This window comes from Miscanthus floridulus, chromosome 13 (genome assembly GCF_019320115.1).
Source record: "Miscanthus floridulus cultivar M001 chromosome 13, ASM1932011v1, whole genome shotgun sequence".
NCBI lineage: Eukaryota > Viridiplantae > Streptophyta > Magnoliopsida > Poales > Poaceae > Miscanthus > Miscanthus floridulus.
The window spans coordinates 20,928,965-21,001,053 of NC_089592.1; the positions used below are offsets into that span (position 1 = coordinate 20,928,965).

A 72,089-nucleotide genomic window follows, 5' to 3' on the forward strand; every position below is an offset into this window, starting at 1 on the left:
ACTAAAACAAACTCTTAGAGCCCATCGCTTGCATCGGCTGTTGGCTTTCATTGCTGATCTTAATGAAGCCTCCTTCCCATGACTTGCCAGAAAAACATTCAAAGTCTCCTAGTTCCCAAAAGACTAGATCGGTTGTCGCGATGCTCACAGACTCATCAGCGTGAACCAGTTCGACATCATCTCCATGCCATTGAATCAAACAATGATGCATGGTTGATGGTATACAAGCAATTTGCATGAATCCAATCACGACCGAGGAGCAAACTATACGACCATTTTCCATCGATGACGAAGAATGTGGTGAGCAGAGTCTTGCTTTCAATTGTTAGTTCAACATTTATTGCCCCCCGGGTCTTAGACGTATTACTTACAAAGTCCTTAAGCATCATGTCAGTCTCCATCAGATCTCCTGGCCCTTTGCCAAGCTTACGAAAAGTGGTGTAGGGCATAAGATTGACAGAAGCACCTCCGTCTACCAACATCTTGTTCATCGGCCTTCCATCAACAAGACCTTTCATATATAAAGCTTTTAAGTGCCGATGCTTGACTGGTTTGTCAAATATTGCTTGATGTACAACTATTAACTTGGCAACTATCTCCTCGTACTCTGATTCATCGAAATCCGAATAAACTTCTTGATCTGCCGGAGCTCTGAATTTCGATGGCAACAAAAAAGTCATTTGGATATTAGCCAATGGTTGCTTTCTATCTGTTGTTGGCTTGGTACGCCATACTTGAGGTTTATCGGATGCCTGAGCCTGTTCCATCTCTTTATTCCTTAGGCGTTGCACCATTCTCTTCTGGCTTCTTGTTAAACCTCTTGGGCACCACTGGCCTTCCTACCAAACATGTTTTCTTTCGTTGCCTTCCTCTTCGTAATCAGCCCAGTCCTAGTCAACAACTCTTTTTCCTAGCCAATTATGAACACTTCCATTTTTTAAGCGCCGATCCATGTTATTATGATGATATGCATCTTGAGCATGGATAGACCGGCGGTTGGTTTGAGATTGCCTAAACTCTCAATATTGATTGCTGCATTCTGGATAGTCATGTTTGGTAGACAACTTTAAACCTTCATTCCAGCAATGTATGAAGAAAGGATAATTCCAATGCAATTTGGCTTGTTTCCTTTCATACCTCTCTTCTTTCAGTTGATGCTGTTGTGCTTGATCCTTTAACCAACGCTGATAATCCTTTTCCTTCTGCTACTGCCATTTATTCAACAGAATCCAAGATGTAACCCGCGGCTTTATCATCCCTGCTTTCGACGTCTCCCCCTGCTCATATTGGCTCTTTTGCTTGGCGTGACATCTTCTAACCTCTTTGTACTCGTCAGCCAATATTTGCATCTTAGGATCGACTGTTCCAGCTTCTTTTGATTTGGTTGATGTGAGGACCTTAGTCTTCCCTTTGATCAGCCTAGCATCAACCATGTTTTGATCTCCTGGGAAAGGATTATCATCAACTTTAATCTTTCGAGGCGTATCAAATTTGAGCCTCCCTTGCTGAATAGCCCTCTGTATATGCTGCCTGAAGATTCTGCATTCATTAGTGGAATGAGAAGAGGCATTATGGAACTTGCAGAACTTCTTATTCTTCAACTAATTAGGGGGCAACATGACATGACCATCGGGCAACTTGATCTGCCCTTTCTCAAGCAAGAAATTGAAGAGCTTATCTAATTTGGTGACATCAAAGTCATAGCTCTCCTCGACTCCTCTTCCCCAAGGATTTGGCACCATCACTGTCTTCTCGCCCCAATTCCATTCAGCCGCAGCAACCTCTTCTTCTTCATCTTTATAGCTGTCATCAATTGAGTATGGATCATAAGCTTCGGCTACTGTGGTACTCTTCTAGAACCGGGTATCTCTGCGCATACTCTGGAATTGGCTATTGAACGCCGCCACTCGTTGAGCCAATTGACCCAAGTTGTCAAATTCTTGTCCCAGCAGCTTTTCTTTCCACATTGGCAGCATTCCTTGAACAGCTAGTTGATCATTAGCCAAGTTTTAGGAGAAGCACAAGTTCCTGGTTCCTCGGAACCTCTGAAGAAATTCAGTGCCCGATTCATTAGTCTTCTGTCTTATAGTTGTCAGATCAGTAATCTTCTTTTCTCCAGTCTCAGTATAAAAATATGTATGAAACTTCTTCTCTAGGTTAGCCCAATTGGCAATGAAATTGACTGACAATGATGAAAACCAAGTGAAGGCTGGCCCTGATAAGGACAAGGAAAAGAAACGAACTCGATGGGCATCCTCAACTGATGTTTCACCTGTAAGATACCGACTATATGTTCTATCGTGCTTGTACTGTCTTGGCCAGTGAACTTAGCGAATTCTGGGAGCCTATAATTTATGAGAAGAGCGACCAAATCATACCATCCTGGATATGGGCGTTTGTACGAAAAGGTCAGCCCTTTTGGCTTCAGACCAAACTGATTCTGCATCATCTCGGTCACCCTCAGTAGTAATTCATCAGCTTGTGGATTTGGATTTCTTTGCACCTGCTGACCCATCTGTGGATTGAAATCCCGTGTGCCGTGATATTCTAGATTTGGCATCATGTGAAGGGTGTTATAATCCGTGTCATAGTGATACCCTTGTGGAATCTCGATCTGCTAGGTTCTTTGCTGGCTTGCTGCTTGAAGTCTCTGATTGTAGATATAAGGATTTATATCTCTATGGATTCTTTGAATTGATGATGCTATTTTTTGAGCCGACGACGGTATGTGGCCTGATGTGCCAAAATTTATCATCTAGTTTTGACTTTGCCCCACCGGCTGTTGCACGTGCTATATTGACGGTCCAGGATCATACTGTATCTAATTCGTAGTAGTTCCTTGAGCCTATTTGAATGAACCCTGAGCTGTCTAGACATCACCACTACTAGCTGGTGTTGCTTCTTGATGGCTGGTACCAACTTGATTAGTCCTTTAGGTCGACGGATCTGAAATGTTGTAATAAGTCGGCCCACCTTGACCAACTAGAAACCCATGAATTGCCTCTCTCATGGCGTTGTGGAATATGTCCACGAAAGCTTCGTTATGGCTTGATATGGCATCACGAACAGATTTGTCTACAACTTCCTTAAAGAAACGCCTATCTTCATCTTCGGTTGTATCTGTCTGCCCATGTAGTAGAACTCTTGGTAGTGGAAATTTCTGAACAATTATATTGTCACGTGTTTTGATGTAGGACAACAAACATTTGTTCTAAAACTCTTCTGTAAGCTTTGCTGATGATACCCTTATCCCCATCAGGTAGATCTTCATAATGCAACATAAGGATGTCATTGTTGTTGTGAACCGCCATCAGTCGATTGTGGGTTCGAGTCCCACCGGGCGTGCCAGAAACGTGTGTCGACACAGAATTTTCGTCCCGTGCCGAGGACACACCTAGCAAGCTGGAAGGGTCTGCTCGATGGAGTTGTAGATCCGTCTAGCTTCAGCGCAGGGATGGTCGATCTTGCGCACTCCTCCCGAGATGTGCCAGTCAATTTGACCCTGTAATTGACAAAGAGAGAAAGTTTATCAGTAATTAAGGGCGGAACATGCCGGTGTTGCCAGACAGTCCTGAATGTGTGGCTCTGAGAGCCGATATGAAAGGAGATCGACTAAACAGTCGATTCCAGCATATTCGTGAGAATAAATCGGTTAAAGCTCATTGGGTTGTATAAGAAGAATCGGTTATCATTTAGGATAAATGTCGTTATTTGAACAAATGTTAATCAATGGCAATAAGATGTCAACAATGATTGGTTTATGCTAAGCCAATGATTACAAGTAACCGAATCCCTTTCTATATAAAGAAATAATTCAATACTATTTAACTATTTAATAAAAATAAATCTAATGAACATATTAGATCTCATCTATCGCTATGACCAGTGGGGCATGAGGCAGAATCATGCAGGCCGTAGAAATAACAATAGACTCGATGACCCTAACTTATTACTAATATCAGTGGGGCATGAGGCAGAATCATGCAGGCCGTAATACAATAATAAGATCATGGGGCTAACACATCTTTCAACCTATCTTTACTTCAACGGTCTCGTGATGCGAACTGTTCATGAAAGCACTCGATATCGGCTAAAACGGCCGATTCAGGCATAGCGCACAGTTAAAGTCATGCCTTATCAGGAATAGATCTACCAAATAACGATCCCTACTCCACGGTGCTAACAGTGGGGTGTGAGGCAGAATCACACAGGCCATGATAACGGGCCATGGAACGGGTTTCACTAGTCAATAAATCTACTCAAGACGCAACATGCTTTAACCGCACGCTATGCACGATCAAGATTGATGTAAAACAGCCGATAAAACTTAACTCATCGTTTAACATGTAGATTAGATCAGTTTCGGATTAACAAACAATGGGCTAAACAAGATATAAGGCCGATCTAGATCAATCCCAATCGGACAGAGTGATATTACTGTAATTAGATAATAATGAAAGTAATAAGCAACATCGGTAACTTAATGAATCTATCAAAGACTGTCATTCTAAGGTAGAGCCGATAACTTGACCTTGATCTAGTTCATGCAGTGGGGGTCGACCGGATCGATGCAGCCATACTTGAACTAGGTAAGAATCGATAACTAGTTTATACCAGAGTCGCAGTGGAGGTTGATCGGATCGATGCAGCCGTACGAACAGAGGTATGAGCCATGACGGTACTTACAATAAGCAGTGGAGGTCGACCGGATCGATGCAGCCGTACTTGCTGAAGAACTCGCCGAGATCTACTCTACCCCTACTCCTAAGGGGTGGCCGGAGCCGAAAAAGTAAATGACTTGTATATTGGATTGATTGTGTGTCTTACTATAGCTGGGCTTTGATATTTATACCCGGGACCTGCGCATGACTCCTGTCTAAGCACGACTCATCACAAGTTTTGACCCTAGAGAAGACATTCCTAATTTAAGATAACTTGGACTCTAATTTTTTCTCTTTTTGTAGAGTCCAACATGTCTCGCCCTAGCGCCGATCATAGCCTTTGTCGTTATCTGCTGACACTATCTGAAGAAAGCTGATTCCAGTTTTTGCATTCGAATCAGCTGTCTCCGATCTGCACGCAATTGATTCCTTGATGATATGATATTGGGAGCTTTCAAGTCCCTGTGACCCTTCTTCCAGATTTTGGTGTAAACACAAACATTGCTGAAGTTGCATCAGGGAAATTTCTAGAAGTCCATATTCATAAGTTAAATTATTTAACTACCAAAGCTGACAACATTAATATAACTTAAACCTACTAATAAGTGGATTTTCAACAAATAACCAAAAGAATTCCCTCTTCAAGTGGAAATATTATAACACCTTTTTGCTAGTTTATTATATTAAATGTCTAAGTTACAGGAACCTTAATTAATAATAAGGACATATATTTCATAAACTAAGTACCCCTGCCTCATTATTGACATGTATTTCATAAAAATTGCAAATTTCAAGCACATAAGCATATCTCTATGATAGACTAAACAATATTATGGTTCAGCTCAAGTATTTTTCAGCTAAAGAGAAATTTGCAACTGGAGCATGGAACAGTAAAGGACTGAATCAAGCCACCTCCATCAAGTATTTACAGTTCGTTAGGACTGAATCATAATTCATTGAAGCTACTTAGAATTTACAGTATTTACAATTGGCATTATTAATAGTGAAAATACAGTTGGGTACACTCCACCACTTGATAGCTGATTACATATGTTATCATTTAGCCGATTACCTATCTTAGAATGAACAAAACAAAGCAATACGACTCATGCAAAACAAGGCCAGGAAATATGTCTTACTTTTCTTTCCCCTCTTTGATTTATGAAGCACTACATTGTCCACAATTTTACTCTGCTGCAAGTTGTTTGACATCAGCTGCATAAAAGGGATGCATATTAGCTATTAGTTAAATATAAACATTAGGTTAACATGTGAAGAAAATGTTCAACCAGATAAACAAATTGGTCGTCCGGAGATATCGCTAAGGAGAAACATTAGGTGAAGTGGTTAACATATAAATAAAATGTTGAACCACATCCACATCACAAGACCATGTTTTTTTAAGGCAGATGAATTCAGTGGCAGTATGTGAACATGAAAAAAAAAATCAACGAAGACGCCTATTGCACTCAGATCAGTTGCTGAGTGCCTTTGCCAGGCATGGCAACAGTACAAATTCAAGCTGTGGCACACACGAACCAACCCATCAGCAAAATCCTTACAATTCAACCCATCAGAGAAATCCAGAACAAACGAGGGAACCATTCGTTACCTTTTCGAGCGAGCACTGTTGGACATGTTCTTCTGAGTTGGTTTGAAAATTGACTGGAACGTTGCCGCAGGCTTCAACCAGTGAACCGTAACGCTGCCGCCGCCACCGTCATATATGTCTGCTTGCCAGCATCGCCGGAGTACTCAACGCCGGCACCCACGATGGCCCACCACGTGCACGCGGCGTTGAGCACGAGGTCGCCTTACTGGTTGATGACACGCATGCGTTCTTCGACTTGGAAGCCGCCAGATCGGGACGCAGGGCTGCCAGCCACCCTAGATGCGCCCCACCCCCACTAGATCTGGCCGCCCCTCCTCAGGCGGCTTGCGACGGGCGAGGGTGGCCGCGGTGCCGATGGCGAGGACAACGGTGATGGCCTGTTCTGCTGGGCGAGAGAGACGACGGCGGGGTGCGACGGGGAGGGAGATGAGGCGGCAGTGGCGTGGCGGCACGGACTTGCACGGAGAGAGGCGCGCGAGCGCGGTGGCGAAGACGAGAGCCCACCGTTCTATTGTTTTAATTTTGTTCTTTTTAGTTGTAATGTAAGAAAAAGATGACGTGGAAGATTTTATTGGACCTACCTAGTCACCCAATGCAGAGCAAAGCAAGATACTACATGCATGCATGGACGTCCATAGTTTTACGAGAGAAAGTGCAATGAAAGATGCATACTTTGACATATGTGATCTTGATAAAAACTATATGCCATTCTTGCAGCTGCCTACCTGCTGTAGAAATGGTGCAAATACCAAGATGAGGATCAAAATACGAATGCCAATATATTTCCAACAGTTTGCTAGCTAGAAGAGTGATTGGGAGAGAATAGTAGTAAAGACAAATAATTAAATTGGTACGCACCTTAAGGCCTTCTTTGGAACACGCGTTTTTTTCGTTCCAAAGGGGCCTGAAGTATTTTCAGTTTATTCGTGCACTTATGTGAGATTGATCGTTGGACTATAAATTTGTATGCAGCATTAATACTTTCAATTTTATGCGTATAAGCACCTATATTTGTATTCAACCAATAACACCGTTCTGGCACAAGCGGCAATAGGAGAGGATGCACAGGTCAACATCACAGCACAGGACCAATAGCAGTATAGTACAGTCGAGGCAACATTACAGCAGCATCACATGATACCAAAATAGTAGCTCTTGCATCCAAACAGCACATGACTAAGGTGGTATTTGGTTGTCCCTTCTAAATTTTAGTTACTGTCCCATCGAATGTTTAGACACATGCATGGAGTATTAAATATAAACTAATTACATAGTTTACGACTAATTTACAAGACGAATCTTTTAAGCCTAATTAGTTCATGATTTGACAATGTGATGCTACAACAAACATGTGCTAATGATAAATTAATTAGGCTTAAAAAATTCGTCTCGTGGAGTACTAATGGATTATATAATTTTTTTTTTATTAGTATCCGAACACCCCATGCAACATATTCCCGACAAACCTCCTAAATTTTAGTCACTGAATCCAAACACCACCTAATTTAAGCTAGCTAACTATTAACCAACTAACAGTTACCTCTAGCTATTAGGTGGCTAACACCTAGCCATAGCCGATAAGAATGACTAGTTATCCCCCGATAATGCATAGGGATGCTAAATAACTTGCTCTACAAAAGGACAATAAATAGCTGATGCTAAAAAGCTAAACTGTGTTATCCCTCGACCAACATAAACACAGCATCACCGACCGCAGCGACGATAATTGGCCTCACTGGAACAGAACAAATCAGTAAACCAACCTAACGCACCAGCACTGCTACTTCACTCGAGATCAAGCCATCTCGAATCCTGATATGGTCTACTGAGAAACCTACCCTCGAAGAAATCTAGGTGCTAATACACTACTGGTGTACATCCATGGGCGGATCCAACGGTGGGGCGGGGGGGGGGGGGGGGGGGGGGCTCGAGCCCCCCCCTACCCATACCGGAGCTATGGAAAACTCTGTAGAGCTCCATAAATTTTTAGGCAAAGTTCTATAGCGTAGGGAAGGCTGAGACTTAAAATCGAACAGTATGTGTTGTTCAGTCCCCCCTAAAATATTTCCTGGATCCACCGCTGTGTACATCCACAACAACTCCAGGTGCTGGCAGCAGTCTTCGCTCTTCTGATGTTCTGCTGCAGCCAAGAAATGGGCGTGTGATCCTGTCAGGACTGGGTTACCAGCTTCAAACTCATGATCCTGGACCTGCAGTCTCCATGACGACCGAGTCCACCATTTTTTATCTGAACAGTGGTGTCTTGATTGCACCGGTGTCATCAGCCTTATGGCAGGCAAACATGTGCATATATATAGACATTCCTCGGATGACAGCATCTGCTCAGACTATTTGGCAGCATACCAGCTCTTTGCACACTTGGCGTCAACAGCCAGGTCGACTTTCAAAATGTTGGTTCCGTAGAAATGATCAATTCCTGCATGCTTTGATCAGATTGCTGACCCAAAAATCCTAGTTTGAAATGCAGATCTAGGTTGGTACTTTGGTAGCAATAAGCTTCATACCTTCCAATCCCGGGATAGCCCAACAGCTGTCTTTCCATAAGCAATGGAAAAATTAAGCATTTTAGCTTTCCTCCTCTCAGCGCCAAAAGCATCCTAAAATGGAAAACCCAAATGTAATTCAACTCCAAATATTTAGTGATACAAATGTTGTTCAACACGGATGCAATACAATCATGGCATTCTTAGCTCAAACCTTCGAGGAATGCCTAGTGTTAGGGTGTGTGGATCCATAGTGGCAGACTGAAATTCAAAAAAAAATGTGCAATGGAATGGTCCATCCAATAAATATTCTGGAACGACACCACTCCACAAATGAAATAGCATTCAAAAGTTCACAAGTCCCAAAATCACAAGAATGATATACATGTATCTATATATCATTTTAAATAATTTAGTAGGAATTTGATTGAATGAACTACAAACTACTAGCACTAGGGGATTATGCCCGTGTTCAGTTCCAAAAATAGTTCCAAAAAAGTGCTACAGTACCCGTCACATCGAATCTTGCGATACGTGCATGGAGCATTAAATGTAGACGAAAAAAAAGCTAATTGCACAGTTTGGTTGGAAATCGCGAGACGAACGTTTTGAGCCTGATTAGTCCATGATTGAATACTATTTGCCAAATAAAAACGAAAGTGCTACAGTACCCAAATTTCAACTTTCCCTCCAACTAAACACAGCCTATAATTCCAACGTAAGTACAATATATGTATATGAGCAGTTAAAACAAATAAAAAAATAACTAAGAAACGCCAAAGCTGTAAATAAAACTAGTAGCACTAGAAGTACCTTCAATAGAGGCACTGGAGGTTTCTCTTGACCAGGTTGAGGGTGCCACTCAAGAAGAACTTTCTTCTCATGGACAGCATCACGGATATGCTGGTACATATTCATGGCTGTCCTAGAATGGAAATCACCACCGGCGTTGAAAGCATCCAGCATGCTTTTACAATTAGTAAGGTGGGCTAAGATCCTAAGCTCCAGCTACATTAAAACATGCCTTTAATAAGAAATTAACTAATTAAGATGAAAGGTCATTCAAGGACAAAAATGTTGACTATTGAGCACTAGTTCGCACACCTGACCATAATCTGCAACAATAAGAGAATTCCCTGGAGCTGCAACAAAAGCTTGGCGAATCTTATACCTATCCTTCTCAAGGGCAGGTTGGTTCTGGAAGGGACACGTATTGAGTTTGAATAAATGATATTGACCAAAAGAATAGGGTGGTACTTTAGCTGCAAGCACTATTTAACAGATCTAAACTGTATTGCAACTAGAGTTACTTTTGGAGCTAAATATATTATCCAGTGCCACTGGTGAATGCAGAAGCCTCAGGCTATAATCAGCAGACATTAATCATAACCACATCCATCTTGTATGATGATTTTGTGAAGCAGCAGCATTTACATACTAGTGAACAAAAGATGTGATATCATTGATTATTTTATTGAAAAATAAATTTGTAACTACACATGTTTGTCTTTCCCTCCTCTTCTTGTACAGTGATATATCATGCACTTAATAACAAGCCAGAGATGATGATTTAAGAAGCTCCATAGAAATCCCACATAAACACAAAACAATGTGCATACCTGTAGATTTGGTGTTCTCGCTGACAAGCGCCCTGTCTCAGTATTGATATTTAATGAACAGTGAATGCGCCCCTCCGCACATGATATATGATCTCCCTACCATGGGGTAAGGGATTTATCAGATACACGACACATGGAAATACTTCTTAGACAAATGCAGTTAGCTAAGCATAATTAGTATGTTGACAAAAGCCAGCATAAACACCTAGTAGCAATGTCGGGTTCATAAACCCGAGGTCCCTCATAAACCGGCTTCCCTGCAAAGATTCGGCCCAGCAGACAAACGCTACGAACAAAAACGCAGCTCTTGGGCCGGCCCAAGAGCCTAAACGACAGGCCAAAAGGGCCATCCAATCACCAACCAGAAGGCTTGGCCAAGGAGGAACAGCGCCCGCTTCCGACTCCGGCCCACCTCTCTGACCGGAGCGCTTGCTTCAGTCTCCAGCCCGCCTCCGGACGGCCTCTCCGACCGGAAGGCCTGGCCCAAACACCGCTTCTGACTCCGACCCGCGTCTCCAACCAGGGATGCGCCAAACCCCTGCTCACTACTCTCCTCCGGCTGGCGCGATCAGAGCCGACTGGAACCAACCGACCGGGAACGCCCGCTCGGTAAAGACCAGGAAAACAGACGGAGAAAGTAAGGCAGGGCGCACAAGTCAAACCGCAATACCAAGGACCATACCCAGTACACCTGCAGGAACAGTACTCTGCGACCTCCCTGGCACGACAGAACCCAAGCAGTGTTGTAGGCGCCGATATTTTCCCCTACAGTATTGTGGGCTCCATTAACTCCCGTACGGTAAGGCTCCCCCCACATGCCTCTGGGCATCGACAGTGTTGTGGGCGCCGGCATTTACCGTACCAAGCGAACATGGTAAAACCCCTTGCATACCTCCAAGTATCAACAGTGTTGCAAGCACCGACGTCTGCCATATCCGAAGAAGACAACACAACATCGCACGTGCATCTGATATTCAATAGTATTGTGGGCGTCTACCATCATCTTGTACCCGCCGACGTAGGAGACAAAGCTTAGTAGCATACGTACTCTCTCCCTCTCACTTATAAGGCCATCACCTTCACCTATAAAAGAGGATGCGCTCTTTCCCAACAGGTAGATTCATTCAGATTCACTACATCGATCAACTTCACTACTACACAACAGCAGAACTACCAGGTTCAAACCACGAGCACACGCTCGAACACTTAGCACATAGCGGGGCTCCCGTCGCTCTCGGCCCTTCCGACCGGAGTCCGACCGGACCTCTTGTACCCCCCATCTTTCTCCTTCTCGTTTTTAACCCCACTGCAAACTTCGAACACTTGGGCTCAGGAATAAAGCCACCGACCGACTCAAACTGGATATAGGGCACGTTGCCTGAACCAGTATAAACCCTGTGTCATTGAGTGCTAGGTCACCTCCGTTCACAACGTACGGCAAAACGACAAATATTTACGTGTTGGTCATTTTCTGCACCGACAGTTGGCGCTGTCCGTGGGGAAGACGCTATACGTTCAACACTTTTTGGTCATCGGATGGCCCACTTTTACACCACCTTCTCCATGGCGGGCTCAGACGATACGACTCGCTTCGGCTCACTGGAGTTTTCCGCACTCCCACCTGTTGGGATGCGGGTTCCACCAGTCTCCGAGCCGTCCCAGGCCTTCCTCTCTGGAAGCCTGGACTTCATCGTCGACCGGCTCGGCGTACTACACCTCCGCGAGGAGGCACTCGTTCCGGCGCCCGTCGAAGGGGCACCCTCCATCGGCTCCGGGACGCACGACGACTTCAACGATGAGGCATCTACGCTTCATTCCGAGCAAACTCTCTGCTCAAACCCCGCTGTGAGTAATATGCATACTGTTATTTACTCTCTATTCTCTATCTTCCGCCGATTATCTGGAGGGACCCCGTTGTCCCCGCCGCGACCGTCATACGACCGGTTCCCCTATGGCCTCGCGTCCTCCGCGGATGCGTACGCCCGGAGGCTCCGAAGGATGCCGGTGCCGCCCCCTCTCACGTCTGAATTCGTGGGGATGGAGCTATGCTCCCACCTGTTTCCTCGACCTCATGGATGACAATGTTGAGAGTGACGGCTCCAGCATTGGCGACGTGGCGCCTAGCCACCGTCCGTCCCGGGAGTGCGCTATGACGGACGCTCCGAGACAGCCACCGGTGATAACGGAGTCCTTGCAGACTCACACCCCTCCGGACCCTCGTGCGGAGACCCCCGCGCTCACACGGGAGCACGGCGAGGAGCTACGACAACAGTGGCTGAACCAGTCGCCGACTGCGCCAGCGCACTCGGTGCACCACACTGCGCCCCGTGCGCATAAACCGGCGAATGGCGCCCGGGGTCGCGCCCGTCGGTTCCAGCGCAACACCATGGACGGGGGGAACGATCCCCCACAGTTCGCTCGGGCCAATCAGAACATCGCCGCTGCGGCAATGCTTCTGCGCGGCCTTCCCGAGCCGAACGACCCCCAGGAACAGGCGATCCACTGGAACCTCCGGACACTGGTGGAGACCACCGCTGTTCAACAGGCAGAGAGCTCCGCATCGCGACACCGACTCGCGGCCTCTCCACACCAGGGGAGTGGGGACGCACTAGACGAATCGCTCCACCCGCTCACCGCTACAGCCGCCGAGCGTGGCACAGGAGGCCGCATCTGCGCCTCGTCTTGACTTGGCGACCGATCCGCACCGACCGCCTGTACACGAGCGGCTCGGGCCGAACCAAGACGCTCGCGACGTCATCAGCAACTGGAGCCCCAGCCCGGATGGCCCGGGACCACGGGCCTTTGTCCGACGCATCCAGAGAGCGCCGCTCCTGCAGCGCTCCAACGGAGGTCGAGGCAATGGCAAGGCCAAGCGCCAAGATCAGGACGAGGACCCCTCCACGCAGAGGGGGAAAAAGAACAGAAAAGATCGCCGCCAACCGGCCAACTCCGCGTTGGTCGCCACGGCTGATCACACGGGCAAGCAACCCCAACAGGACCTTCCGGGCCACTTCAACGAGCTCATGGGGAGCCCGTGCACAAACCACGCCTACCTTATCAAACACCTCTACAAGGACTGCGAGCTCCTCAAACGCAATCTGCGACAGGCCGGCGGGCCAAAAGAAGAAAAAGGCAAAGAAGCAGCGGCCAAGAAAGGGGGCGTAGCGGGCAAGGATCCGGACGACTGAAGGCCGAGGTGATCCGACCGGACGCCTACCGACTGAAGGACGACAACGACAACATTCTCACCAGCGCTTGGAACAGCTACGTCGTTTTTCCCCCTAAATTTGGTCTTACCGCTTTTAAGTTAAACACTTGCTCCTGTAAAGTGCCCCGACCCGAACACTTTCGGCCCGGGTCGCTCGGGGGCTCCACGAGGGTGCACTACTACCTCTCTTTTTCGTTTACTGACATATGGTAAAACTCCTTCCTACCCGAACAAAAGGGTAGTTTGTTCCTTTAAATTGCCTTTCGTAGCTTTGCTTTAAAATATTCCGACCGATCGCACCCCGCCTCTACCTACGGTTACGAACAGCTGAGCCTCGCGGGCCACGCCCGGGCTCCTAAGGTTGCAGCCTACGGGACGAACGAGCAAGTACGAAAAAGAAAGAATAAAAAAACAAAATCATGCTAAGGTAAAACTAAGGAACGAAAGGGACAAGCTTCCCCGAAAGGAGTGACTCCATCACAGAAAACGAAACCGATTGTAGTCATTGAGTACACAAGAACGTTTACACAGGGCCTCCCCCACGAACTTAAACTTTTTACATCTGCTAAACTACTTATACTTTACAAGCTATTGGGGCCACCGGGCGGCATCTGCTGTCGGTGCGACCGGCGAAGGCATGGGCTACTCACTCCCCAGTTGGACGATATTCGGCTCGGTTGAAGGCGGAGCGATGTCCACTTCCGACCCAGGCTCCGCGCCATCCGCAGGCTAGGCGACGTCCCCCTGACACACGCTTCCGGCCATGCCCTCACGGCGGGCATCCATCACCCACTACGCAGAGACTTGATCTGCCACCAACCTTACGTGCGGCAGCAAGCTCTCCCCGAGCGATTGGATGTCCTCCGTGCTCAAGCCATCGGGCATACCCGCTATAGATAGGGGCGAAGTCCAAGTTCGGGTGGTACGTCGCCACCGAAGTCAACACCCCCGACGCTCCGTAGAACAGCCCGTGTGTGATGAGAGCCCGGACCTCATCCGGAACCTCTGCAAGCTGGATGGCAGGCGCACTGGTACTTGGCGCCGACCCGAAGACCTCCGAGACGACGATCTGGGCAACATTGCGAATCTGGTCAAGTTCCCCCTTGAGAGCATGTCGCTCCTCAAGGGACTTGGCCAGCGCCTCCGCATTCCGACCAAACGTCGCCTTGGCCGTCTCCAGGTCCCGCTCCAACGACTCCACCTTTCCGCCCAGCTCTGGAAGACGGGCGACAAGCTCAGAAACAAGCTAAAGGAAGAAACCAACACGACGAAAAACAGAAAAGGTACGTACCGAGGCGGAAGTTCTCGAGGGCAGAGAGTCCCTCCGCCTACCGGGCCACTTGCTCGCGCAGCCGGGCGTTCGCCTCCTCCGATCCCATCACCCGGCCCCGAAGCGCAAGCACTTCCTGGTCTGCCTCCGACCGGACCTTTCGCTCTGACTCCAGGGCGTTCCGCTCGACTCAAGGGTCTCTAGGGATTTTTGGAGCGCCGCCTCGGTGTCCGTCAAGGATTTCCGCAGCTCCGCCTCAATCTCCGCCTGTCCGGCCTTCGCCGCCTCAAGCCCCCGCTCGGCGGCGGTCGCCCGCTCCGCCGCGCGCTGCTCCTCCGCCCGCACCGCGGTCACCTCGGCCGCCCGGTCCTGGGACTCGCGACGGGCAGACTCCAGCTGACGCTCAAGCTCGGCCATCCGGGCATGCTCCATCCAGAGGAAACGGGACTTGCAGGATGACATCTCCTGCAAACCCTGCGAAAAAGAGAAGCAAGCATGCTGAGGCAACCAACAAGAGACTAAGAGATCAAGGACAAGCACGGGAAACTCACCTCCCCGGCGAGCTGCAGGTCGACCTTGACCAGCTGGTCGACGGACTTAACCCGCTCCTGGGCATCCTTAAGCTTCACCGACAGCTTGGCGAGATCGGACTACATGTTGAGCCCTCTCCCCCCGAGGATGTCCCAGAGCTGACACTCCTGGGAATCCCGAAGGACGAATCGAACCTTTGACGGGTCCTCAGGGCAGGGCCACTCCAGGTCACCCTCCTCCAACCTGCCAGAGGGCCCAGCCTCCGACCGAAGCACCGCCAGCTCCCGCGATGGCGCCGGCAGTTCCACCACGTCATCCGCTTCATCATCGGAATGGATCTCCACCACCTCGGTTTTACCAGCCACCGACGGGCGTTCTGACTCCGTCCCGGCCGCGTCTCCCTCCGGCGCCTTCAGCTCCGACTGCGAGGGAGAGCCGTGCAGCCCTCCGCCCGGCAAGGCAGGGAGCTCGGTCTCCCTCTCCTCTTCCGCCGCAGCCGGTGGAGGGGCCGCAAGGGATACCTCCGGCGAAGCCTACGCCGTCACCACCGGGATCGCCGCCAGCACCGACGTCGCCGTCGCCGCCGTACTAGCAACCGACCAGGGGAGCACCACCCCCGGAAGGGAAGGACTCGCCGCCACCACCCTGTTCCCCCCCCCCCCCCGCCGCTCGTCGTGGCGCACTGCAGGGTGGGCCTCCAAACCTCCTGCAAGGGAGTTGGGGCGATGCTCAACCCCGTCACCGTCCGATCGCTGACAAAAAGTACAGGTTAGTCATACATCAAAAAGGGCTCAACAGCAGGATTGAAAAGAAACAAAGAAAAACATACCGGTAGGTAAGCGGCACGGCTCTAAAACAAAGACCCGACGTCGACGAGGCCGTAGGGCGAGGACCGCTCCCGGACTGCAACCCGCGCCCCCTCACTTCAGCCGGGGGCGGAGACGTCCCAACCGGCTCCTGCCCGACCTGCGGGTCACCGCGACCCTCGGCTCGGGGCACTCCGACCAGAGCAGCAAGAGGGGCATCCTCCCGCTGAGTCGCGCGCTGGCACCGGCCCCAGCGATGCGCGGGTGCAGGCCCGCTCCTCTGACCGCCCGGCTTGCTCGGCCGCATCCGCGGCAGGCGGAGACGAAACCGGCGACGCCACTGAAGGGCGCGGTGACCGCATCAGCTTGGCCTCCCGTTCGCCGACGGCGTCCGCGCTCGCAGCACGCTTCCTCGGCACAGGGAAATCACCGCGCCTCTACGCCTCCCGCTCACCGCAAGCAGACACGGCCGCGGGATCGCGACGCTCCGCCAAGGTCGTAACGACCTTCAGGCTCTCCTCCTCGGAGAAAGATCATGTCATCCCCCACCTCTGTGGGGGCCTCCGACTCGAGCTCTGACTTGACGTCGCTCCTACTTTCCCCGGCCTTCACGCGTCAGGCGATCTTCTCATACTTCCGCCGAGCCTCCTCGGCTTTCTTCTTCCTGGCATCCGCCACCTCCTTCTGGGCGGCCTGCCGAGCCGCGCCCTCCGACCCCTTCAGAAGGTGCGGCTGGGACTTGTAAGCGTCAAGTCCCTACAAAACAGGCGACTCAAAAACAAAAAGCAGGAAAACAAAGGGGAAAAGATCGCGGAGTAAAGAGAGGAAAGCATACCAGTTTTGACACCACCTTCTCTTTGGGCTTCAGCTGCAGCACCCGGTGACGCACAGTCAGGGTCCGTCGGGCCGCCGTACTTCCACATCGGCCGCACCCTCTCCACCAACAGAGCAACCCGACGGCGGTAGAGGGTGTGGAACACCCGCACCCCGTCAAGACTGCGCCGCACGAGCATCTGGAGCTCCGCCTCAATGATCTCCACCTTCTCCCGACGGGATGGGCCCCACGACCAACTATCCCGCCTCTCCGGCCTCCTGCCGGTGAACGCCGGGAACGGCGCCTCCACCAGGTTCCTGATATAAAACCACTCCCCGTGCCACCCCCAGTTGGAGTCGCAGGGGATGTACGCGGGATACGAGCCCCCCGCGCTCGGTTTTCTCTACAGGGCAAAGCCCCCCACCGACGCGGCCTCGGGCAGATTCCCCACCGGCAAAGATCGCCCAGAGAACAACCGCCGGTAGAAATCCGCGTGCGGCTCCATCCCGAGGAAGGCCTCGCAGACGGTGATGAAGCCGGCGATATGCAGCACCCCCATCGGGTTAAGGTGCTGTAGCTCCAGACCCCACTCATTGAGGAGCCTGCGCAGGAACCAGTGCGTGGGGTATCCTAACCCGCATTCGTGGAAGGCGAGAAAGGAAACCACCTCGCCGGGCCGAGGTTGCGGAAACTCCTCCCTCCTGGGAGCCCTCCAGTGCGCCACCTCCTTCGGCGGCAGAAACCCCTTCACGGCGAAGGCCTCCAGCACCGACTCCCTCACCATGGATGACCTCTAGCCCGACATTTCGCTCTGGGTTCACAGACGGATTTGTGAGTTTTCTCCTCTCCCTCGCTCTCCCCCTTTTCTTTTTCTCTCCTAGGAACCGCCACGGCACTCAAACGCTCTTGGCGAGAAGGAAGAAAGAAGAGACGGCAGATGAGGAATAAGCGAAGGAATGGGGCGAAAAACCCTCTCCCTTCTCTTACTTAAAGAAAGAGGCGCGGCAGTTGGGGAAGGCACGGCGATCAGGGAAAGGCGAAACGACGGGGCGAAAAAACCCTCTCCCTTCCCCATTTAATGCAGATGGGATACTATGGGACGCGCCCTGACCGATGAGACGCACCCCTGCCCGACGGAACAACGCCTGATCAGACGAGACGTAGCCTGGGTATGGCCCACCACTACTGCACGCCGGGCGCAAGAACCAAAGCGCCACCACACGCAGACGGCTCTCCGCCTCCCTAGGCGGGACTTGAAAAAACCCAAACAACGGAATCTCCGCCAGGAGAGACCATCGGGCTTCCAAAGTCGATCGAACGGCTCGGGAAAAAACACCGAGAGACAGGTAAGGAGCAAAGGGACGCCCCATGTAGGCCATGCCGACTCCGTCACGAACGACAAGCACGGGTCCCGGTCGGACATTTCCGATTGGAGCTCTTCAGACCCCGTCACTCGAGTCATCAAGGTAACACTACCGAACCCCTGCTATTTCTTTATTTAATCATTCCTAAGTTCATACACGTATTCATTCCATACGCCCGTGCCCACTGAACGATTCGGGCCCTGAATCGCCCAGGGGCTCGAGAACTAAAGCATCGCACATGCAGCAAAATGCATCACAACGCTCCGTGTTGCATCACGGAGTGGCAGTTGCCTCATTCAACATGAGCAACGACCGACCGGGGTTCGAAGGCCGGCCCACGAAGGGCTCGAGGCCGCCCCACGTCAAACAGAGCCAGGGGAGAAAACGCAGATGAGCCCCGTGCGGCCCTCGCCCAGTCTGCCCCAAAGCAGAAAGGGTCATCTCAACCTTCTCGTTCGATCCTAAACCTCTCGCCAAGCCCACAGAATCTCCATCGAGGGGAGGCCAGCAGGCCACCTGTAACAACCAAAAAATCCACACACTAAAAAATACCAACTACAAAATTTTTCTTAGAACACCCATGTGATGATGAGTGTCATGTATAGAAAACCCAACCTAAGAGATGCATTAGGTCTAACCCCAACCCAGGTTAACACATAAGCATGGCATGTCATTAGTTAATTGTGTTTATTTAAATTCTAACAAATAAAGTATTGCATGCTTTGTTAATTCGAAATGTGATTTGGATTTGCATTTGAGTTATGATATGCTTAACAACTCCAATGAATTTGGTGCACCAATTTTGAATTCAAAATACCCAAACCAAATTTGAATTCAAATCAAGGAAGAAGAAAAAGAAAACAAAAAAAGGAAATGAGGAAGAAGGCCTCGCAGCCCAGGCTGCTCGGCTTCGCGGCCCAGCCAGCCCAACCGCGCCCACCTTGCACCGGCGTGCGCACGTACGCGGCCCACGAGCCGGCCCAGCGCATCGCCCGCACACCCGTCTGCCTCGCTCGCAGCCGCTGCCCGCTAGACCCGCATGTCAGCCACCCCCGTCTACAGTGTCGTCTTCCTCACCCACGCCTCAACCGCCTACGCGACCGGCGCCCGACAGCAGTGGCAGGGGCGGGCCAGGGGGTCACGCCAGGGGCATGACCCTGCCCCCTTGCGCCGCGCCCACGCAACCCCGCATCACCATCCGATGAGATGCACACGCCTCCACCGCACGATGCCATCCGCCATGGGAGGCGTGGCACTCGGCTATAAAGCCAGCCCGCACGCCGCTCACGCCCGGCGCCTTAGCCTCTCCCTCAGCCTCCGCCGCCGCTTGGTGGCCCAACAGCCGCACCACACCGAGAGAAGAGGGCCGTGAAGGGATCGTCAGAGGAGGATCAGAGCCCCCGCGCACTGCCGAAGTCGTCGTCATCACGGTCGCGGGTCGGCACTGCTTCCGGAGCTACACGGCCGCAACTCGTCACTGCACCGCCATCCTTTCTTCCACAGCACCCACGGTGAGCCCCCGATTTTTCCCCTGCTCGCCGCCGGACCTTGCTACTCCGGCCATGGCGCTCCATACCGTGAGCGCGTAGGCCAAGCCCATCCCCGGCCTCTAGGCACACCAGCACAGCACACTCACGTTGACCGTGACCATCCCCGAGCCCTTGGACGCTGTAGACCTCTCCAAGTTCCCCGGACGCCGTAGCCGAGCACGCATGCTACGCTCACGACGCCGCCGCCATGGCGCAGCCACCACCGGAGTGCCGGACCACCTCCGAGCACCAGACCACCGTGCCGAGCACCAGACCACCGGTCCGAGCACCCGACCACCGGTCAGAGCACCGACCACCGTGGCCAGTACTGCTGGGAGCGCCTGGCGCCTCCGTGACTCGCCCGTCCCGTTCGCTGAAGCCACGGGTAACTCACGCGCACGCCGTGACCACCCCGCTGGAGCCCCGTGGTTCACCCGCGTGCCTCACCGTCGTCACTACGTCGCCGTGGCCGCCGGGACATCCCTACCGGCCACCTGGGGGTCCGAAGCCTCGACTTGAGCCCTGGACGCCTTCGCCATGCACCCACGAAACTGTAACAGAACCGACCAAATCATAAGAACGTAAGTACAAAAACAATCACCGAAGCGATCAAATTCCTGTACTTAAGCTCCCATAATCCCGGTAGTCCGGAAATCACGAAGGATTTCAACCAACTCTCGACATACAAACCAAGATCGTAATGATTCAACACAACACATCATCCGTTACAACATTTCATAAGTAGCATTCGGATTACATCCATCAGAGTTCAAATAAATATTACAAACCAAGTTTGAGTGTGCAGAAGCAACATAGTTTAGTACAAAACATCATAGTTTTCAAATACATTGCCAAGATCAGAGTCATGTCCCACAAAAGCATTATCAGGTACGAGAACTAGTAGAAACCGCGCCCAACGGTCTAGTCTTCATCCCCAGCAGGGAGAAGGCAGTACTTGCAGCAACCAAAGAAGAACTGGTCATCTGCAACAGGTGGGAGATAAACCCTGAGTACGAGAAGGTACTCAGCTAGACTTACCCGACAAAAACAGAAATAAAGACACCAAGGATCATGCAAAGCTTTACAGGTGGGCTAGCTTGACACAGTTGCATAAAAGAGCTTAAGATTATAGTAACCAATTTAAACTTAGTATCAAGCTTATCATATTACCTGTCCACTAGATTAGCACCTGTACTAGAGCACTCACTTATTAGGAGCAAACAATATTAACCATAGCAAGTATAATAAGACTGTCATCATAATATCATCATTTCCGAACCATTAAGTTATTAAGTGTATCTACATTGGAGATAAGCCCGTCAAGTTCTCACTAACCGGGAGAGACGGCGACTCGAATCGAATTACAACTCAGCTGAGGGGGTATTCCTAACTCTCACCCTGGCATACTTTGCAAGGGTAGCCGTGGGTCACCTTTGGAATAGCTCAGGAACCAAATTCGCGGGTTCGATCAGCGCCAGCACTCTCAGGGATTACCCTTCTGCCAAGACGATCAGGACTTTTAAATCACCTGCCCTTGGACTCACGCCTACGGCTCCCTTCCGAGGCGCACTTTATACTTATCGACTCCCGGCCTGAGGTGAGCTACTCGGCTTCGCGGTCGGTCTTCAGGCCGGCCAACTAAGAGAGAGGCATGCGTTCAACATGAACAGGAAAGGCTCCAAGAATCAGTCCTTAAGCGACACAGACGGAGTCACTGTAAACCGGCAAGCCTCCGTCCGGTCTTCATTTCAAATTAAGACTGGTTCTTTTCCACGATAGCAAATATAGCCAACCGTGCCACATGTGTCATCCTATATCTCGCAGGTGACAGGAAATCACCCGACTTCTACCGCGTTTAAGCAGGGCTAAGCACTACTCGAGCCTGAGCTACATAGGATTCAGGGTAACAATATCTGGACAAGGAATGGGTAACCAATGCAGCAAGTGTTTGCATCCAACACCTAAACTTAATGCAACAATATATGTAATAATAATACTGTAACTGCATTTCAGAAATTAGGAGGCTTAATATGCTCCGGGGCTTGCCTTTCACAAAGTTGCAAGGACGGTGGTCCGGGCACTCAACGGCGACCTCGTCTGGCACTTCTCCTGAGGGCTGCTCCTCCTGAATCTCCGGTGTCGGCTGCTGCTGCTCGCTCGGTTCCTCGAATTCCAGCAGGGTTACTCCTTCCGGTACACCTATTGCATGCCGATGCAAAATATAAATATCATGAATGCATAAGAAATGACATGATGCTCATGATGAATGAATCACAGTGAGTGTTTACGAAAGCATCACTGGACACTCGTTTACCGAGTAATTAGCTCTATTCAAATCACTTTAAGCATGTATCTATTTAACTTAAAAACAAGATCAACTTACCTAACTTACATAACCTAAGATAAAGATGCTCATCTTCAGTTAAAGGCCTAACACCTAGGAACATTACCACAACTTAGAAATAATAAAGGTATACATCATTTAACATTTAAGTTTCATATGCATACCAGTAGTCCCTTAATTACATCACAACTAAAGTTCTACAATTCCAAATGACTTGCGTGAGGACATTCTGTAAAGCTTATGAACTTCTCTACAAAACATTTGTAAACACCAAAGCATGATTCTTATGTTAACTAAATCAATTTCCAGCAAACTTAGAATCTGTCCAGAATGGCGGGGTTACTAACTTAATTATTTAATAATGGTGCAAAAGCATACTTTGATCAAACCAAGTTTACCAACTTGTTTTGCATACCTAATAAACATCAGAAAGTATAGTGTCAACTTTTAAATAAATTATTTAATACCCTTTTCTAATTTATCTAGTTAATTAGGTGATTAAAGCAATATATAGTAAAACTGTTCAGAAAAATCTATAAAAATTACAGTAGCTATATCATGCTGCACATAGACTACCATAAAAATTTCAAAGCCATTGAGTAAGTATAACAGTCTACACAAAAATGATAAGGTATACTGGCTTAAAATGGCATAATTAAGAAATCCTAATGAAAAGTGTCAAGCAACAGATTTCACATTTTTCCTAGCATCATTCTAGCATAAGAATAGTACCCACCAAATTTTACTTTTACTGGATCTATAGAAAAATTATGAAAATTCACACAAGATCCACCCATTAATAAAAGGAAATTCTATATCTTAAAAACTACACATGCACTAGCTCTGAAATTTTAACCAGAGACTCTACTAAACCAAAATAGAGGACCCACAAAATTTCATAATTTTTGGACCACAGAAACTCAAGATAAAATTCAAACAAGTTTGCATGCTTCTAAAAACACATTTCAAACTCCTATTTAATTCATCCAATTTTTCTAAAACATGTGCTCATATTCTATTTTTGTTAAATACTAGACAATACTAGGAACTCAACAAAATTAGAACCATAGCATTAGGATCTATATACAAGGAAATACGTATTTTTGAATAACAACACAAATCTGTGAAATAATAAAGCAAAACAAAATAAGAAAACAACTTTCAGCCGCGGTTGGGCCAACCCAAGGAACGGCGGCCCACGAGTACGCAGTCGCGGCCCAAGACGACGGCGCGGCCCAGCGTGCTCCCGCCGCGCGCGTCAACGGCTGACAGGGCGGACCCGCGTGTCAGCGAGAGAAGCAGGGGAGAAGCGACGGCCGGTGGCGTAGCTCGCCGCCGGTGGCTTCTCCGGCGAAGGAAACGGTGTCTACGTGCTCGTCTCATCCTAGCGGACCTAGGGGAACCCTTACTCGCAGCGATTAACGCAACTAAGAGAGGTGGCGATGGCCACGGCGGCGCACAGTCACTGCACGGCCGGCTCCGGCGAGGCCATGGCGTCTCGGCCCTAATGGCCGGCTCCACGAGTTTCAGTAGGGTCCACAGAAACCAGCGCAAGGGGGAGAAAGAGAGGGAAAGGGCTTGAGCAGCACGGCCACGCGCGTGCTCGGCGGCGGCGGTCATGGCGACCCGGTGGAGCCGCCTACGCGGTGAGCTCTACCTGGCGAGAAAAAGCGACGACGGTGAGGTCTCTGATGTGGAGGAACACACGGCGGTGCTTTGGCTGGGAGCAATCGGACCAAGGCGCGCGGTGGGGCTGGATTTTTGGCTCGGCGGCTTTGGCGTTCCAGCAGAGCGGCGGCGAGCAGAGGGGGCGAAGAAATGAAAATGGCGCGGCGAGTGCGCTCGGGCAGGCGCGGGGCGGCTTCAAGGTGCTGCTGCGTCGCCAGGACGTCCACGGCGCGTGGCCTGCGCGACAGAAGGCCGGCGACGGGTGGAGGACACGCGGCGTCAAGCTTCTGCGCCGGTCGGCCATGACGGTCACTGAATCGTTTTTCAGAAACGCGATTCAGTCGCCCATTGCCCCGACTGACAGAGCATGTTTGACGACGATTAACTCCTAATCCGTGACGATCTAGACTACGCCATAGTTAACAAAGTTGATCATCTATATGTGAACTACAACTCTGTCCATTGGAGCTCGAGCTGGTTTGGCTTTGTTAGGGAGATACACGGCTCCAAACATTGGTACCCGAAACTGTAATTCACTTTAGGACTTAGAAAAATTTGCTAAGTATGGAATCAGCATGTACTTCTGACTTGTGGGCCATGTTAGAGCATGTTCTAGCCATTTTCATGAGATGGTCATAAAACAACTTTTGTTCCTTGATAAATTAGCTACAAATTTTGTAAAGAGTACACAGCCATGCAAAGCTTCTAAGTTGGACTTTTGAATCAGTCAAACGATGACACTCCATGGGTCAATTTAAGTCAAACTTGCACTTGAGGACATTTTGGTCATTTTGGTCTACATGAACAATGTTCCAACAAGTAAACTAAATGTAGTTAAGGTGTATTAGACCATGATCAACCATTTTACAAAGTTGTTATACCACTTCTACTGATCACATGTGATAAAGTAAAACAAGCAATTCATACATATGTTTCAATACAATGTTTCACATGTTGCATGACCTTGTTGTTATCCTATACTTGTCACATTCCTACCATATTGCCATGTTTCCAAGTATGAGAGTTTCATGTAACATTCACATGTTGCACTACTACCATTCACAACAATCAAGCATGAAACATACACAGTTGAAAATGTTGCATATGCACGTTTCAGTAACAATGACATGATGACATAGATAATGCACATGTTTATGAAATGACATGCAATTTAGTGGAAGCCAAACACCTAGGGTGTTACAGAAACCGCAGGAGCCCTCATCTGCCCAGCTTAGCTACTGGAGAGCCTACGTGCGCGACCTCTCCACCGGCGAGCACTGCCGAGCCACCAGCCGTCGTGGCCAACGCCCTGGAAGGCCCCGGCCACCACTTAGGCCCCAGAATCATGATCGCCGTGGCCTGGGGAAGCTTTTCCCCTCCCCAATTGGACACCAGCACCGCCACGGAGGCTCACAGCGAGCTCGCCGCTGGCAGCAGCACCGCCGCGGGAGAAACAGGGGAACACCCCCTCGCCGGCCACCCGCGTGTGCACCCGGTGCACAAGGACCGCGCCTGGGAGAAGGAGGGTGGACTCGGTCCACCGTAGTCCTGTCTACGGTCTATGGACCAACGCCTCTCGGTCCACCGTGGACCGCTAGCCATGGACGACAGCCCAGTGGTGGCCCATGACCACGACGTGGCAGCACCACAGTTTGCCACGTGTCCGGCCCAGCCCAGCCCAGACCGGCCCAACCCGAGCCCACCAGAGCCCGTTTGAGACCCGGACCATGGTGACCGTTGACCGGTCAACGTTAACCGTTGATCTGGCCCCACATGTCAGTGTCACGGACACTCTGGACCCACACGGCAGACGCCGACGTCATGCTGACGTCACGACGACATCAGCTGCTGGCGTCAGCAGCCAGGCCCCACCTGGCAGTGACCCTGACCGATGACAATTGACCGTTGACCGTTGACCGCCGTTGACTGACGTTGACTTTGACGGGACCCACCTGTCAGTGACCCAATAGCCTCTGGCCCCACCTGTCGGAACTGACGACGTTGATGACGTCATGCTGACGTCAGCTGGACCCCACCAGTCAGCTCAGGCACCGAGACGATGACGTCATGCTGACGTCATCACGCTACGTGGACCAGTCACCGCGTAACACGTATCAGCCCAGAATTAATTCAGCCTTTTCCATTTTCAGAAATGAATTAAACTTCGGAAATTCATAACTAAATCATACGACCTCAGAAAAATACGAGACCAGGACCAAAATTCATCTAAAATCAAGCTCTACGCAATGAACCCATGTTTGAGTGCATTTGACTCTTTTGAATTTTCATTGCTTTTTTGTGCCATTCTATAGACGTCGCTAACGCGACTATAATGCGATCATTGCAGACTCAAAGGAGAACCAGACAGACGAGGACTGTGAGTACCATGAGGAGAACGGAGACGACTACACTGAAGATGCCACATCCCACCCAATCTCGTAGCACCTATTACGCATAGCTAACATAGAACTGCTACCGCTTTACTTTACTGCTACAGTCATATTATGATAGGACTTGCATGGTAGTATGCTTGCTTGAAAGCCTTTACCTTGACGCAACCTTACCCCTGCATACCCTACTATTAGGCTAGACACACGCTTACTGCTATATATTTCATTACTTATACTTCTACTACGCTTATATTACGTGCATGGTGGAAACTGGTGTTATCTGGACTTTGGGAAGAGTGCTGCGTGTGTGACTTGGGTGTGTGGAGGGTGAGGGTTGTGTCGACCAAGTTGGAGTATACGACGAGCCTAAGGCAAGTCTTGCTATGGGATGCTACCTGGGCACCCCTGGAATGGATACCTGTGGTGGGTAAATGGTATATGAGGTGGACCTGGGTGTGAACCTGTAATGGGAGGAACCCGGGATGGAGGTGCTGTGGTGGCACGATAAATGGAAACCCTGATGAAGACATTCTGGCTTGGTCATCCCTAAGGACTTACTAGTACTCAGATTCACCGGGAAGCCTTACGTACCACTCGCCCTATATGATGCGGGACGGCTGGACTACTTGGTAGGATATTGCCACTACTGCTAGGTTGATAGCGGACAGTGTAAGGAGGTACGGGGCGCGGAAGATTCCCCCCACACCCTTCCGAGACTTCATGGAGACCTTGTGGACCCGGCTCATGACTAACAGTTTCAGCCACCCCAGACTTGACTTGGGGTGAACCAGGGCTGAATGATAGAGTGGCATTATCCTAGGCTAGCAAGCGGCCGGAATCAGCCTAGTTGACGACGGTCGACGAGGAAGGCGGATCTTGTGGTTATGTAAAACCTCTGCAGAGTGTATGGTTGATCGATCGATACATGTGCCGACTTGTCGGCTATGAACCTTTCCTGGGTTTCGCTTAAACTAGATAGAGAGATGAGTCCTTCTCTTCTTCCTCCGTGAGAGAGTGTCGGTCGTAGCCAGAGGCTACGGGCCTTGAGACAGTGCCAAGAGGGAGTTGGTCTGTCGACTGAGCGATGGTATGGTATGAGGATGATGGAGATGGTGGTATATCGGTCCTAGGATCAAAACCTGGCTCGAAAAAGGGAATGGAGTGGAATGTGTGTGGGAATGGTGTTAAAACTTGACAAACTATTATTATTTACTTGATATGCTAATGCATAGGAAACCCCAGCTTTATAGGTTCCTTTGACTATGTCCAACTTGCATCCAATTTTCACAAAGCAATGCTCATAGGGATGGGAGAGGCCAGTACAAATCGTACTGATAAATTTTGGCACACAGGTTCTGCTGAGGAGTATAGCTCCGAGGAGTTTGACGGATGAGGGGTTCGTGCCTACGCTCGAGTTTGGCGATCTTATCTTCAAGCTGTTCTGAATAAATGCTACTTTTGATTCCGCCAATGCGGCGATGTAATAAATTATGTAATTCCGCACTATTTGTACTCTGATATTATCGTTGTATGGATGTAATATCCGACTGGAAATTAGGTAATATGATCTACAACGGTCTTATTACACTTCGACGCTGTGGATTTTCCTTCACGGAAATCGGGGTCGTTTCACCACCCGGGTCGGTCTCCGGAACGACCCAGGCATCTGCCGGGTTACAGGTAAAGAAGCAGTGGAATGACACAAGAGGACTATGCCGACCCCGTCACGAACGACGGACCCGGATTCCACTCGATCATACCCGTTAGCAAGCTCACCGAGCGCGTCACTCGAGCCCGAGTGATCGAGGCAAGCGACAAAGCTCAGCCCCTCCGGTTGTGAGAAACCGAGGACGAGGTAACGCACACAACTCAAACCGACCCCTACCAAGGCCCAACAGGGCTCGGGGGCTCAAGACACCCAAAAACACCTGGGTCTGCGACCCCGAACTTGCCCCATCCCTCAGCTACGCCTCAAACTGCACACCAAAACACCTGGGACTACGACCCCGAACTCGCCTCATCCCTCGGCTACGCCTCGACTGCACACCAAACGCCTAGGTCTGCGACCCCGAACTCGCCCCATCAGGATCCACGACTCCGACTCGCCCGATCCCACGACGCGCACCGACGCTAGGATCCGCGAGCTCCGTCTCGCCCGATCCCTAAAAAACTAACTGCCTCAGCTGCGCGGGACTGCAACGACGCCAGGATCCACGACTCCAACTCACCCGATCCCACGGCGCGCACCGACGCCAGGATCCACGAGCTCCGTTTCGTCCGATCCCTAAACTAACTGCCTCGATCCAACGGCGCGCACCGACGCCAGGATCCACGAGCTCCGTCTCGCCCGATCCCTAAAGCCAAAACCACCTTGGCTGCGCAACGACGCCTTGGTTGACGACTCCGTCTCGACTAAAAAACACGCACACGCCCTAAAAAAAAACCCAGAAGACTCGGGGGCTACACCCGCGGGTGCGCTCACGCGCACCCGCTAACAAAACGAAAAACTTCCCCCACTGGCAACACAAAAAACCCCCCAGACGATTCTGCCCGAATCGCCCGGGGGCTACACCCGCGGGTGCGCTCGCGCACACCTGCCGTCAAGACAAAAAATCCCCCTGACGATTCTACCCGAATCGTCCGAGGGCTCGGGGGCTCCTGTCAGGTTCATAAACCTGGGGTCCCTCATGGACCGGCTTCCCTGTAAAGGTTCGGCTCAGCAGACAAACGCTGCGAACAAACGCACAGCTCTTGGGCTGGCCCAAGAGCCTAAACGGCAGGCCAGAAGGGCGATCCAATCACCAACCAGAAGGCCTGGCCGAGGAGGAACGACGCCCGCTTCCAACTCCGGCACACCTCTCCGACCGGAGCGCTTGCTTTAGTCTCCAGCCCGCCTCCGGACGGCCTCTCCGACTGGAAGGTCTGGCCCAAACACCACTTTCGACTCCGACCCGCGTCTCCGACTAGGGATGCGCCAAACCCCTGCTCACTACTCTCCTCCGATTGACGCGATCAGAGCCGACTGGAACCAACCGACCGAGGACGCCCGCTCGGTAAGGACCAGGAAACGGACGGAGAAAGTAAGACAGGGCACACAAGTCAAACCGCAATACCGGGGACCGTACCCTGTACACCTGCAGGAACAGTACTCTGCGACCTCCCTGGCATGACAGAAGTCAAGCAGTGTTATAGGCGCCGACATTTTCTCCTACAGTATTGTGAGCGCCATTAACTCCCGTATGGTAAGGCTCCCCCCACATGCCTCTGGGCATCGACAGTGTTGTGGGCGCCGACATTTACCGTACCAAGCGAACATGGTAAAACCCCTTGCATGCCTCCAGGTATCAACAGTGTTGCAGACGCCGACGTCTGCCATACCCGAAGAAGACAACACAACCTCCCACGTGCATCTGACATTCAACAGTATTGTGGGCGCCTATCATCATCTTGTACCCGCCAGCGTGGGAAACAAGGCTTAGTAGCATACGTACTCTCTCCCTCTCACTTTAAGGCCATCCCCTTCACCTATAAAAGGGGATGCGCTCTCTCCCAACAGGCATATTCATTCAGATTCATTAGATCGATCAACTTCATTAGTACACAACAGCAGAACTACCAGGTTCAAACCACGAGCACACGCTCGAAACTTAGCACATAGTGTGGCTCCCGTCGCTCTCGGCCCTTTCGACTGGAGTCCGACCGGACCTCTTGTACCCCCATCTTTCTCCTTCTCGTTTGTAACCTCACTGTAAACTTCGAGCACCTGGGCTCAGGAATAAAGTCACTGACCAACTTAAACTAGACGTAGGGCACGTTGCCTAAACCAATATAAACCCTGTGTCATTTAGTGTTAGGCCACCTCCGATCACAATGTACGGCAAAACTACAAATATTTACGTGTTGGTCACTTTCTGCACCGACAAGCAATGTCCTCAATCACTCACATTGCATGCTTGAATGTGAGCATGAAGTAGCTAACCACCTTTAAAGCCCAAAGATATCTCAAGGGGCACACTACAAATGAATGATCATGGTGGGGGTGGGGAGGGGGGGGGAGCACTCAATTACAAGAACTGAATGCAACAGTTACTTTGCTAAGAACAAAATTTTAAAACTAATATAATCCTAATCAACAAAAACTCAAACTTGATGGTGCAGATAGACACTAAATTTAGCAAACCTCATGCTTCCTCTCAACAAAAGCAGAAAGAAAAAGAGAAAAAATATAGCCTAACCAAATCAGCACGTTTGTTGATGCATCCTCACAGCACACAACACAAGAATTTTACGCTGTGAGCATACATAACATCAGCAAAATCCAATTTGCATTGCAGCAAATGCCAGGCATGCTGTCTCAAGGTAGGAACGATAACAAGATCGGCTAGCTAACCTGCAGCGGAAGAATGAAATTGGATATCAATGAATCAATAGAACATATTTCACATAAAGCTGCAATTGCATGGCATGCTTCTTTTCCATTCTTTCCTCCACCGAACGCTTCATATGCTGTTCCATAAGAGGAATCTCCATCTGGGTTTTCTGAACCACTTGTATCTTCATCATCCTCTTGGATATCATCCATTGTGTAAATATATTCTGTGGGTATTTTACCAGCCAAACTTCTCAATGCATCCCCACTGGCTGATGGCCAGCCACTCGGGGTGAAGATATCAGTTTTCAGATCTTCAACAATACTGCAAAGTTCGATAGTACGATACTTTGACGTCTTCTTACCCTCTGTAGCAACATTTTCTTCATTTAGCACTTTAAAAGTTTTACTCTGTGGCCAAGTTTCACCAGATCTGTGTCTGTTACAAAGGTAACAAAGTTTTAGGAATTGCACGGAAACAATTTGAAAGAAAGCTTGAGTTTCCAGTTTCCTTGGATATATGCGCAATCAAATTACTAGAAGATACAAAAGAAAACCAAGAACATTCAATTCACTTTTGCCTAGGATATTACATACACAAAATGCTAAGCAGGCACAAAAGGCAATGGAAAATTTAGTTTCCATTTCCCATTTTGGCTCTTGCTTATAAAAGATAAAAGTAAATTCTTATCAAGTTAGGGCTTTGGGTCATGTGTCCCATTGTGCATGACGCCATGACTTGCGGTCAAACTAATGTCTTCTACACCAAACCACTACCATAATTACCGGCGCCCTTTCATAAAGATCCAAACATGAAGTGCACCGAGGAAGATACCACAGTGAAAAGGTATATGGAAACAGAGAAGGCTTTCAAACCTTAGTAAAGAAATCAGTGAAAGGCAATACCTATTTTCAATGCCACCAAAGAGAAGTTGGCGAATTTGAGTATCGCTATTCACATTCATGTACTTGGCATCAGGACAATATTTAGATGCCCATTTCCGAAACTTATCTGCAGATAGTTCCCGTTCAGCAATAGCAGCCTTTTCTATCTCTGAAAGATAACCACGGTCAACAAGCATGCCCTCTGTTTCCATCTTCACAAGTAGGGCACCGAAGGGACGCCAATACTGTTCATAGAAATCGTACATGGTGCCCCTAGGACAACCATCCAAGACCCATCTCCTTGTTTCAAGCTTTCTTTTTAAGCTCTCATAAAGTCTCAATGTGCTCATTGAATCTAGAGAAGAATAACAAATCCATAACTCTCTGTCTTCCCTTTGTAACTCTTTGAATGGATCAATAGATACAACTTTCCCTTCAGATCCATCTTTTCTAACATTTTTCCTACCAAAGATGGTTTTCATTGATATCTTTCCAGGTTTAGGTAAATCCTCTGGAACAGTATCCATGACTCTACGGTCATTTGTAAGTCCTTCAAGTGAATATCCACCATCAATTTTTCTTGATGAATCCCAAAGGCGTGCAAGATGCATTGTATCAGCATGAAACCCAGCAACTTTGATTCCATAATTCTCAATGACATGGTTATCAAAACTATAGTTATGCCAAACCTACATGATGAAGGGAACATGAATGTTGACTTCAGAAAATTCAAGAAATACAAAGCTAAAAGTAGTTCACATGCGATTCATTTGGTATTAACCAGGTATGATTTTACCAATACAAAGATTGCAATTTTGTCATGTTGATGATCTCATGAAACTGACAAGGATAAAATAGTGAAGTACATCCAATTTGTTTCAAGTTTGTAAGAGTAAATAGAGCAGTAAGGAAAGAAGGTAGAGTACAACTTCAACTAACATAGAAGGAGAAAAATAGCCACGAAACTGATCCAAATAGGAAAATTATTGCACCTTCTTGATGGATGGATCTTCAAAGAAAGGAGCAAACTCCATCAGGACACCCCTTCCACCATCTAGAACATCAACCCAAATGCAAGTTTTGCCATTTCCAAAATCAGCTGCCTGTGTACATCAGAATTTGCTGAATAGATGCTAAAGCATATTACTTCTCCATGACCAACTGGTGTCTCTTCTTTGGCATCAATATTTGCTACCTGCAGAAACATTCTACTCAAATAACTATAGTGGAGTTCACTTTTGAGGATTGTTTGCCATCGTAGAAGCAGACAATGAGCATATTAGATCATGAAACTAGTGAAGCTGATACAGACTACAACCTTCAGCATTACTCATGATATCTGACTTCAACTCATGCATTGCCTATGGCATGTTTTGATACATTAATGAGGAAAATATACCAAACAGCAAACAGAGCCCCAGGATTTACAATCTATCACCATCAGAAGTTTCTTGTGACAACTATGGAATTGGAACAAACACTGAAGTAATTCGTGACAGATGACAACTCACAGTAAAAAGATATCACTCAGCTAAACCATTAAAGGAGCATTTTGTCTTTGTGAAACAAATGGTTTGCCTAGATGAATAAGGATGGACAACCTGACCACTCTATAGGAGCAAATAAATCAAGCAGGGTTCCGTTTTACCTCTGTGTCACATGCATGAATAAAGCTCTTGTACTTTGTAGTGAGCAGTTTAACAATGCTCCTAGCTGACTCGATATTGTCAACTACCAAAACTTTGTCGTAGATGCTAGCAAGTGCCTTCCGTGCTTTCAAAGATTCCTCAGAGAAGGCTGCTTTAATTGGCAAAGGTGAAACCACCTTTTTTACTACAAGTTTCTTCTCCTTTTTGTCATCACCATAATGAACGTTATCATCAAGCTCCCAAATTACCTTTGTATTAGATTTATCAAGCAAAGGATCCTCTGCTGGTGAATAGTCACGCCACAGAATCTCCACCTTAGAGGCTCTAGGCATGCTCAAACACTTGGCACTGTTATTAACAACACTTATCGGAGCTGCCACTGATTGCACAGGCTGATTTACCATCCTATGCCTGACCAGTTCTTGACTATTACCATGTCTATTTACAATTGAATTGGATGATACACGTTCTCTCAGATTCTGCAAGTAAGTGTAGTTCAAACCCCTGCGATCTTCAGAGAGTTCATTTTGTACATTCCCAGCACATAGAGGAGTGCTTCCCTTATAGATATTGTTTGTGACATTGTTGGCAGTTTTGAGATAAAACAGCCTCCGGCTCTCTTGAACCCATTCTTGTGCAATATTTCGCACGTTTAAGTTGGGATAGAACCCAAGCTTGAAACCACTGCTTCCTCGAACTGCCATATCTGAACTATGACAATAGTCCTGCCTGTCAGTCAAAACGATTACCAGAGTTAGAAAGCACCAAGCAACATGAAATTCTGAAGTCACTGAAAAATCCCTAAGGGCCCGTTCACTTCCTGGGGAATGAGTCCCCGGAAGTATTCCGGCCCGAAATCATTCTTTAATTTATATAAGATTTTCACGTCCAGAATGGTTCCTCGCGAACGGAGCCTAAAGGGGAACATTTCAGAGAGTGAATATATTGCAACGTACAATGACAAGCTTAAGTGTACCGCTATTAGCTGGCAGCGCACAGACAGGTCAGAACAGAATAATAATGGGACAATAGGATGTGACACCGTGTTCCCTTGCAACAACCGGCGCATCCTGTGATTAGTTGGCAGAGACTGTCTAGTAGCCAAAGCCAAGACATGGGGGTATTTAGCTGGAAATGAAAGAACAGAACTCCCGAGACAGTCTAAATCACAGCGGTAGACAAGCATAAGCACCATTCCCGACCCGACACAGGCACACAGCTAAGCACTGCTTAGAGAACGCCCACTCCACATAGTCCGAAGACCGAAGGGGACATTCCAACGACCTACGAAGGCCACAACGAACATCGAATGACTCAACACGAAATAAGAGTGATTCGGCGCCACGGCGACTACCTCCTGCATCACGAAATCGCCGGCGGCGGCGAGGCGCGGCGGACGCGGCGGTGCAGGAAGAAGGGCGAGGGAGACGACAGCCACGGGGGCGCCGAGCCGTGGCGCCGCAGCAGGGTATCCGGCGCCACCTGCGCCACCACCATCGACCACACGGACCGCCTCAGGTTTGACCCGGCTCCCCTCGTCCCCGCAGCGCCGCCGCCGGCTAAGCAGAAACCGAGGCCGCAGCGGGGCGCCGTCTCCTCGCGGCGAGAACAGTCGCCCGAGCGGGCAGGTGGTGGGGAGGCTAGTCCGTGGCGCGGCCTAGCGGGAGGAGGCCGGCGAGAGCATTGGGGCATCGGCGCGATGCGAGAAGCGGCCTATTGTGGAGGCGGTGGCGGGGGCGGAGCGGGGAGGGAGGTGAGCGGGGTTTGGGGGGAGAGGAGGAAAGGGGAACGAGGGTTTAAGCGGCAGCTGGCCTGCTGGGAATGTACTTTGGCTGTAGCGCGAATGATGGGTCATCCGGACTCTCCACTCTTCGACATGTTGGCTGATGCTGAAAATTGGATTACGCTGATTTTTATGTGGAAAAATTACGAGAGAAAATTATTATTCCAGGACTAAGAAGTATTTGAATAAGCACAAACGAACGGCCGCTTGTCTCGAGGTCCTCAACATCACGTAGCCATCTAGGGTCAGTCCGTCGGCAGGTAAAAAATCTTCTCCTTAATTTTCAAAAAAAAAAAAGATCTTCTCCTCAGCTCCCACTCTATATCTCTATATACAAACTTGATTACAAAATAAAGTGCTATATCTCTATGCAAAATAAAGTCCTCTTTGACATGATTTTTGTTAGGACTTCTCCATCGACGATTTAATCAAAAGCTCAGCTAAACGTGCGCATACGAGAACAGCATCTGAAGTTAAAACCAAACTAAAATCGACAAAGCCAAAGTCATTTTTGTCTTAAAAGCCAAAACCACTAAAAAGTGGTTTTTTTTCTGGCTTCACCATTTTTTCAGAAGCTCAAACCCTACCGATGTGGGATTAAAACCGTTATTCATAGCACCTGCATGCCAACTTTGTTCCCGATTATGATGTTATACATCAATTTATCATGCCTTCATCGGGATTCAAGAAGAGGAGGAAGTAGCAATAACGAAGGTCACCCTTATGTTAAGACTAGGCCGGTGGCAGCGCTATAAACTTAGTAAGGAACATACACAGAAAAGTAAAATGGTAGCAATAGCTTTAACGGACACGGGCTAAAATCGAAAGTAGTATAACTTAGATGCGTCACTCCTACAAAACTATGAAGTAATATAACCGTTTTGGTAGCCTCAGATGCCTCCTTTCGCCAAAATGATGGATTTGACACTAAATGTGTTCTTCAATCCAATTTAGCGTCAGAGGGAGGACCAGAATGTTAGCAGCCAGGAAGCCTTACAGCCTGTTCGCTTGTTGGTTTCAGCCAGCCCAAACCAGCCAGCCAACAGTGTTTTCCTCTCACAACAAACCAGCACCAGCCAGTCTAAACCAGCCTAGAAACCAACCAGCGAACAGGCCCTTAGAGTATGTGCAACAGAAATTGTGTTTTGATGTATGGAGCTAAATTTGTTGTGGTACTTATTTGGGTATTTTTATAAAAAATGGCAGACTAGAGAAGTTTAATTATAACAAACCTAAAACAGATTACACTTTGGAACGTAGGGATTAACCCCGTACGTAATGCTCCAACTCCAACTAAGTTGACATCGGTTACAACTTGTGGATGAAATACCTATATGAAGCCAGCTTGAAGGAAATTTCATTGTTAGGGTAACTGCGTCCAAAGAACACGCATATAGTCTGTGCTTATCTAGGCATTTCACCTTATTATGCAGGTCTTGCAGGTTCGAAACGCACGAGGTACATATGAAATAAACATTGTATTCTATGTTAAAGTATATATATATAATATCATTAGCTGTTTGACAACAACCGGATCCGTGGCGCAATGGTAGCGCGTCTGACTCCAGATCAGAAGGTTGCGTGTTCGATTCACGTCGGGTTCAAACCCCCGATCCATTCTGGAATCCTCTTCTTTTTTTTTTTTTTTTTTTTTTTGCAGGGTTGTACAATTCCTTCGTCACTTAAGTTTGAACCTTTTTTTTTCTGATGCCTTCCTTCGTCTTAAGGTTCTACAGCTCCTTCCTCACTTACGTTTTCAAATCTTTCTTTTTCGATCAGGATCTAGATCTATATACAATTCCTTCGTCACTTACTTACGTTATAAAAAATTTTCACTTTTTTCAGGCTCTATACAATTCCTTTGTCACTTTGGTCCATTTTCCTTTTTTTTCAGGTTCTATAATTCTTTCCTACTTTTTTTAAGAGAATAGAAGAGTTTCGGCTTTAGACCTCAACAATGTGTAATTCGAAAAAAAAAGATATCAGTCCAACAAAATATAATTAAGTAGAAAAAGGTGTTCAACATTATTGACCAATAGAAAATCTTAAACTCTATCCATGAGTTCCTCTGATTTCCAAGTTGGCACATCGAAATTAACCAATCCTTATGGTCATGAGTTTGCTGCGATAGAGCCCAGAAAATGCAACCAGTGCATCCCTCTGATATGGTATTCGTACTGGTCAAAGTTTCTTAAAATTTGACTAGATTTGTAGAAAATATTAGCAACATTTATATCTCCAAATAAATTTATTATAGAAATAGATTCAACGATCTATCTAATGATACTAATTATGTACTATAAATATTAATTTTTTTTGGATATATTTGTGTAGCACCCGGTTTTAAGAACAAAACCAAATACACACCATATGTGAGCCCAGGAAGTCAAATCTCACATATAGCTACAAATAAGGGTAATATCGAAAGACAATGCTCAATATATAACGTACTTAGTATAAAGGATATAACCTTAGACAGCAAACAGCGAAAAGACAACTTCGATCATCAGGTGAAGACTCCAATTTCACAGGGACAACTGATTGGTTGATCACAAGCCTAGCTTCTTCCAACTCTAGCAATCTGGTACCCATCAGGGATTTTTATCCAAATATTTAAAAATAAAGCAAGTGTAAGTACATGTCGTACTCAACAAATATAACACGGGGTTCATGAGGCTCAAAAGGATGACACTGGTTTAACTTCGATTAACTGTTAATGAGTCGTCTTTTAGTAATTGGGTGGCAACAAGTTTATCCACAAGCCCATATAAACACATGATCAGATAAACATGAATAATTGGAGTTCTTGACATGGAAAACATTGTTACTAATATGTAGATTATATTGTTACGAATCTAATACAACTTGAACGGGTCAAATCAGAGTTAAAAAGAAAAAGATATGGCTTAATGAAGATAGTGGCAATTCTGTAAATAGATGGAACTTTGATTTTCAAATTTAAAATAAATAAAATCCAATTTTAAACCGGCCAAGGACTGCGGGTTCAATTCCATGAAAAGTCAGGGGTGAAAACAGAAGAAATTGGGACTTCTTTCTAAATATTTTTGAACAGAGGTGGATGTCGGGTTGATTTAAGGAAAACAGAGGGTCTCTTGTGCAAAAGTGGCGAGAAGACTCAATTGACCGGTATTGACTCGGGTCAACATTGGATCTGGACCGTTGATTCAGATCTAGACGGTGCAGAACAGAAGGGAGGGAGATGGGGATCGGCCGACTGGAACAGAGCGGTCGGCGCGGTGGTCAGCCATGACCGACGGCGAGGAGCTTGCCGGCGCAAGGCTTACGGGAGCTAGGGACCATGTTACGACACGGGAATAGCACAGAGAGGGAGAGGGGAACACGACGGATCCATCTAGGGTATCGATTGAAACTAAGGCGGCGAGAGTGGACGTGGTGGCGAGAGTGGACATGGTGGCTCAATTTGGCGGCCAACGTTGATTCGGCGGTGGCGCGAAGCTAGCAGAGAGCAAGAGGGGGCATAGCACGATACCGTCCGCTTTCTTACCTCCACGCGAAGACCGGAGAGCGGCTTGAGACAATGGCGAGGCACGGCAGCGACGAGATGCACTCGGCGGCGGCGGGCTAGGGTTCGACGGTGCGGGGCGCGGCTAGGGCTTGAGCGAGGGCGGCTGGAGGCTCCAAGGTTCGGAAGAGGCGGCACATGCTCGGTATTTAAGGGACGGAGGCCATGGGGCGCACGCCATCGGAAGGAGTCGTGGTGGCGGCGGACATGGACTCGGCGACGGAGTCTGACGCGGGTACGATTCAAGATTGAAGATAACGCTGACATGCAGGGCCCACCGGTCAGCGAGACCAAGCGGAGAGAGGAGCGGCGCATTGCTGGGCCGCGGAGAGAAGGACGGCACGGATTCGTGGTTGTTAGGCTGGCCCAAGGCGGGAACGCGGGGAAAAAAGAAACAGGCCCAACGGAAGCCAGGCCGAGCTGGGCCAAATCCAAGGGAAGGAAAGGAATAAATAAAATTTTCTTTTATGTTTTCTTAAACACATTTCCAAACCCAATTTCAATTTAAATTCAAATTCTTTTAACATTTGATCAAACCCAAGCATCTCAAAAATAAATATTCAACAGCATGTATGCACCAACATGTTTCTAAATCTTATAATAAATTTTAATTTCATGAAATTTTTTATTTCCTATGTTTTAATCAGCACAAAAATCCAAAATTAAATCTTTTTAACCCTATTTCAAAAAGAGCAATTTTTAGGGTGTTACAATTTGGTCAAAGTTAAAAGCGAATGACACTTTATTTTGAGATGGCGGAAGTACCTGCAAAAAAGATTTTGTATGGCTATTATAGAACACAAAATCATTCCTACTAAACCAAATTGCCTAGCAAGCTGCTACAAACTCCTGTCAATAACAAAGATCTAAGATTTTGACTCCCTTACTTAGATCAAGAATTAAACGGATGATTTATATTATATGAAGGTTTGATGCTTAATAAAAGTGTACAACACGCGACAAGGTTTTGGCATAATGCCACTCAAAGAAAAGATGTTGGATAGTTTCTACCTTACTGCAAAAGCAACACGCAACAAGCGATCAGGGCCATGGCATTTATTTTGAATGCCATGGTTTTAGATGTGAAACTCCCCTAGTTTTTTTTGTTGAGAAAGAATATGCTATTATTCTAGTCTATATGTTTCTTTTTAAACTGATCATTTTACCAATAAAGCCAACGGAAGCTAAACCGGTTGGTCGACACTTCCTGTAGCACTCCTCAGGTCCTGAGTTCGATCCCCCTCGGGGGCGAATTTCAGGTTTGAGGGTAAAAAAATCTCCTCGTCTGTCCCACACCAAAGTACAGGTCTGTGGCCGTCCTGTCTCACGGCCAGGGTTTGGGGACTTTGTTAGTCTGCATGAGAAGGTCTTCTTCTTAATGAAATACCCGGTGGGACGTCGTCGTCTCCCGCGGATCGAGTTTTTTATTTTATTTTACCAATAAATAAAATCTTTATATAAAATAATTTACTTTTTTAGAAAAATTTCGTAGGGCCTTAAAAAGTAGAACATGAACATGGGGCAAACAAGACAACTCGAATTTATTAAGACTAGTCTACCTCCTATCCAGAGGAGTTTGCCTAGGGGTAAAAACGAAAACAGAAAAATCCATTCACCAAGAATCGCTTTTCGTAAAAGTAATATTATTTATGATCTTCTTCTAACCATCATCATATGTAAAATTTTGAATGTCTAATTTCTGCCATCACTGTATTGATATTTAAATTGAAAACTTGGTGAGCAATATGCTAATAGCATGCACTGAGTTAATTAGTGGGAGCCAAGACGCGTAGGGAAAGGTAGGCAGGTAGCTAATGTTTGCAACTTCGGTCGTCGAGGCATCCCAACTCCCCAAGTTCCCAACGGGCGCACCACACCTCCCCTGTCCTCTCTTGGCTTCTCTATCAGCTTTCATCTCTGTTTTTATACTCAAAATAATTTGCCGCCCACTAGGCCAGTATGGTTCCTCACCCAGACGGCCAGATACTGCCACCGTTTCTCCTTATTAAATTGAGCAAATTTAGCATCTCTGTCCGAATAGGCTGAACTACTTCGCCAAATGGACGCGCCCTGTGCAATAAACCTCGATGATCTCATATATGCATGCCACCGTCTCCTTATTATTTGCATGGAAAGCTTAGCCTATATGCAGCATGTTCGTTTCGGCTGGATTGACTTATAAGTTATGGGCTAAAATACTGCTGGCTGGTTTGGTGTGAGAGAAAAACACTGTTGGTTGGCTGATAAGTCAAGCTAGATACATGCAGTTACAGCCTGCCGAACATGCTGATGGTTCTTCGAGAAAGAAATAGAGAGAATTCCTTATTTGACACCAGACAAATGACCTGTTCCTTTCTTGGCCCTTAAAAAAATTCCGTTCCCTATTTGACACCGAGTTCAACTTTCGTTCCTTATACGACACTCCGTCGGGTTTGCCATCCGTGAACCGTTAACTGACAAGTGGGCCCCACCACCCTTCTCCCCTTAACTGACATGTGGACACCAGACAAAACAACGGCGGCGCTTGGACGGAGGTGGCGGCGCAGGCGCGCTGGCGCGGCCAGGGGCGCGTCCCATCCCCGCAGAGCCAGCACCCCGCAGAGCCCATGCCCACCCCACCCGGATGGACGCCGGTCGGCCGATTCCCCACTCGATCCACTCGCCGCGGCTGCGCATATCATCGACGACGGACGACGACACCTCGATCACCCCCTGTCCAATCCGCGGGACCACAGCCCCGCCGGCCGGAGCCGGACCCCCATCTGCCCGCGCCCGCTCTGCCTGCTACCAGGACTGCTAGCTCGCTCATCAGTCGCGTGAGGAAATAGCTTGCTGCTGCGAGAGCTAGCGAGGTCGTCTAGCTTCTTCCGGGTTCCCCAAACACTCTCTCTATAAGTAGAAAGAACTAGCCGCAGCGGCAAGAGAGCTCCCCTCCCCTCCCCTGGATCGTGTGGTGCGTGGTGCAACGACGTGCGCGCGCCTAGAGCTGGTGGGGTGAGGAGCTGCGGTCGTCGCCTCGTTGGTGACCCATTATTGCTGGGCTGGCCGTGGCCGGCCTGCTGTGGTGTGGTCTGGAGGAGGAGGAGGAAGAGCTAGCGGCAGGGAGGGCTCGATCGACCGGCACGCAGCGGCGGCGGCGGCCATGCAGCGCGGGGACCCGCTGGTGGTGGGGCGCATCATCGGCGACGTGGTGGACCCCTTCGTGCGCCGGGTGCCGCTCCGCGTCGCCTACGCCGCGCGCGACATCTCCAACGGCTACGAGCTCAGGCCCTCCGCCACCGCCTCCTGCTGCTCCAGTTCCTGGACGACCTGAGCGCGAGTAGGAGGACACCGTGGAGCACGCGGACTCCGCCCCCCGTGACGACGGCGGCGGCGTTGGCGGCTCAGGCCTGCCATTGAAGATGGCGTTGAGGAACCCGCGAGCCACGCACCGAGGGACGCCGGCCTCCTTGGCAGCCTTCTTCTCCGGCGCGGGCTCGGACTTCGCGGCGGCGGCGACGCTCGAGACGAGAGCCCGTCATAGCTGGAGCACTCGGAGAGTCGGAGAAGCTCGACGTGGTGGCACCGTGCGGCCCTGGAGCCGCCGCCGCCGCCGCCTTGCTGCCACGATAGCTCCTCGCCGCGGGGATGGGACGCGCCCCTGGCCGCGCGAGCGCGCCTGCGCCGCCACCTCCACACGCGGATGCACCCTGTCCAAGCGCCGTCGTCGTTTTGTCTGGTGTCCACATGTCAGTTAAGGGGGAGAAAGGTGGTGGGGCCCACATGTCAGTTAACGGTTCACGGATGGTAAACCCGACGGAGTGTCGTATAAGGAACAAAAGTTGAACTCGATGTCAAATAGGAAACGAAATTTTTTTAAGGGCCAAGAAAGAAACGGGTCATTTGTCTGATGTCAAATAAGGAATTCTCTCAAATAAATATTAACCCAGACAGTGCGCATCACATGCTACGTTCTTCCCGTGGTAAAGCCTGCCGACATAGCATGATAGAATTTTAATCAAGATGCTGCTCTGAGTCACGTTTACATGACTATGTGTGCAGTAGCTCTTTTACTAAAGCTAAGCTTAATACTTAATTATTTTTCGTGGATCTAGAGGACCAAAGACAATTAACCCACTGCTACTCTTCCTTGAGAAACAGGCGTTGCCCTGCACCTCATACAATACACGATCTGAAATCAGTGCTTTTCCACAGCACCACCACCGCATTCCAGCGAGCTCACCAGATGAGCAAAAATGGCTACGGCAGCTGTCGTGGGTATTACCACCGGGGTGATGAAACCCCTGCTGTCCAAGCTCACCAAGCTGCTGGAAGAAGAGTACGTCAAGCTCAAAGGTGTCCGCAAGCAGATCAAGTTTTTGAGAGACGAGTTGAGCGCCATGAGTCCCACGCTTGAGATGCTTGCGGATGCAGAGGAGCTCAACCCTCAGATGACGGCATGGAGGGACAAGTTACGTGAGCTGGCATATGACTTGGAAGATTGCATTGATGCCTTCATATCTCGTGTTGACCACGAGCGTGATGGACATTCGGGATTCATCAAGGGATTCTTCCGCAAGCTGAAGAAACTGAAGCAACGCCATGATATTGCCAATCAGATCCAAGAACTCAAGGCATCTGTTATAGAGGCAAGCGAGAGGCACAAGAGGTATGATTTGGCCCAACTGAAAAACAAATCTAGCAGTTCTTCTGTTGATCCTAGGCTGCAGGCTCTCTACGAGGATATTGATAAACTTGTGGGCATCGATGCCCCTAAGAAGCAAATCATTGAGTTGTTAAGCATGGAGATGAGGCACATGAAAAGGAAGAAGAGGAGCAGACTGGTGAAAAAGAAGTGGCACATCAAGAGGACAGTGGTAGCAGCAATAAGAATGTGATATTAGTCTGCATGAGGTGGATTGGTTGGCTACTTTGATCTTGGGCATTTGCCTGATGAACGTGTCTCGTATCTACCTCGAAGTTCAATAAAAAAACAACTGTGGAACTTCATGCATGTTTTCTACGTTGCTCTGGATTGCAGATTTGCTTTGCTGTGGTTGCTACAGGTTGTAAAATTCTAATTAGTTTCCAATAAAGGCTTGGCACATTCACATTTGCCTGGAGCGGACACATATTTCGCTTTTGTTTGTATCAGGCACACATATTTTGTTGTCACTTGAATTTATCTCATCTAAAACGAGATTTATCAATGAACCAGAGTCTGGAGGTTTTAAATACAAAAACTAATTTTACATTTTGATTTGTAATACAACCGGAAGGCCACTGCATCACCCGCCTGCTTTCACAAATCACAACACAGAGCATCCAGCAGCAGAGCAATGGCGGAGGCGGCTCTGTTGAGCGTCTCCACGGGCCGGGGTGTTGAAGCCGCTCCTGTCCAAGCTCACCACACTGCTGAGCGACAAGTACGTCAAGCTCAAATGGGTGCGAAGGCAAATCAGCTTCTTGCGAGACGAGCTGAGTACGATGAGCGCCACACTCCAGATGCTTGTAGATGCAGAGGATCTCAACCCCCAGATGAGAGACTGGAGGGACAAGGTACGTGAGCTGGCCTAGGACGTCGAGGACTGCATCGACGCCTTCATGGCCAAGGTCGACCATGAGCACCGTAGACCTACGGGATTCAGCCTCCTTCAGAGGCTCAACAAACTGAAAGCTCGCCATAAGATTGCTAACGAAATCAAAGTCAAGCACAAATATAATGGCACTGGCACGGTTCGTGAGCTGTGGTGGTCTGCTTTAAAAATGGTGTTTTTGTAATAGCATATATCTAATTAGCCCTTGATTCTAAGTAGACCAAGCAACAAACCAAAGTTTGAACACACCTTGCTCAGATGGCGTTTATTTTGAATGCCATGCTTTTAGATGCGAAACTCCCCTAGTTTTTTGGTTGAGAAAGAATATTCCATTATTCTAGTCCATATGTTTCTTTTTAAACTGATCATTTTACCAATAAAGCCAACGGAAGCTAGACCGGCTGGTCGACGCTTCCTGTAGCACCCCTCAGGTCCTGAGTTCGATCCCGCTCGGGGGCGAATTTCAGGCCTGAGGGTAAAAAAATCCCCTCGTCTGTCCCACACCAAAGTACAAGTGTGTGGCCGTCCTGTCTCACGGGGATGCGGTGCCGCTATATATGGGTGGGGCCAGGGTTCGGGGATTTTCTCGGTCTGCATGAGAATGTCTTCTTTTTAATGAAATGTCTCACGGGATGCGGTGCCGCTATATATGGGTGAGATGCCAGTGGGCTAGCACCTTGGTGATGAGCGATTGACAACACGGTGTGCGTGTGACGTGTCTCTTGGCAGGTTGTGGTTGCAGGTGACAGGTGGAGACAAGGTACATGCGGCGACGAGTGAAGAACGAAGATAGGATGCCGCGTCGAAAAACCGCGGGGGCGGAGAAGGGCGGATCGAGGCTTGCGTTCGAGGGACAGGTGATCGTGCGGTGTACGTCTACTGTACCTGGCTACATGGCGGGAGGACGTCGAGGGAGGTTTCCGGATTATGCCACAAAATCCGGGGTTCGCTGGTTGAGCCACAAAGCCATGCATCGTACCGGGACGCCCGTGCGGCAGGCGTTGGCCGAAGATGGAAAATTCTGGCGATCGCGATACGATTTCGGATGGTCGTGCGGCGACATCGCGAGGATCACATCGCGGAGATGGAGGGATCGCGGACATCGCGGAATTTGCCATGGAGGACGTAATTGGAATTTACGCCCCTACGTTGGATTTGTTTAGCGTAGGGGGTTATGTGAAAATAGGTCGTGCCACCCTTTGGAGATATAAATATGTGGCACCTAGGGTTGAGGAGGTTGAACCCTTTTGGACTCTCGGCGAGTTACTATTCACGCGCATGAACAGTACCCGTGAACAGTACTCGTGCCCCAGGGTTCCACGGTTCAGTTTTCCTCTCTCCGGTCTAGCCTAGGGTTTGAATTCTAGTGAGAGGTTTTTGTTGATCTCTCCGATTAAGAGAGGGAGGATGTTCGGGCGGAGGCTAGATGCACTTTTATAAGTTCAATTACTCAATTTAATCTTTCCTCTATAATGATTGATCTTGTGCATCTCGATTGGTTCTTTACAATTCTCGTCAGCATCTGACATAGTCTGCTTGTTTTATTTTTATCTCAAGATCCGTAAGTCCGATTGATGTGATTCCAGTTGGGTTAGTTTCGTAATTTCATCTAGTTTAATCTGACAAATTTTTAGGTCGATCGGAGTTACGGATTTTCGTCCACATCAGGTTTACTAGGTACATAGAGTTCTGGCCAGATTTGAAAAACGTGATTTAATCAGGTTTTGTGTTTAGGGGAAGGGTTAGAAATTATTTTTGGCTTCCGCGACCATTCACCCCCCCTCTGGTCGCCCGTTTCGATCCTTCAATTGGTATCAGAGCCGGTTTAGGTTTTCTATACCTTAATCGGTGCTGAAAGCTATGGCGACCAATGAAAAGTTTGATGTTTCGCGCTCCATTTTTTGATGGGACTGATTATGATTACTGGAAGGCACGTATGACCAACTATCTCAAAGGCAAGTCGCTGAAGCTATGGAAAATCACACAAAATGCCACATATGTGATTCCAGCTGAGGAACCGACTGACGCCGCTGAGATCGGGCTTCTTGAAACAAATCATCGCGCTGTTGCTATTTTATAGGCTTCTATTTGTAAAACTGAATATGATCGGGTTTCTAGTGAAGATCTCGCTTATCAGATCTGGGAGAAACTTAAAAAATATCATGAAGGCTCAAACACTGTGAAAAACCGAAAATTTGAGATTCACCGAAAAGAGTTTGATGCTTTTTGCCAATTGCCTAGTGAGTCTATTGATGACATGTTTGCACGTTTTCAAGTGATTGTTAATAAGATGAAGGCCATGAATAGCAATATGCCTTATGATGATCATGCTAGGGCTCTCAGATTATTACATTCACTTAATGATGAATGGGATATGAAAGTTGAGGCGATCGTTGAATCTGTAGGTTATGAGACTCTCACCACTGATGAGCTTTACAGTAAGCTCAAATCAAAAGAGATCGAAATTGTTTCTAAGCGTAAATTGAAAAATCCCACAGCTGCTTCTTCTTCTGACGTTCCAATGGCTTTGGTTTCTGGAAATAAGACTAACACTAATGCTAATCCAAATGTTTCCAGTTTTGCTTTGTCTTCTTTGTGTCATGTTGCAGATGAGGAGTTGGAGGTGCTAGATGATGATCAGCTTGTACTGCTCTCCAACAAGTTTAAGCATGTGTATGACAATAGGCGTAATAGAAGACGTTCAGATGGCTGCTTCAACTGTGGTGAGCGAGGACACTTTGCTGCTGATTGCCCAAACAAGCAGAGATCTTTTGAGCAGGGCAATAACTCCTCTAGGCGCCAGGAGAAGTTCAGGGAGAGGAAGAAGAAGAAGGATAAGCAATGGAAGAAAGGCGGACAAAAATACTCTGACAAGCAAGTCGCTAAGGCTGCAAATGTTTTGTTATCTTCTCTTGGACAGTATGTTTCAGGTGGCTCGTCAGACTCCAGTGATTTAGATTCCGAGGATGAGACACCCAAGAAGAAGACAGACGGACTTTGCTTCATCACTGACGCCGGCATCAATGGTGGGATATGTACTATGGCCTTGGAGGGTGATGCATCAACCGACAGCAACGATGAAACTTCTGATGATGAGGTAGATACTTCTGCAGAACAAAGAATAGCTAATTTAACTAAAATTGTTCATAAGCAAAATAAAGTGTTGGCTAAACTTAAAACTGATTATGATAAAACTTGTGCTGAACTAGCTACTCTAAAAAATGCTGCATCTAATCCTGCTGAACCTGATGAATGTGAAGAATGCTCAATTCATATGATTTCGCTTTCTAAATTGCAAACCAAGTATTCTTCCATTGTTGATGATCGAGATAAACTTTATGCTGAACTAAATGAACTTCGTTCTCGGTCGAATTTGCTTGGTACTTGTGTTTCTTGCCCGCTTCTGAAAGTTGACTTGGATAATGCTTTATGTCGGGTAAAATTTTTTGAAGAACACACTTGTCCTGATTTGCCGGTTTGTTTAATTTGTCCAACTTTACGATCTGAATTAAATGTTGCTAAATCACATATTGTTGAGTTGGAAAAACACACTTGTCCGGTTCTTCCTTCATGCCTAACTTGTCCTAATTTTGTTGTTGAAAATAATGATTTAAGGGCCAAACTTGCTGATTTGGAAGAAGAAAATAAGCATTTGAGAACTATTCTTGGTTGGTGTTCTATTCGTGAGCCTCAAATTGGTATGGCTATTGCTCAAATTAAACGGGGTGAGCGTTTTGGTCCCGGTTATGACTTGAAACATGTTTTTGGTGAAAAAAGTGGACCGCCTGTTGATGAGAAGAATCCACCTTTGGCTAAATATACTGGACCACCTCCTAGGAAGGGTTCAGGTGTCACCTCTAATGGGTTGCTAGTTGAGACATCTAGATCTGCTCCTAAAAAGCAGGTTTGGGTGCCTAAGCCAAAACACTTCAAGGGTGTACAAAATACTAAGCCAAATGGTTCTTCTTGTGATCATTTTGCTAAGCCTGTTTTTGTTGCTTCTAGTTCTAATGCTGAGGCTTCTTTCGCTCCTGCACGCAAGCTTTATCATTGTGATTTTTGCAGTCATGATGGTCATCTTTATGAGTTCTGTTATCGGAGGATGCGTGCTGAACGACGTGAGCAGTACCCCACACGTGGTACTCATGATCGTCGTGTTTTTAGATGTGAGCAGTACCCTGTACGTGGTACTCATAATCATCCTGTTTTGAGACGTGAGCCATTTGTTCGCTCTTCTGGTTTTCACTCACGTACTCATGCTCTTGCACAACATCGGAATGACAGACCACGTTTTCCCCCTCGTGGTTCTCATCGTTTTTTTGAGAACTTTGATTTTGCTAACGCTTCTTTTGAGCAAGTGGCTCAGCACTGGTTTTCATTACATTATCCTAACCCCAGTGTTGAGTCATTAGCTCACCCTCGCTCTCGTTGTTGATTGCAGGTTGGAGGCGAGGAGGACATATGGATAATGGACTCCGGCTGTTCGCGCCACATGACCGGAGATGATAAATGGTTCTCCAGCCTCACCCCCATGAGCGTAAAGGAAAACATCACTTTTGGGGATAAAAGTCAAGGTAAGGTAATGGCGCATGGCTGCATCAAGGTAACAGATAAATACATGTTAAAGGACGTCGCATTGGTAAAGAATTTGCATTATAATTTGCTGTCTGTTTCGCAACTTCTTGAGGATGATTTTGAGGTTCATTTTAAGAAAGGAAATTCGCGTGTTCTTGATTCTGCTGGTAACCTTGTTTGCAAGATTTCTCCTTTTAGACGGATTTTTAAAGCTGATTTTTCTAAATCTTTTGGTGAAACTCGCTGTTTAGTTGCTCATGGTTCCCCCCTGATTTGGAAGTGGCATCGTCGGTTGGGCCACTTGAGCTTTGATTTGCTTTGTCGTTTGAGTTCATTGGATTTAATTGATGGTTTACCGAAACTCAAGTTTGAAAAGGATTTGATTTGTGCTCCCTGCAAACATGGAAAAATGGTTGCTGCTTCTCATGCACCTGTGACTCAGGTGATGACGAGACGACCGGGTGAACTGTTACATATGGACACTGTTGGTCCAGCCCGTGTTCGGTCTGCTGGTGGGAAGTGGTATGTGCTCGTCATTGTGGATGATTTTTCTCGATATTCATGGGTGTTCTTTTTGGAATCTAAGGATGAGGCTTTCTCATATGTTCATGATCTTGTTCTGAAGCTGAAAAATGAGTTGTCAAATAATGCCGTTAGAGCAATTCGCAGTGACAACGGTACGGAATTTAAGAATTCTCGCATGAAAGCTTTTTGTTCAGAACAAGGTTTAGATCATCAGTTTTCCTCACCTTACGTTCCTCCCCAGAACGGTGTTGTTGAGCGTAAAAATCGTACGCTTGTTGAGATGGCTAGGACAATGCTTGATGAACATAAAACTCCTAGACGTTTTTGGGCTGAGGCTATCAACACCGCTTGCTATGTTGCTAATCGCATTTTTCTGAGAGCTTTTCTGGGAAAAACATCTTATGAGTTGAGATTTGGTCGACCTCCCAAAGTTTTCCACTTTCGAGTTTTTGGCTGCAAGTGTTTTATATTGAAAAAGGGAAATTTGGATAAATTTGAATCGCGTTCTTCCGATGGGTTATTTTTGGGGTATGCCTTGCAAGGGCGAGCGTACCGTGTGCTTAATCTTGATACTAACCGCATCGATGAGACATGTGAGGTCACCTTCGACGAGACAATGCCTTGTTTTTCTTCTGCTTTTGAGTGTGCAGGTGATGATGAGATCGGGCAGGATATTTTTGAGGATGAGAAAGAGGAAGATGGATGTGACGACGATGATGACGATGATGCCCAGCCTGCGATGCAGGGGGAGCCTGGCGCCCAGCCTGAGCAGGCGCCCTCCACCACTTTGGAGGATGGACCATCGCCGACACGTACATCTACAGCAAAGCCTGCAGCTTCATCGACTGTTGATCATGTACCGGCTGCAGTTGAGGGGGAGGCGATTTCAGAACGTACAGCACCACGACACATTCAGAATCGTCATCCTGCCAAGAACATAATAGGTAATTTGGATGAACGCACGACAAGGAACAGAGGTATGAAAAATAAAAATTATTGTGTCTTTGCGCATACTGCCTTTGTTGCCTCTTTTGAACCCCGAGATGTTGGACATGCTTTATCTGATTCTAACTGGGTCAATGCCATGCATGAGGAGTTAGAAAATTTTGCACGGAATCAGGTTTGGGTTTTGGTTGATCCTCCTCCTTCTTGTAAACCAATTGGAACTAAATGGGTCTTTAAGAACAAACAAGGGGAAGATGGTCATGTTGTTAGAAATAAAGCTAGGCTGGTTGCTCAGGGCTTTTCTCAAAAAGAGGGTATTGATTATGGTGAAACTTTTGCTCCTGTTGCTCGTTTAGAAGCCATTCGTATTTTGCTTGCATTTGCTGCTTCACGTGGATATAAGCTTTATCAAATGGATGTGAAAAGTGCTTTTCTGAATGGTTTTATAGAAGAAGAAGTTTATGTTAAACAACCGCCTGGTTTTGAACATCCCAATTTTCCTGATCGTGTTTTTAAGTTGCAAAAGGCTTTATATGGTTTGAAGCAAGCACCTCGTGCTTGGTATGCTAGATTGAAAACTTTTCTGCTTAAAAACGGGTTCAAAATGGGTTCAGTTGATAAAACTCTTTTTCTCCTCAGGCAAGGAAATGACACTTTAATAGTTCAGATTTATGTGGATGATATCATTTTCGGTGGTTCCTCTCATGCTCTTGTGAAAAAGTTTGCAGATGTGATGAGTAAAGAATTTGAGATGTCTATGATGGGCGAGCTGAATTTCTTTCTTGGCTTACAAATAAAACAAACTTCGGAAGGTACATTTGTGCATCAGGGAAAGTACACGAAGGATGTCCTGAAGAAGTTTGCGATGGATGATGCGAAGCCAATTTCTACGCCCATGCCGACTAGCGCTGCTTTGGATGCTGATGAGGACGGAGAGCCCGTGGATCAGAAGGAATATCGAAGCATGATTGGGTCGCTGCTATACTTGACTGCTACGAGGCCAGATATACACTTTGCTGTGTGTATGTGTGCTCGTTTTCAGGCGTCCCCCAGGACTTCTCACCGTCAGGCGGTGAAGCGCATAATGAGGTATCTTCGATTTACTCCTGCATTTGGCCTTTGGTACTCTGCTGCTTCAACTCTCAGTTTGTGTGGTTATTCGGATGCTGATTTTGCTGGGTGCCGTTTGGATAGAAAGTCTACATCGGGTACTTGCCAATTTTTGGGTTCTTCGCTTGTTTCTTGGTCCTCTAGAAAACAATCTAATGTTGCTCAATCTACTACAGAGGCTGAGTATGTTGCTGCTGCTAGTTGTTGTTCTCAGCTTTTATGGATGATAGCTACCCTTCGCGATTTTGGTTTGTCGTTTTCTCGCGTTCCTCTCTTGTGTGATAGCACTAGCGCTATAAGTGTTGCAAAGAATCCTGTGCTTCACTCTAAGACGAAACACATTGAGGTTCGTCATCATTTTCTAAGGGATCATGCTGAGAAGGGTGATATTAAGCTTAAATACATTGATACTAGTCAGCAACTTGCTGATATTCTGACTAAACCACTCGATCAAACCACGTTTGCACGTTTGCGTGGTGAGTTCGGGGTGTGTTACCCATTCTAGTATCATTGTAAGTTGCTTCAGTTACATATGCCTTATACTTGTTTTGGCTAGTTTGCGATCGATGCTTTTGGAGAGGTTTGAATGCTTTGCTTGACCAATTTTTATTTTGAAAACAGCACAGATATATACTTAAAAATTATGTTGGGCTATGCTTGCTTTTCTGGATCTAGTGACTTGTTGAATACTTGACATATATCTTGCTCATGGTTCGGTAGTCAGCTTCTTTTAATGGGTTTTCACTGCAAATGTAACTCACAATACAAGTTTTAACTCGGGAGTGCATAGTATGGTTGTGAGCAAAAACTCTGAATTCCCATATCTCTGCTATTTAGCTCATGATCTGCTTGCCTTACTGAAAATTTAAATATGGGCGCAACTCTGTTTTTCCCATGTCCCTGCTGGTTCTCGCTCATAAACAAAATTAAACAAACTGGCTGGGCACAACTCTTGCTTCCCATATCCCTGCTTATCATGCTCACAAAAGTCAGAATTAAATATGACAAGTGAATGCATTTGTGGGCGTTGCAGTGAACTTTGACTGAAGCTGTGTATCTGTCGTGTGAGCTCGCTATATGTTTTGTCTTCAGCTTTGCACTGAGTTTGGAATGTGCATGTTTTTGCCTGGCACATTAGTTTTCAAACAGATTTCAGTTTTAAATTTTTATTGGTCATGGCATTGTATTGTTCCTTCTCTGGATAGCTAGTGTTGTTGGTTAGCTTTTATAAGTATTTGGCGTATGTCTCAGAAGCTTCAACTTGTGCTTTCTCACATGCTTTTCTCTAAATTGGTTCCTTGCATTTTATCTTGATGGAGTGCTTTGTCAACAAGGGGGAGAGTGAGTAGCGCACAAATTCATTTTTGCAGGGGGAGTTCGTTCATTCTTGCAGGGGGAGTTTGAATTCGTTTTTGCTGAGACTTGGCATGCTTGTTTTGAGGGGTTGAGGGGGAGTTTTGCTGAAATTTGTGAGTTTTGCTGCTGAGATTGCTTTTGGGAGATTGATATGGCTTTTGATTCACCTTGGGGAGAGTGAATTTCTGTCTTGATTGTGTCGAGCCTAGCTTTTTCGCTAGCCCATGTCTTTGGGGATTAAGATCGTTTCTTTTTCTTTCTTTTTATTTTTCTTTTTCAGTACGAATAAATTTGTGCGGTGTGGTGTTGTCAATGCACTCATCAAGGGGGAGATTGAGATGCCAGTGGGCTAGCACCTTGGTGATGAGCGATTGACAACACGGTGTGCGTGTGACGTGTCTCTTGGCAGGTTGTGGTTGCAGGTGACAGGTGGAGACAAGGTACATGCGGCGACGAGTGAAGAACGAAGATAGGATGCCGCGTCGAAAAACCGCGGGGGCGGAGAAGGGCGGATCGAGGCTTGCGTTCGAGGGACAGGTGATCGTGCGGTGTACGTCTACTGTACCTGGCTACATGGCGGGAGGACGTCGAGGGAGGTTTCCGGATTATGCCACAAAATCCGGGGTTCGCTGGTTGAGCCACAAAGCCATGCATCGTACCGGGACGCCCGTGCGGCAGGCGTTGGCCGAAGATGGAAAATTCTGGCGATCGCGATACGATTTCGGATGGTCGTGCGGCGACATCGCGAGGATCACATCGCGGAGATGGAGGGATCGCGGACATCGCGGAATTTGCCATGGAGGACGTAATTGGAATTTACGCCCCTACGTTGGATTTGTTTAGCGTAGGGGGTTATGTGAAAATAGGTCGTGCCACCCTTTGGAGATATAAATATGTGGCACCTAGGGTTGAGGAGGTTGAACCCTTTTGGACTCTCGGCGAGTTACTATTCACGCGCATGAACAGTACCCGTGCCCTAGGGTTCCACGGTTCAGTTTTCCTCTCTCCGGTCTAGCCTAGGGTTTGAATTCTAGTGAGAGGTTTTTGTTGATCTCTCCGATTAAGAGAGGGAGGATGTTCGGGCGGAGGCTAGATGCACTTTTGTAAGTTCAATTACTCAATTTAATCTTTCCTCTATAATGATTGATCTTGTGCATCTCGATTGGTTCTTTACAATTCTCGTCAGCATCTGACATAGTCTGCTTGTTTTATTTTTATCTCAAGATCCGTAAGTCCGATTGACGTGATTCTAGTTGGGTTAGTTTCGTAATTTCATCTAGTTTAATCTGACAAATTTTTAGGTCGATCGGAGTTACGGATTTTCGTCCACATCAGGTTTACTAGGTACATAGAGTTCTGGCCAGATTTGAAAAACGTGATTTAATCAGGTTTTGTGTTTAGGGGAAGGGTTAGAAATTATTTTTGGCTTCCGCGACCATTCACCCCCCCCCTCTGGTCGCCCGTTTCGATCCTTCAATGGGTAGGGCCAGGGTTCAGGAATTTTCTCGGTCTGCATGAGAAGGTCTTCTTCTTAATGAAATACCCGGTGTGACGTCGTCCCCCGTGGATCGAGATTTTTTTATTTTACCAATAAATAAAATCTTTATATAAAATGATTTACTTTTTTGGAAAAATTTCATAGGGCCTTAAAAAATAGAACATGAACATGGGCAAACAAGACAACTCGAATTTATTAAGACTAGTCTACCTCCAATCCAAAGGAGTTTGCCCAGGGGTAAAAACGAAAACAGAAGAATCCGTTCACCAAGAATCGCTTTTTGTAAAAGTAATATTATTTATGATCTTCTTCTAAAAAAAACTTGACCAGGGGGGTTAAGACTGCCCCCGTAGCATTTCAAATAAGAAGAAGGACCTTCTCACTCGACCGAAAAAACCCCTGAACCCCCACCCTCACCCTTACACGGTGGCTTTCCGTCGCCCAAGTGAGAATTGGGCCGGTGCCCCCCCCAGTGCTTTGGTTATAGAGACGGACGAGGGGATTTTTTTAACCTCAGCCTGAAATTCGCTCCCACGAGGAGTCGAACTCAGGACCTGAGGAGTGCCGCCGGGTTACCTAACCATTTGAGCTAGGAGCCCTTTGGCTATGATCTTCTTCTAACCATCATCATATGTAAAATTTTGAATTTCTAATTTCTGCCATCACTGTATTGATATTTAAATTGAAAACTTGGTGAGCAATATGCTAATAGCATGCACTGAGTTAATTAGTGGGAGCCAAGACGCGTAGGGAAAGGTAGGCAGGTAGCTAATGTTTGCAACTTTGGTCGTCAAGGCATCCCAACTCCCCAAGTTCCCAACGGGCGCACCACACCTCCCCTGTCCTCTCTTGGCTTCTCTATCAGCTTTCATCTCTGTTTTTATACTCAAAATAATTTGCCGCCCACTAGGCCAGTATGGTTTCTCACCCAGACGGCCAGATACTGCCACCGTTTCTCCTTATTAAATTGAGCAAATTTAGCATCTCTGGCCGATTAGGCTGAACTACTTCGCCAAATCGACGCATCCTGTGCAATAAACCTCGATGATCTCATATATGCATGCCACCGTCTCCTTATTATTTGCATGGAAAGCTTAGCCTATATGGTTCTTCGAGAAAGAAATATTAACCCAGACAGTGCACATCACATGCTACGTGTTGTAACACGGCCTCCGAGAGTAGCGGAGACTTACGCGGTCAGCAGTTCGCAGAGACATCTCCGACCGATCACCTAAGCGAAGGCCCAGCCACCATGCCTCCAGACCCTGACCCTAGAAAGATGACAGTTTCTCAGACTGTGCTCGCAGGACGCTGCGTGCAACCTCGGCGCAGCCTCCGCCCGTTAGGCGCGCAGGCACCTCCGGGCGAAGAGGGCGGAGGCCGCCCCATTGATAGGCTAATCAAATGCCAACGTCTAATATGTGTGTGCAGGTAAGCAAAGGAAGGCGCTCATGGACGACGCTGTCACTCTGGTTCGGCCTCTGCTCATATGGGCGGAGGCCCGAGCAAGAGCACGACTGAACCGGGCGTCGGAGGTCGGTGGCTTTCGGTGTACCTGAGGCGGAGACCGCAGGCGGGGGCCCGAGGGTTCATCGCCGAACCCTGGGGCTAGACAGGGCGGAGAACGACGACGGAGGGCCAAAGGCCCATCAACGAATCCTGAGGTCCGCTGGGCCGGTTGGTCACGCAGGCCCAATATCTAATGGCGGCGTGGCAAGATTACCCCCGAGACGAAGAGCAAGTAGAGGAATATTCCCAGAATGTACTGTAGCAGTTGAGGGGCACTGTTGTAAACACCGCAAAGGCGGTAGTTGAGCCCTATAAATAGGGAACACTTGTAACAGTACGGGGAGGTTGGTGAATGTATTAATGAAACCACAGCATTACGTGTCACTCCCTTACACGCCCACTTGCCGTGCCAACCCTTCTAAAGCTTTCGCCCGATTACTGCACTCATCGGGCGGAGGCCCCTACCACTTCCTCACCGTCTGAGACCGCAAGTCTCAACATTGGCGCCCACCGTGGGCCCAGCAAGGCAAACCGACGATGGCAGGGAAAAGAAAAACCACCACCAGAGCAGCAACGACCACGGGTCAGAGAGGAAGGCCTAGGCGCACCACTCGTAGCACCTACGCAACCTCGCCAGCGGAGGATGACACCAGAGCAGATGCCCAGGGTCAACCACCGGAACCCCAAGATTTAGAGATTCAAGATCCGGAGGCCCAATCAAACTCAGTCACAACACTCGAGCAAGAACTGCAACAGCTGCAAGCATAGTTGCAAAGAGCGCAACAAGAGAGGGACAGAATGGCAGTAGCATTCACAGCTAATCAGCAAGCTACTCAAGCGTCAGCACAAGCAGTAGAAATAAGGCAGCAGTTGGCAGTCCTACATGCTGAGATGCTAAGTATGCAGCATGCAGTACCAGCGTCAACCTCCGCAATCCCAGCCTCCACAGCAACACCAACTGCAACCATATACAAGGGCCTCCGCCAGTGATCAGCCCGCCCACGATGCCATCTCAGGTGATGCGGAGGCCTATCGATCCCAAGTCCCCACTCTCTGAAGGCATACAACAGTCGCCATGGCCAACGGCGTACAAGCCAATCACACTACCAAAGTTCAACGGAAAGACAGACCCCCATCAGTTCATTATGAGTTACGAGGCAGTAGTAGCCTCCGCCGGCGGAGACGATGCCGTCTTGGCAAAGTCATTTGTCATTGCAGCCGAAGGCGACGCGTTGGCTTGGTATTCTATGCTCAAACCAAGCACAGTCTATTCTTGGGAAAACCTCCGGGACAAGATATTGGCAAATTTCAAGGGGCTAACAGCACAGTCGCTGACTTCCACAGATCTGTTCCAGTGCAAGCAAATGCAGGGAGAGACACTACACGACTACTTCCGGAAATTCGTGCAACTAAAGGCGAAGGCACCAGACGTCCCAGACGAGATCGCCATTGAAGCAGCGATCAAAGGCCTCCGAATCAGGCCATTCGCAGCACACCTAGCAAGAAAGAAACCAACTTCCATACAACAGTTGTATGACGAGTTCGAGAAATACTGCAGATCAGACAATGACCTCCGGAAAAGGCTGGAGGAGCAGGGTCAAAACATACAGCAAAACAGCAGCAATAACTCCCAGAAAAGCTATACGAACTAGAATGCATCAAATCAGAAACCAGGCTAGGGGCAAGTGCTCACCATCGAGGGTCAACCTTACCCCGAACAAGGGCAACTGGCAGCGCCAGCAGGGCCGGAGACCCAGACCAGGAACCAAGGTCGGCAAGGTTACCAAGGCAAAAACTGGAACAAAAACCACAAGCAGAAACAACGCAGGACATATTGCGTTTTTCACGGTGAAAGCGCAGGGCACAGCACCAAAGATTGTCTGGAGACAAAAGAGACACATGAAAGGATGAAGAACAAACGGACTGCCCAACCTCTGACACAGTAGAGTGCAAGAGAGGTCAACACCACCTACATAACTGGCCACCAGCAGTACTGCCCAATGTACCCAGCGCTGAACGCAAACCAAATACATCCCTCCACACTAGCCTCTGCCTATTACCCAAACTTCCTACCAGCATGTCGGTCAGCGCCTTCACAGCAGCCTCCGGTGGGTAACTACAGGTCGGAGGCAAGCCTGACCTACATAAACCCAAAACCTCCCCACATAACCTACCTCGAAACAAACCCACCGCCACAAAACCAAAGCAGGTTCGAGCCTCCACCGCAACAACAGCACATGCAGCAACTGCCTCCGCCGCCACCTCACAACCAACCACCAACACCAAAAAATGAGCCAAACCCAGAAAACCAAGTCAACCCCCATGGACCGCTACCAACAATAGGCATGATACTACCAATCGCCGGAGGATCATCAATGGAGTTTCAAACGAAAAAGCAGAAAAAAGGATCACCTCCGCCTGGTAAACAACGTAGCAGTCCAAGGCCCAGCAAAATACACAGATTGGTCCAGAGTCTCAATCACCTTCACAGAAGAAGATCTCCAGCTAGAAAGCTACCCTCACACAGACGCAATGGTAATCAAGACCAACATAGCAGCATGGGAGATAAGCAGAGTACTGATTGACACTGACAGTTCAGCAGATATCATCTTCGCAAATACCTTCGACCAAATGAAGCTCAGCAGAAATCAACTACAGCCCTCCGAATCCCCTTTGATAGGATTCGGAGGCAAGCAGATACAAGCATTAGGAAAAATCTCACTCCCAGTGTCATTTGGAACCCAAGCAAATGCTAGAACCGAGTACATAACCTTCGACGTCGTCGATCTGTATTACCCATACAATGCCATCTTGGGTAGAGGATTCACAACCAAATTCAATGCAGCCCTGCATATGGCCTACCTGTGCATGAAAATACCAGCACTCCATGGTATTATCACAGTCCGAGGTAGCTAGAAAGAAGCAAGAAACATAGAAAAAGCAATCTACAGAGCCCAAAGAAACATCAATGCAGTCGAGTCGGCAGACAAAGAACTAGAGCCTCTGGATTTGCCTAGAGAAAAAACTAGATATGGCAGGTCAAGAAGAGACAAAGGTGACCCCTCTAGAAAAGGAGTTACCAGACAGAAAAGTAACAATCAACTCAGAATTGAGCAAAGCAGAGGAGGAAGAGCTCATGGAAACTCTAGTAAAAAACAAAGACATCTTCGTCTGGTCAGCCTCCGACCTCTAGGGAGTCAGCAGGGACATTATACAACATGAACTAGATATCAATGAAAACATAAGGCCAAGAAAGCAGAAACAGAGAAAAATGTCGGAGGACAGAATCCTGGCAGCAAAGGTGGAGGTGCAAAGATTGCTAGATGCAAAATTCATCAGGGAAGTCAAGTATTCAGAATGGCTTGCAAACATAGTACTGGTACCAAAGAAGAATGGCAAAATGAGAATGTGCATAGATTTCACAGATCTAAATAAAGCTTGCAAAAAAGACCCTTTCCCATTGCCAAGAATAGATGCCTCCGTCGACAAGGTAGCCAGATGCCAGAGGTTTTCTCTCCTCGACTATTTCTCTAGGTATCACCAAATCTGGATGAAAAAAGAAGACAAAGACAAGACAAGTTTCACCACTCCATTCGGGACATATTGCTACACCAAAATGCCGGAGGGCCTAAAAAATGCCGGAGCAACCTTTGCCAGAATGACAAAGGAAGTTTTGGGCTCACAACTAGATAGAAACATCATAGCCTACATCGACGACATAGTGGTCATGAGCAAGAACAAGGATGATCATGTCTCCGACTTACAGGAGACCTTCGCCAACCTCAGGACAGCTAGCCTCTGCCTCAACCCAGAAAAATGTATATTTGGAGTCACAAAAGGGAAGATGCTCGGATACATCATAAGCAGCAAAGGCATTAAAGCGAACCCAGACAAAACCAGAGCAATAATGACAATGGCAGAACCCAAAAACAAGAAAGAAGTGTAAAAGTTGACGGGAAGAATAGCAGCGCTCAACAGATTCATCTCAAAATCAGCAGAACGTAGCCTACCCTTCTTCCAAGCCCTGAGGGGCGGAGACAACTTTGAGTGGGGGTCCAAGCAGTCGGAGGCATTTCATAACTTGAAAGAGTATCTGGCAAACTCACTGGTGGTCTCCGTCCCAGAATCGGACAGCCACCTATTGCTATATGTGGCGGCCTCCGACCATGCAGTCAGCACAGTCTTAGTTCACGCACTGGAAAAAGAATCAGGCAAAACTCAAAAGCCAGTTTATTTTATCTTAGAACCACTGTCCGGAGCCAAGCTAAACTACACTGAGGTAGAAAAAGTTGTCTATGTAGTGCTGATGGCATCAAGAAAACTAAAGCATTATTTCCAAGCCAACGAAATCTCAGTTCCAACATTGCTGCCACTACAAGACTTGCTCAGAAACAAAGAAGCCTCCAGCAGAATAGGCAAATGGGCTACAGAGCTATCACAGTTTGGTATCTCGTACATCCCCAGAGCAACAATCAAATCACAAGCAGCTAGTCGATTTTGTAGCAGATTGGACACCTCCGACAGAGCCCAAGGTACAACCAACCACTCAAAGCTGGATAGCATTCACGGATGGAGCATGGGGCCAAGCCAGAGCAGGAGCCTCTGCCGTCCTAACAGCACCCTCCGGCATCAGACTGAAATACGCAGCAAGGCTAGAGTTCAAATCAACAAACAACATAGCAGAATATGAAGGCCTGATCCTAGCACTTAGTAAAGCAAAGGCCCTAGGGGCAAAAACATTGACAGTCAAAACTAGATTCTCAAGTGGTTACTGCCCAAGTAGAGAAAGAATACACAGCAAGAGATCCAGAACTCATCAAATACTTATCCGTTGTCAGAAACATGGAGCAGAGATTCGAGGGCTTCACCCTGAAGCACATCCCAAGATCAGAAAATGCAGAGGCAGATGAACTAGCAAAAGCTGCGGCAAACAACCTACCACTGCCACCAAACACTTTTTATCAGATCCTGAAGTCTCCGGCAACTGCGGAGACATCTAAGGCACCTAAGCCCATACTACACCTGCAAAATGAAGATTGGAGAAAGGCGATAACAGAATTCTTGGAAGGCAAAACCATCGAAGAAGATGAAGCAAAAGCAGCAAAAATACAGGCCAGGGCAAGAAATTACACAATCATAGATGGTGTACTGTACAAGAAAGGAGTAGTCCAGCCTCTCCTCAAATGCATATCGCAGAGCGAAGGCATAAAGTTGCTTCAAGAAATACACTCAGGAATTTGTGGGTCGCACATTGGCTCTAGAGCATTATCAGCAAAGGCAATAAGGCAAGGCTTCTACTGGCCAACACACATACAAGACGTAGAGCAGACAGTCAGAACATGCAAAGCATGCCAAACATTCTCTCCCGGGCAGTCAAAACCATCGTCGGAGACCCAACTTATACCTCCGACATGGCCGCTACAAAGATGGGGTATGGACCTGGTCGGCCCATTACCACCATCCCAAGGAGGAAACAGATTCACAGTAGTGGCAGTAGAATATTTTACAAGATGGATAGAAGCAAAGCCGCTGGCGAAGATAACCTCAGAAACTGTCAGAAAATTCTTCTGGCAAAACATCATTTGCAGATTCTGTGTACCGAGGATTCTGACAGTAGACAATGGAAAGCAATTTGATTCAGAGAACTTCAAAGAATTCTGCAAAAGCATTGGGACAAAACTAGCCTTCGCCTCAGTATACCACCCAGAGTCCAATGGTGCTGTGGAAAGAGCAAATAGAATAGTGTTTTCAGCAATATCAAAAATATTGCTGGGCCTACGCAAAGGAAAATGGGTAGATAAATTACCCAGAGTGATTTGGTCACACAATACATCTATCTCAAGAACAACAGGATTCACACCATTCAAACTGCTTTATGGAGAAGAGGCCATGATGCCAGAAGAAATCAAGCACGAAAGCCTCCGCACAACGAGACAGCTAATGTTGCAAGATGAAGAATATGCAAAAGAAACAATAGAAGCCACAAGACTGGAAGCAGTCGAAAACATTACAAAATATCAGTCCCAAACCAAGAAGTGGAGAGACTCTCAGGTGGTAAGAAAAGACATAAAACATGGAGACCTCGTACTTAGAAGAAAACCCAACGCACAACTTGTTGGCAAACTGCAACCGAAATGGGAAGGCCCATACACAGCAACGGCAGCAGGCCGCCCTGGCTCTTTCCACTTGACCGACAATGAAGGTGTCACGACAACCCACACCTGGAATATTGACAGCCTCCGTAGATACTACATCTAGGCAATGTACCAAAGGGCAACCTCCGCAAATAATAAGCGGAGGCCCTCTCCGTTCATTTACCTTTCAGCTCCTTTTTTCTTCAACCCAAAAAATGTAAAAGAGCCTGTACTCTTTTCCTCACAGGGGAACTCCAAGCGGAGGTGAGGTTTTTAACGAGGCAGGGTCAATGTAAAAATCCTCTAAAAAATATAAAGAGGTAATTCCCCAGAAGAACGCTCGAAAAGTACAAAATCGAAAGCGGCCAGCTCTGGCGCCGCAATATTCGGTAAGTAAAAATAATCACAGGTCCTTTCAAAGTGCCGACCACAGGCCTTAGGCAATTTGAAATGACCTATATGGCCAAACAGGCCTCCGAACCTTGATGAAGACCTGACCATATTCAGGCATCAAGGCAAAAAACAACCTTGGCCAAACAGGCCTCCGAGCCTTGACGAAGACCTGACCATATTCAGGCATCAAGGCAAAAAACAACCTTGGCCAAACAGGCCTCCGAACCTTGATGAAGACCTGACCATATTCAGGCGTGAAGGCAAAAAACAACCTTGGCCAAATAGGCCTCCGAACCTTGACGAAGACCTGACCATATTCAGGCATCAAGGCAAAAAACAACCTTGGCCAAACAGGCCTCCGAACCATGACGAAGACCTGACCATATTCAGGCATCAAGGCAAAAACAACCTTGGCCAAACAGGCCTCCGAACCTTGACGAAGACCTGACCATATTCAGGCATCAAGGCAAAAAAACAACCTTGGCCAAACAGGCCTCCGAACCTTGACGAAGACCTGACCATATTCAGGCATCAAGGCAAAAACAACTTTAGCCAAACAGGCCTCCGACCCTTGATGAAGACCTGACCAAATTTAGGCATCAAGGTTAAAAACAACCACAGCCAAACAGGCCTCCGACCTTAACAAAAAACCACCCCAAGCATCAGGGGCAACACTGATATGGCGTAGACATAAGCCCCCGCACAAACAATCAAGAAAGTGAACCTGTTTTGTATTCCATAAAACGTCAAGTAGCATTCTTACAGGACACAAACTTACAATAAAATCCAAACTATTGTGGCGGAGGTCCGCGCCAAGCAAGCGCGCGAGTAAACCCAGCGCGCTCGTCGTCTATGTCAAACTTAACTGACTCAAACACGTCGCGCGCAACGCCGCGGGGAAAGGTCGAACGCCAATACTCCCAAAGCTCTCCGCTCACATAAATACCATCGTTGTAGAGAGTCAAAGGCGCAACATCTTGCGCAGGCTCCCAATTCGGAACCTGCGCAAGGTTAAAATTTTCCACAAAATCATTCAGAACAAAAGAAACTTTATTTACAAGAGTCCAACTGGACTACAATATACAAGTCAAAACAACTAAGTCCTACAAAGAGCCTAGACCTCCGGCGTCTCGGCCGCAGCAGAAGTCCCTGGAACGGAGCCCGCATCAACTGTGGGCGGAGACGGCGCCTGCGGCCTCCGACCATCACCACCGCCGATCGTAGCGCCCACCGGAGCGCCAGCGGTGGCGGAGGCGTCGCCCGTGGTCGCCGAGCGCGGAATTGGTGGAGGCCTGCCCGCAAGACTCTTCTACGCATCCTATAGCACAGGCTAAAATATCAGTGGCACATGCAATGAAAGCCTTCGCAGCTTCGCAAAAAGCAAGGAGAGAAAAATAGCGGCTACAAAGACTAGAAATACCTTCGCCCTCTTTTCCTCCGCCAGTTTCCGGGCAGCAGGTCTCCCAAATGGAGCCCAAAAGTACCCAATGAAATTTCTCAAGGTTTTTCGCAAACCAAGAGAAGTCTCACCAAGCTCCTCCGGACCCGGCAGCGCTCCCTCCGGAATACTTTCGGTATGCGTACACCCGCCGCACACCAAAAGCTTGGTGTAATTCGCTACTCCCGCCAGCGCCCCGTAGTCCGTGCAGCCATTGATCAGACCGGGGAGCTTCGCAAGGTGACGCTTTAGCCAGGAGGCGAGGGCGTAGACGCTGTCTTCCTCCGGAGGAGTGGAGGTTTCGCCTCCGAACTCGGCGACGATGGCCCGGTAATGGCCAATGGTTGCAGCAAGGACCCCCTTGACCGAGTCCAAATGCCTCGTCGTCAAAGACAGTTGCTCCCCCACCACAGCTGCGGATTCCTTCTCAGAGGCCAGCTCTCGCCGGAGACCCTCGGCCAACTCATTCGCCCTGCGGGCCTGCTCGGCGGACAAAACTTCTGCATCCCGGGCCTTGGCGAGATCGGCCCTCAAAGCCTCCTTTTCTTGTTCCTTCTTCCCCAAAGAAAGGCGGAGAGCTGCAAGGGAGTTGGCCAAACCCCCTTTTTCACCTTCCAAGCGCTCGTTCTCCGCCTTGAGCGCTTCAATCGTAGTATCTCGGTCGGAGACCTCGCAAGTGCAGCGCTCTTCCATAACAACGGCCATGTGATACCCCTACGATCAGAAAGAAGAAGACCAAGGCGATTAGCAATAGAAACAAAAACAAGTCTAAAGGCGAACATACACCAAAAAAGGCAAACCACCAAAGACGCACCAAGCTCTGGTGTTCTAGATGAACACGGAGAAGTTGGAAGAAATCCATGTCCCTCAGTCGCTGTTTGAAGCGATCTGTTCAAAGAAGAACAAACAAACACAAAACCATAAGGTGAGAAAAGCAAATCTCACAATAAATACACCAACTGCCAGAGACCACCTCCGACTGTCTCCAAGAACCCCAAGATAGCACTCTTCCCAACCTGAGATAGAAGTGTCGGAGGAGCCTGCGTAGCAAAAACAACAACAACAACAACAACAACTCAGGTCAGAGGGCCGATCAGAAATAGGCAATAACAACAGGCCAAAAGACGAGTAAGATAAAGACACTCTATACTCACTCGGACCCGGCGCCATCGGCCCCGGCTGCCCCGGACCAAACCTGACGCTGGCAGCGGCCGCTCGCTCCTCCGGGGTGAGGAGTCCAGCCATGACATCACCTACAAAGCAACAAGTACACAGTATTAGCACTTGGTAAAATACATAAACAAATAAACCTGGGCGAAGACAGTAAACACAAAAATGTGCGCCAAACAAACTTACTCATAAAAAGCCCAGGCTGGGCCGCCTGCCGAGCCCCCTGGGCAGAAGTCTCCGCCCTATCATGCGGTGAAGGCCCAAAGGGCCGGCTCTCCTTAGCCCGCGGCCTAGCGGGCGGAGGCCTCGAAGAAGACTGAGCCGCCGTGGCCTGCTCAGCAAGCACGGCCTCCGGCTGCCCGACGTCGGCCTCTGGCACGGGGGGAGGCGCAACAACGGCGGGAGACGAAGGAGCGTGCTGCAAGACGACCTCCGCGCCCTCTTTAGAACTTGAATATAGCTCGCCAAAAATGTCGGGCATAGGATCGGCGGCGCTAGCCTCTGGCTGTTCGGCGACACTCGCAGCACCGTGCAAGGGGCGTGCCGGAGCAGCGCTGGCCTCCGGACGCTCTGCACCCCTCGCAGCACCACGCGAGGAGCGCGACGGATGAGCACCGGCCTTCGACCGCTCCGCACCGCTCACAGCGCCGCGCACAGGGCGCACCGGAGCTCCAGGAGAGCCGCGATCCCCGCCGCTCGCGACCCGCACGTCCACTGACGGGACGGAGGAGCTCTGAATGTCTTCACTGCCGGCGGAGGCAACGCCAGCACTACCGGCCGAAGACGCGGCCGCCGCGATCACCAGAGCAACGCTCTTCTTCTCCTTTTTCATAGGCGCCCGAGCAACAGAGGCGCCCTTCCTCTTCTTGGACTCGGCCTCCGCCATAACATTCTTCACGGAGGCCTTCTTCTTCTTCTTCTTGTCAATCGAAGCCAGGACCTCCGCGGGAACCTCGCGCTCCCAGTAGACGATCCCGAGTTCCTCAAAAACTCGATTGAGCCGCGGCATGGTGCCTACCACGGCTCTCCGAGACGTGTACTCACGCTCGAAAATTCTGCCGACCAACCCGACGGCGGCTTCCTCAACCTCGGAGACTGAAACTGTCCTCCGTCACCCCCTCCCCCAAAGACTGGCCGAAGCGGGGGAACAGGATACCGGCCTCCGGCCCAAAAACAGGAACCGCCACCGTTTCAAGCCGAAAGGATGAATTGTCTCTTCTCAGGGGCCAATAGTCGGAGGCCATAATCTCCTCCACCAGATCGCAGCCCCCGAAGTAGCGGCATGCCAACGCAAAGGCCCCGTCACAAGCCTCCCTCGCCGGAGACACCGCCTCCGACGGTTCCACGCGCGTATGCGGCGCCATCACCTCCATTCTTGAGGACAACGGATACTCAGCGACCTCCGCACCATCCTCGGTGGTGCTACGGACCCCGTAGGTCTTCACGTAAAACCACTGCTCAAGCCAGCCGTGGTCCCATTTGCCTTTCTGGCAAAAAGAAATCTCCAGGCAGTCTATGCCTTGGTTCCTCTTTGACATGAAGGTGCAACTACCATACTGGTAGATCACCTCCACCTCCTTGCCCTCCCGCATCTCCTTCTTCTTCTTTGGCTGCTTCTGCAGCTCCTAGTAAGCGCAGAAGGTGTCCACATCTAGCTCGGCACCATAAGAAACACACGCCCAGCAGAATTTGCTGAGCGTGAGGAAGGCAGTAGGAGTCAGATGATGGAGCTGGACATTGAAGGTCTCCAACACCCGGCAGAGGAAGGGGATGTAAGGAAGGCGGAGGCCGCAGGTGAAGAAGTCCCGAAACACCACCGCATATCCCTCCTCCGGTTCCAGAACAGTCTGGCCAAGCGGAGGGATTTTTACCCTCGAAGAAGGAAAACAAGATTCCTTCAACATCTCCGCAACTGCCTCATCAGTAATGGACGAGGGGCCGAAATCCCATGACTTAATCGCCATATCTCTGGGATCTGCAGCGATCAGGTCCCCGACAGAGGCAGAGACACTCCCCAAATCCTCCTCCACCAGCTTCTCAAATTCCAGCGCAGAGGCGGAGGCAACCATGCACTCTTCAAAACGTGCACTCCAGCCGCCTGCCCTAACACCAAGAAGGTGGCGATAGGGTCCGAAGAAGGCGGGTCGGCGAGTATGGGCGAAGGCGGAAAAGAAAGCCACTACGGCGGCAACCTGGGAGGAAGGCGCAAGCGGAAAGAAGGAACGCGCGAAGGCAGCTCAAGCGAAAGCAAAGAAAGCAGAGAATGATTTCTGGCGTTGCAACGAAAACGAATGACTCGTGCAGGGGGGGACCCCGCCACCAACACCGCCCTTATATAGGCCGCGGGCGGGCGGTTCGGCTCTCAGCCGTACAACGGTCACCCTCGGATAGTGCGCCTGGCACCCAACGGTCATCTCCGGATAGTGCGCCTGGCGCCCAACGGTCATCTTCGGATAGTTCGCCCACCGCCCAACGGTAACCCCTGTATAAGTTGCAAGCTGCACAACGGCTAGATTTGTAGCCCAACGGCAACCTTAACAAGACCAGCGGCCGCGCCAGAGCGGGCCAGGGGGGAACCAGCGGGGATCGGTCAGAGACATGACCACGCGTAGTCTCCGCCCCCGCGGACGTCCTCGCTTAAGGCGCTTTGAGCTCACGACACGCTCAGGCGGACCGTGGTCTCAAAAGGGGGAACTGTTGTAACACGGCCTCCGAGAGTAGCGGAGACCTACGCGGTCAGCAGTTCGCAGAGACATCTCCGACCGATCACCTAAGCGAAGGCCCAGCCACCATGCCTCCAGACCCTGACCCTGGAAAGATGACAGTTTCTCAGACTGTGCTCGCAGGACGCTGCGTGCAACCTCGGCGCAGCCTCCGCCCTGTTAGGCGCGCAACCTCCGGGCGAAGAGGGCGGAGGCCGCCCCACTGATAGGCTAATCAAATGCCAACGTCTAATATGTGTGTGCAGGTAAGCAAAGGAAGGCGCTCATGGACGGCGCTGGCACTCCGGTTCGGCCTCTGCTCATATGGGCGGAGGCCCGAGCAGGAGCACAACTGAACCGGGCATCGGAGGTCGGTGGCTTTCGGCGTACCTGAGGCGGAGACCGCAGGCGGGGGCCCGAGGGTTCATCGCCGAACCCTGGGGCTAGACAGGGCAGGAGAACGACGGCGGAGGGCCAAAGGCCCATCAACGAATCCTGAGGTCCGCTGGGCCGGTTGGTCACGCAGGCCCAACATCTGATGGCGGCGTGGCAAGATTACCCCCGAGACGAAGAGCAAGTAGAGGAATATTCCCAGAATGTACGGTAGCAGTTGAGGGGCACTGTTGTAAACACCGCAAAGGCGGTAGTTGAGCCCTATAAATAGGGAACACTTGTAACAGTACGGGGAGGTTGGTGAATATATTAATGAAACCACAGCATTACGTGTCACTCCCTTACACGCCCACTTGCCGTGCCAACCCTTCCAAAGCTTCCGCCCGATTACTGCACTCATCGGGCGGAGGCCCCTACCACTTCCTCACCGTCTGAGACCGCAAGTCTCAACACTACGTTCTTCCCGTGGTAAAGCCTGAGGACAGAGCATGATAGAACTTTAATAAAGATGCTGCTCTGAGTCACGTTTACATGGCTATGTGTGCAGTTGCTCTTTTACTAAAGCTAAGCTTAATACTTAATTATTTTTCGTGGATCTAGAGGACCAAAGACAATTAACCCACTGCTACACTTCCTTGAGAAACAGTTGTTGCCCTGCACCTCATACAATACACGATCTGAAATCAGTGCTTTTCCACAGCACCACCACCGCATTCCAGCGAGCTCACCAGATGAGCAAAAATGGCTACGGCAGCTGTCGTGGGTGTTACCACCGGGGTGATGAAGCCCCTCCTGTCCAAGCTCACCAAGCTGCTGGAAGAAGAGTACGTCAAGCTCAAAGGCGTGCGCAAGCAGATCAAGTTTCTGAGAGATGAGCTGAGCGCCATGAGTGCAACGCTCGAGATGCTCGCAGATGCAGAGGAGCTCAACCCTCAAACAAGAAAATGGAGGGACAAGTTACGTGAGCTGGCCTATGACTTGGAAGATTGCATTGATGCCTTCATGGTTCGTGTAGACCATGAGCATGATGGACATTCGGGCTTGTTCAAGAGGTTCTTCCGCAAGTTGAAGAAACTGAGACCACGTCATGAGATCGCCAATCAGATCCAAGAACTCAAGCCATCTGTTATAGAGGCAAGTGAGAGGCACAAGAGGTACCAGTTAGTCGATATCTCTTCCAACTCTAGAAGTACATGTGCTGTTGACCCTCGGCTATCCGCGCTGTATGTGGAGATAGATAAGCTTGTCGGCATTGACTGTGCTAAGAAGTATATCACTGAGTGGTTAACCATGGAAACCAAGAAGGCTTCTTCATCAGAACTTAAAGTGCTCTCTATTGTTGGTTGTGGAGGTCTTGGTAAGACTACTCTTGCAAACCAAGTCTATAAAGATGATAAAAGCCAATTTTCATGTGCAGCTTTCGTCTCGGTGTCTCGAACTCCTGATGTCAGAAAAGTATTAAGAGGCATTGCAAAAGGAGTTGGTATTACCAGTAATATGTTGGATGATGATGAGAAGGAACTCATTGATAAACTCAGGGAACACCTTCAGGATAAAAGGTAAGCCAGCAGATTATCTATGGTAATGTTTGCATGTGTGTTGTAACGTAATGACAGTAAAATTGTAGGGTTGAAATTGGTAGAATATTTAGCACCTATGAAATGAATTTGCAAGTGCTACTCCCTAATTATAGGAAAACTAAAAAGAAACATGTACTGGTATGTTAATTATTATTAGTAAAACTTGCATGGCTCCCTAACGTATTTCCTCCTTTGCTAGTTCAACAAGTAACCCCACTAAAGTTTACATCTGGATTTAATTACAACTATTTACATCTATAAAGAAACCACATAATTTGAGAATAGTTTCAGAGAACTTAGCTATATATTTTGCTCCAATAATTACACAAAACTACAAAAACATTACAAAACTACAGTCACTTTTCTTTGGTTTCCACAATATAAAGCTAGTTTTGTATTATGTGAGCACAATTAGTTAATTTCTTTCAAACTATTCCAAAAAATATATTTCTTCTACAGTTAGTTAGAAATAACTTTATTTTTCTGGAATTCACTCTTATACAACATTCATTAGATATTTGTTGTTTAGACATTGAAACAAATTGTATGACATTGAAACAAATTGTATCTCCATTTTTAATTGCCATGTTTCCGATCCGTTTCAGAAGGGCTTGATTTTTGTTTGCATGTCCATTAAGGCATTCATTGAAATGTTAGTGTACTTACTAAAATCTTTGTACCTTCTACATGTACTTCAATATATATTAGCAGATAGAACTCAAGCAAGGATTTGTGATTATTTATTATTCTTTTTTCTCATTCTTATAACTCCTTTGTCTATGCATATGACACTAATATGCCAAATGGATGAAGTAAAACCTAGCTAGTGTGGCTAGCATAAGTGCGCCCAAATGTAGCTGTTATCTTAGGGTTATGATATGACAAAGTTCAATAATGTTGTACAGGGCTATAGGACTTGGAGAGCTGTTCCCTTTATATAGGAGTAATATTTACTGCTAGGATATAACACCTTTTTGCCGGGAAGAATATAATAAAAAATTAAGTTACATCTACTTCTCCGTCGGTTTCTTTTTAGTGCACATAATAAGATAATAAAAGGTTAAAGTTCATAAAATTTGACCAATAATTGGTAAATTGCAAATCACATGCATGCTTAGTGCATTGAAATTTGAAATTTAGATGAATAAGCAAAAATCTTGAATATTTAACATGGCATTTATTTTGTAGTAATTGATGATATAATAAGATATTTATTTTGTACCCAATAGATGAAATATTGTAAGAGAAATATGTGGACGAAGTATACATTTAAAGACATTTTGAAATCCTAATACACCTAATGATCACAACCAGAATCTGCATTCAACATTTAGTATAAACTTTCCCTTCCAAATGCCTCCCAGTGAGGATTCTCATGTGCTATGACTAGTGGTAGTGTTTTATTACTACTTAAAAACGCTAGGAGAACTCCATCATTTTCGTAGTGGATTGGAGTTATTAGGATGTAAATCTTTATTACCTCTGCAAAAGTATCGCTACTCATAATACCATTCACATAAACCTGTATGTATTTTTGCCACACTTCAACAAAATGTCATTGGCACACACAATATAGCCTTACAGGCTTCAGCCTGCACTAACTACATCGTTGTTAAAATTATTTGCAGGTACCTCATTGTAATTGATGATGTATGGGATGCAAAACCATGGGAGACCATCAAGCTTGCATTAATGAATAACAATTGTGGTAGCAGAATAATCACTACAACACGTAGCAATGACGTTGCATCATACTTGTCTTCCCAAGGCGGTAATGTTTACCAAATGAAATCTCTCAGTTTTGAGGACTCCAAGAGGTTGCTTTTTAAAAGAGCGTTTGGTTCTGAAAACTTACGCTATACTCATTTGGGTACTGCTCCGGATGAGATATTAAAAAAATGTGATGGTTTACCATTAGCAATCATCACTATATCTAGCATGTTAGCTGATCAGCACGCAAAAGGTGAATGGGACAGTGTACTAAATGATATTGGTTCTTCTCTTGCTAAGAATCCTGGTGCTGAGAATATGACGGCCATATTATCTATGAGTTACTTTGATATTCCTCACCATCTAAGAAGTTGTTTGTTGTACTTGAGTGTGTTTCCAGAAGATTATGAGATTGAGAAACAATGTTTGATCAATAGGTGGATTGCAGAAGGGTTCATTCATAAGGAAAAAGGTCAAAATGAATATGAAATTGGTGAGCGTTACTTCAATGATCTGATCAACAGAAGCATGATCCAACCTCTTATAGTAAAGTATGGTCAGGTGAAGACATGTCAAGTGCATGACATCATCCTTGACTACATCAAATGCAAGGCCGCTGAAGAGAATTTTGTAACTTCATTAGATGCTGCAGAGCCTGTATATACATCAGAATACAAGGTTCGTAGGCTTTTTGTGAGCAACGACAATGAAGAAAATGTTACTTTATGGGCAGACCAGATCTTGTCTCATGTTCGGTCAGTTACTATATTTGGAGAGCCTGTGAAAATCTCTTTGTTGCCTTCCACTCCTCTTCGTGTGTTGGACCAAAGAAGCATGCAAAACCATCATCTTGCAAGTATTGGGAAGTTGTTTAATCTTAAGTACTTGCGTCTCTGCTCACGTTCAATAACTAGGCTCCCAGAGA

The 72,089-nt window shown here is 48.0% G+C and overlaps 2 protein-coding genes, 1 non-coding gene and 1 pseudogene across 6 annotated transcripts in view; 3 read left to right on the top strand and 1 right to left on the bottom strand.

Moving 5' to 3' along the window:
• Positions 1–8,205: 8,205 nt before the first annotated feature.
• On the bottom strand, positions 8,206–35,049 carry LOC136499257 (DNA polymerase I A, chloroplastic-like; annotated as a pseudogene).
• A 1,489-nt stretch (positions 35,050–36,538) lies between these two features.
• Positions 36,539–36,610, top strand: TRNAW-CCA (transfer RNA tryptophan (anticodon CCA)). The gene has a single exon. It is a non-coding gene; the product is annotated as a tRNA-Trp (tRNA).
• A 6,081-nt stretch (positions 36,611–42,691) lies between these two features.
• Positions 42,692–43,650, top strand: LOC136502198 (disease resistance protein PIK6-NP-like). The gene has a single exon (XM_066497665.1). It carries the CDS (start codon positions 42,786–42,788, stop codon positions 43,425–43,427), a length of 642 nt encoding a protein of 213 aa, XP_066353762.1. The 5' UTR covers positions 42,692–42,785; the 3' UTR covers positions 43,428–43,650.
• A 24,886-nt stretch (positions 43,651–68,536) lies between these two features.
• Positions 68,537–72,089, top strand: part of LOC136501612 (disease resistance protein RGA5-like) — a 12,066-nt gene continuing 8,513 nt past the window's right edge. For 3 of the 4 annotated variants that reach the window (XR_010770336.1, XM_066497131.1, XM_066497130.1), the window contains exons 1-2: positions 68,537–69,433; positions 71,083–72,089. The exon at positions 71,083–72,089 is cut by the window's right edge and continues 1,004 nt beyond it. Coding sequence is in view for 3 of the 4 variants with exons in the window: in XM_066497131.1 (XP_066353228.1) it covers positions 68,616–69,433; positions 71,083–72,089 (1,825 nt within the window). In the remaining variant the exon portion in view is untranslated. The remainder of the gene's footprint in view (positions 69,434–71,082) is intronic. The other variant, XM_066497132.1, reaches the window with a different exon arrangement.

Coding starts and splice junctions, on each gene's coding strand:
- LOC136502198 (XM_066497665.1), top strand. CDS start 42,786: ATGGCTACGGCAGCTGTCGTGGGTATTACCACCGGGGTGATGAAACCC.